The 60,948-nt window shown below is 36.7% G+C and overlaps 6 protein-coding genes across 7 annotated transcripts; 3 read left to right on the top strand and 3 right to left on the bottom strand.

Annotated features, from left to right (window-relative positions):
- Positions 1 to 769: 769 nt before the first annotated feature.
- Positions 770 to 4,175, top strand: LOC140865465 (uncharacterized). 2 transcript variants are annotated; one of them, XM_073270118.1, is made up of 7 exons: positions 776 to 862; positions 1,015 to 1,148; positions 1,295 to 1,347; positions 1,452 to 2,701; positions 3,194 to 3,274; positions 3,574 to 3,636; positions 3,886 to 4,175. In XM_073270118.1, exons 1-7 carry the CDS (start codon positions 818 to 820, stop codon positions 3,976 to 3,978), a joined length of 1,719 nt encoding a protein of 572 aa, XP_073126219.1. In that variant the 5' UTR covers positions 776 to 817; the 3' UTR covers positions 3,979 to 4,175. The 2 variants fall into 2 exon arrangements, with proteins under 2 accessions (XP_073126220.1, XP_073126219.1); XM_073270119.1 differs by lacking the exon at positions 1,295 to 1,347 and having other exon boundaries at positions 770 to 862.
- A 5,995-nt stretch (positions 4,176 to 10,170) lies between these two features.
- LOC140860082 (U-box domain-containing protein 40) lies at positions 10,171 to 12,149 on the top strand. The gene has a single exon (XM_073262847.1). The coding sequence runs from the start codon at positions 10,464 to 10,466 to the stop codon at positions 11,967 to 11,969; it is 1,506 nt and encodes a 501-aa protein (XP_073118948.1). The 5' UTR covers positions 10,171 to 10,463; the 3' UTR covers positions 11,970 to 12,149.
- A 271-nt stretch (positions 12,150 to 12,420) lies between these two features.
- On the bottom strand, positions 12,421 to 19,443 carry LOC140860081 (uncharacterized). The gene is made up of 18 exons (XM_073262846.1): positions 19,023 to 19,443; positions 18,741 to 18,932; positions 18,475 to 18,630; positions 18,053 to 18,346; positions 17,735 to 17,952; positions 17,578 to 17,652; positions 17,333 to 17,399; positions 16,509 to 16,834; positions 16,201 to 16,434; positions 15,928 to 16,115; positions 15,277 to 15,415; positions 15,079 to 15,187; positions 14,422 to 14,524; positions 14,129 to 14,318; positions 13,460 to 13,558; positions 13,323 to 13,381; positions 12,930 to 13,035; positions 12,421 to 12,845 (listed from the first exon to the last, which is right to left on the bottom strand). Exons 1-18 carry the CDS (start codon positions 19,270 to 19,272, stop codon positions 12,681 to 12,683), a joined length of 2,970 nt encoding a protein of 989 aa, XP_073118947.1. The 5' UTR covers positions 19,273 to 19,443; the 3' UTR covers positions 12,421 to 12,680.
- Positions 19,444 to 20,585: 1,142 nt separating this feature from the next.
- LOC140860734 (uncharacterized) lies at positions 20,586 to 21,613 on the bottom strand. The gene is made up of 4 exons (XM_073263741.1): positions 21,434 to 21,613; positions 21,295 to 21,330; positions 20,921 to 21,101; positions 20,586 to 20,818 (listed from the first exon to the last, which is right to left on the bottom strand). The coding sequence occupies exons 1-4, from the start codon at positions 21,611 to 21,613 to the stop codon at positions 20,634 to 20,636; spliced, it is 582 nt and encodes a 193-aa protein (XP_073119842.1). The 3' UTR covers positions 20,586 to 20,633.
- A 2,995-nt stretch (positions 21,614 to 24,608) lies between these two features.
- On the bottom strand, positions 24,609 to 27,474 carry LOC140863350 (xyloglucan glycosyltransferase 4-like). The gene is made up of 4 exons (XM_073266714.1): positions 26,452 to 27,474; positions 26,030 to 26,338; positions 25,538 to 25,942; positions 24,609 to 25,458 (listed from the first exon to the last, which is right to left on the bottom strand). The coding sequence occupies exons 1-4, from the start codon at positions 27,094 to 27,096 to the stop codon at positions 24,808 to 24,810; spliced, it is 2,010 nt and encodes a 669-aa protein (XP_073122815.1). The 5' UTR covers positions 27,097 to 27,474; the 3' UTR covers positions 24,609 to 24,807.
- A 29,567-nt stretch (positions 27,475 to 57,041) lies between these two features.
- LOC140860733 (uncharacterized) lies at positions 57,042 to 60,862 on the top strand. The gene is made up of 6 exons (XM_073263740.1): positions 57,042 to 57,500; positions 57,545 to 57,686; positions 57,880 to 58,660; positions 58,990 to 59,243; positions 59,364 to 59,455; positions 60,344 to 60,862. Exons 1-6 carry the CDS (start codon positions 57,042 to 57,044, stop codon positions 60,860 to 60,862), a joined length of 2,247 nt encoding a protein of 748 aa, XP_073119841.1.
- The last annotated feature ends 86 nt before the right edge of the window (positions 60,863 to 60,948 follow it).

Raw genomic sequence — 60,948 nt, 5'->3', positions numbered from 1 at the left:
ATTTAAGGAATTCGATGTATTTAAATATATTTTTGTTGTTTAATTATAATGAAGTAAGTCATTAATTCAAACTTATCATATAGTATTTTATGGTAATTAGGATGAATTATACGTTTACTTAATAATTGTGTAATTTGAAACAATAAAATTATAATTGATTAAAAAAAATAAAATTTCAATCATAATCCTTCTATCCAAATGTAAAAAATAACCATTTTTTTTAAAAAATAAAGTCGAACCTAATTTTCCAATCAAACCAATATGATAGGTTATTTCGTTTTAATAGAAGGATTATGATTGAAATTTTATTTATTTTTTAATCAATATAATCTGTGTGAAAATCCAGGATGGTCAAATTCAAAAATTGCAATAAAGTCAACAAAATTAATTAAAAAAGATTAAATATACAATCTTACAATACATGTGTCGAGGTACTAATTGGTTATTATTAAGTTTATTAATTAGTATCCTTATTTTTTATATTATGAACAATAAATAAATAATTTTATTTTAAATTATTTATTGACTATTGTTATTCATGATATCAAATATCAATATCAGTTTTCTTAGTTAATTCATTATTGTAATCGTAGATTAATTGATTTATGCTTTATATAATATAATTTAAGAATTTAAGAAAAACAAAAAAAATAAAAAATAAAAGGATTTACATCGTTGTCTGACTTCTGAGACCCTCAAGGCCCAAGGGGCCCATTTAGTATAAATGTTTTTATTTTTTATTTTATATTTTGCCAAAAGCGGTATTAATCCGGAGGAGAGGAGCCGTCGGGGTGTTGGGAGAATCGGAGGAAAACTAATGGCGAATCCCCAATTCTCGTTCACGCAAGACCGTTCTGGGCAAGTAAGTTTTTCGTATTCTTGTGCATATGAACCCAACTGCAATATAAGGGATCATTCAGATTACACGAAATCGCAATTTTGTTTGTTCGTGTTTCCAATATTGCTGTGCGTCAGTGTGGATGAATTTAAATTTTTTTTTTGTTGCACCTGTAGGAAGTGGTGCAGGAGACAACAGGGCTCTCTGATGGCGGCATTCATAGTACATGGGTGCGATTAGGGAGCAAAAGGTCTTTGGCAGAGTCTTTTGGGACCAATACCGATGATTCATGTTATTATAACAACGAAAGGTCAGTGCATGCCATCTTTTATAAGCGGGATGAACTTTAAAATACTGGCATATGGTATGGTAGGTTTTCTACTAGGATCAAGTGTCAGAAGTTTTGAAGTTGAAGCGACAACTGTTTTGAATTTTTTCCGAATGATATCTTTACAGGACTAGAGGTGACATGAGTGGAAGGAGTGATATATGCAACGTTAATCTTGATGGTAGTGCTTAAATGGAAACGTTCTCTTGTTATTATATGGGTATACAACATGCTTCTGTTTGTTGACTTGCTCGCTAATTTTGGAATTCAACTTGATGGCTGCAGATTCTATGTTAGACCCAAAGGACCTTAGATTGAAATTGACATGCAAGAGAATTTCTAGGCGTATGGAACTTGAAATTGAGAAGAGGAAAATGGCAGGGCGTCGTGAGAAGGTGCCCAGAGCTGTTCGGGCTCTGGAATCACCCGAGAGGAGCCTCTTGACAAAAATTCCATCATCAAGTGGAGCTGCCGAACCGCCTGCGATGGATTCAATAAGCAGTTCTTATACTTCTCGGGCAACAAATGGAGCTAGATCCAACTCCCCTGAAAGATTTGCAAAATATTCTGGTGGGTTTCCAATTCCTAGGTATGCAGTTGATCAGCTTCCTTATGTGTCATCAAATAGGCATATGGATGCCTCAAGAACTGCTCAGTTCTCGATTGGGGATCCCTTGGAATGTTCAGCCGAAGGGAGCTTCTTGACAAATATTCCATTATCAAGGGGAGCTGCTGAACCACCTCAGATGGATCCAGTCGGCAGTTATACTTCTCGGGCTACAAGTGGAGAGAGACCCCAATCCTCTGATAGAGTGGCCACATATTTGAACATGTTTTCCACTCCAAGAACTGCAGTTGATCAGCTTCCACATGTGCCATATGCCTCAAGAACTGCTCAGTTCTTGATTAGAGATTCACTGGAATGTTCAGCCGAAGGGAGCTTCTTGACAAATAGTCCATTATCAAGGGGAGCTGCTGAACCACCTCAGATGGATCCAGTCAGCGGTTATACTTCTTGGGCTACAAGTGGTGAGAGACCCCAATCCTCTGATAGAGTGGCAACATATTATAATGGGGTTTCCACTCCAAGAACTGCAGCTGATCAGCTTCCACATGTGCCGTATGCCTCAAGAACTGCTCAGTTCTTGATTAGAGATCCACTGGAATGTTCAGCCGAAAGGAGCTTTTTGACAAATAGTCCATTATCAAGGGGAGCTGCTGAACCACCTCTGATGGATCCAGTCAGCATTCATACTTCTTGGGCTACAAATGGAGAGGGACCCCAATCCTCCAGCAGAGTGGCAAAATATTTTAATGGGTTTCCCACTCCAAGGACTGCAGTTGATCAGCTTTCACGTGTGCCATCGATCAGGCATATGGAGGCCTCGAGAACTGGTCAGTTCTTGATTAGCGAACCATTGGAATCGCCCAAGTTTCCATCACCTACAATGTCAGTGGCCCACGCGGATTTTGGCAAGCTGGTTATGGAACTTCCTCCAGTAACGGGTGGCATGTTCGAGGCTCCCCCTTTCACGGTATGCATTGAACTTCTGTTACAAAGCCACTTTTTTCCTTGAGGAGATTTCATGTGACAAGATAGGCGATACCTCAATGTAGAACAGTAATGCTGCTGTTGTTTCAATATTCTTGATGTTATAATGAATTTCAAATGCACATGGCATGCTTTCTGTCAACACTAGTTCCTTCGGTTTCGCTCTTTATATAAAGGTCCTTTGTCCACACTTGTCGGAAGATGTTTGAGCACGGTAGTTTATTGGAAAATTGATGGCATGACACTATGTTGTCTTGTTAAATGTGTCAACAATATTTGAATTTTGTACAAGTCAGAATTTCATCATAAATAAACTTGAAGCGGTGGCCTTTTTTCAGTTCACAAAATGATTTTCCAGTATGATGGTAAAACAGTTGCTTAGTTCCTACAAATGATGCTATTCATGTTTATGAATGCTCTGGTTGTAGGATGCTTTTCTTTGAAAACTTATATATGCCTCTCTGATGTTGTCTAGGACATTCTACCTCCCACCGTGAGTTGCTTTTTGCATTCACTTGGTTTGGGAAAATATGCTATCAATTTTCAAGCCGAAGAGGTATGCACAATCCTTTGCGACTTTTTTGGAGATTTTCTCTAATCTCCATCATTTCTTCATTTTTCCAGTGTGGTAGATTTTGAGAGATCTTAAATCAGCCCAAGCATTGATTTATGCTTCTTCCAAGTCATTTTGTCTTGATGATTGTTGGATGCGACTTTTCATGCAGCTGCTTTAACAGAAGCGTAGATGCTGTATTCATTATTAAGCAAAGCTTCAGACAATAAAAACCAAGTTTCAACGAGTAAATCAAGAGACTTACAGTTCTTTAAATGTGGAAGTTTGGTGTTTTATTGCAGATTGACATGGTTGCACTGAAGCAAATGGGAGAACTAGACCTGAGGGAATTGGGGATACCAATGGTATAATTAATGCTCATTGACAGTATATTATCTATTTGGTTCTCATGATCTGAACTCTTTTGTTTCCCTGACCATGCAAAATTTTCATCGTTTTTTCTTCAATTTACTTGATTGCGTGGCTTAAAAATTTCCATTGTAGTTTGACTGAAAACAATTCCTTACAGCTCCCAGTCAGTGCTGATTTATCTGTACCAAAATGAAAAGTGGTGGCACTTTAGTGCATTTTTTATTTTTATTTTTAATTTGCAGGGACCAAGAAAGAAGATACTGTCTGCTTTGCATTCCCGAACAATGCCCCCTCTGAATCAAACTTTTCCTTCCCATGATCGTCCAATGATGTAAGCATAGTGTCACCCACTGTTTGTTCGCTACTTATGAAACCATATTTTGGATGACACTGTAAAAAATATCACGAACTCCTTTTTATTAGTCATATGGAAATCATGGAGTTGTAAATCAAGACTTGTGTTGGAGGAGCGAAAGTAGCTATGCTTTTTTTGTGCAGTCTTTGGACTATACAAACATACATTTTGAAGAAACGTGTGTTGGTTCTTGTTTGTTCGTCATTTGGCCGAGGTGTTTATTGTGGGGGAAGAAAGACACATAAGAGTGTAATTGGATGGGAGCAAGGATTTTAAGTCAAAAGATTTCAAATCCTAGAGTTAAATCGATCTTACTTGTCTGGACACCTTTTTTTTTTTTTTTAAAGATGAAAGAAATTCATTAAACTGAGTCCAACAAGATTACATCAGAAATAAAAAGAAGTTATTTAGAGTTAAATCGATCTCACTTATCTGATTTGGGCCTAACTGGCTCTCTCTTTCTCAAATGGTCTGGTCCAAAAAACTAGTGATATGGGCCTGCCCCCTTGAATCCACATACGTCTCTTAAAACCTTTAAATTTCAACTCGATCATAAGGTAGTAATTTGGGCCTAGCTGGCTCTCTATCGCTTAAATGGGCTGCTCCAAAACTCCATTGATTTGGGCCTTCCCCCTTGGATCCACATACGCTCATTAAGACCTTAAATTTTGCCGATGATTTAGATATCATGAAATTATTTAGGCAGATGGCGTATGCATGAGATGATATATGATTCATAATGTAAAGATAATAAATTAATATATTTGAATAAGATAATGATACATGATATTAATATTTTGTATAAACTCAACTAAATTTTCGACGAAATAAGGATGAATAATCAATCAAAGTTTAATTGTACGTACCAGACGCATCTTAAAATATGATTTTACTCTTATGATATCCACCATCATCAAAGCATATAATACGCATAGGTGACACCAAATGATTGAGTCACAATCATATTGATGAACCGAAAACAAAAAGGTACGCGCCAAATTGTAAAGAGGATTACATTATAAACACCCTCTTCTTTTGTAAAAGCATTAAAGCATTATTATTATTATTATTATTATTATTATTATTATTATTATTATTATTATTATGTGCTTGCTTTGTTGTCAAGCCCCCCACCTATCTCAACCACTCCAATCGTCAAATCCTTATTTTGTGCATCAATCGTTTGCCAAATAAGTTTCATTCATCTGCATGTACTCATTTATGATGAAATTTTACATGGAAGGAAAAACATGCATGATGAAATGGAAAGTAAAGTTTATAGGGTTTTATTTTTTAGGGCTAAATAGATAGGGAGATTCTCGATGAGTTAATTATTTCAAGTAATGTCGACGATGATTTTTAGGGACTAAATTAGCACACTAGAATAGTCAAGTTTGCAACGAAGACGATTTCGAGCTAGTTCTAAAAAACTTTAGTAACTAAATCAGCACACACGAATAAATCAAGTGAATGAAAGCTACAAGAATATCCCATCTTAAAGCGTTGTGAAATTGAGAGGTTAAAAGTATTTCAAGCAAAAATTCCCATGAAATCGAATAGAAGAAACTTAATTCAATGCTCACCTCCTAATTTTGTAGTAGGTTTTAAAAGACAAAAAAAAAAAGGTAAAGGTGAGAGATCTTTCTTTGGAGATGCTATCTTTCCACAGAACAGGATTGGTGTCCAATGTGAAGAGAGAGTATCAAGAAAAGGTGCTCAATTGGCTCCTTCTTGGAGGCCACACTAATGATTTTTTTGTATAGAAATGCCCAAAAATATAGCACCCCTTTAGGCTTAGTGGTAGCCAGTAATAAATATATTTTGCTCAAGATTCTAATTTGGTAGACATGATAATAAATAAAGAATAGAAAAAATAGGAATCCAGGCAGGCTAGAAACAACATTAGTACACAGTGAAGTGTGGGGCAGGGGCAGCTAAGAAGCTTAGCAATTAAGTTGAAATGTAATAAATAACACGAGACATGCACGAGTGGCACCCTTTTCCATAATTTCATGCATGCAAGGGTCTCCTCCTATCTTTTTCTTTTTTCCCAATTTACCTTTTGGCAAGTCTCACCATCATTTTTCTTCTTCATTTTATTTGTTAGAATATAATTAATCATTTGGATTGACGTGCGATTTTAGTGAAAGTCATTCAAATTCTTTGTATATATTTTTTGTAAAAGATTGAGCCATCATCATTCCTTGGATGGACTTTTGTGCCAAAGTTTGATTTCTCTACATGCAATAAGTCAAATTCAATAAAATCAACACCTAATGCCACTTTTATTCCATGGTTAAGTTGAGGTGATTTAGTTTATTCGAAACACTAAACAAAAAACATTTTTCTCGCTAATATTATTATAAAGTGGTGATATTTCCATGGGTTAAACAGAGAGAAAGAGAACCTCTCCCTAATTCAATAATACATTGCAAGTTAATATAAAGTCTTTGAAGAATAAGTATTTAACTATTTATATAGATTTTTTTGTGCAGATAGAAATTAGAAATTGTAAGCAAAGATTCATCATTGGTCAAACGAATAGTTATGCTTTTACTCCCCACCTTTTCTGCTTTCGTCTTTAAAATAAATTTGCATGGCACTATTTATACATCTTACACAATGCTCAAGAGAATGATTTTGGACATGTATAAAGAAAGTTTAAACTTTAATGTGAAACGTTTTCGAGGATCTATATCTGTTAAATACATTGATTTTTTTCATATTTACAATGAAAAATAATATTTTTGATATATAAAATAAAAAAAATTTATGTTATCGGATCAAATAAGATATCTTTTTCATTTCAATGGAATTTTTAGGGAAAATTGATAAATTAGTCCTATAAGTTTACCATGTTTGGATTTTGGTCCAATATCTTTGTCATTTTTTATTTAAGACCATTATCTTTAACTTATTTAGGAATTTGATCCTTTTTCTACCAATTTGCTGAAGTGGAATGTTTTTCCGATTACAATGAAAATTTGAATTGTTGTTTTGGCCACATCACATATACATGTGAATTTAAATATACACCTCATATTAATTATTACAGGAAAAAACAAAACACTTTCTCCTCTCTCATACCGTCATAAACATCCACCTCTGTAGCAAATCCTCTTTCTTTCTTTCTTTTTTTTTTTTTTAAAAAGACAAATCATCTTTCTTTCTCTCTCGACAAATCTCTAATTTTCTTTGACCAATTTTGTGCCTACTTTTCAAGATAATGGTTTCTCATGAAGCGTGACTCTTTTGTATATATTTTCACGAGTGCCCAGGAATCCTCCCTCGAAAATCCATATGAATTCGTCAAAAATCGATAGGCATTGCTCGGATGTCAAAGAAATGCCCGGCAAGTTGGTTGTTGATCGCATATTTGTTCATTTTGAATGCGATTCATTCGATCCTTCGTCTGTTGCTTTCTTTACTATCACAAAGTTTTGTGGCACAACAAGAAGCTGCCCTTTGTTTAATCCTCATCAAACACCTATTTCCCATTGTTTCCAACCACTCGAATCCTCGCGCTTCCTCTGGTAAGTGGGCTTTCATGAGTGTGGGGTCATTATAGCGTTCTGCCAATTTTTGAAAAAACAAAAAAATCACATCGGCCCTGGAAGGATGATCTCTGCCACTTGGTTTATTTCGTTTTATTTCTGCTGTTGGAAGAGCTCAGGTTGTTGCAATGATATCAAGTTGTGTTGAGTTATTAGATTGATTTGTATTGGTGTTTTGTTGAATATATGAGAATTATGTATTAGCTCTTACCTATCACAAAAATACTAGGAGCTGGGAGCAAAAATACCAAGAGATGCACTTCTTGTTGGACCTCCTGGAACTGGAAAGACGCTTCTTGCCAAAGAAACAACAATTCCAAGTTTTTCTTTTGTATTGGTGCATGAATGTCAAAGAATTTGATTTGCAAATGGTCCATGAGAATTTGATATTGGAAGCAGTCTAAGAATTTGGATTTCATGATGTTGTCATTTGTAGAGGGGAAGGAAGATGCATGTCAAATTCAACTCCAAGTTGATGGAGCTCACTCTGAATATTCCATGAGAATGGTAAAGAACTCAGTTCAAGTACTTTCCAGAGTCGAAGAACTGAGCTTTTATCTAAGGCTCAAGAAATATTACAAATTTTTTAGCATTGTATTGGTCAAAAACTCGATGTCAAAGTAGTGAATCAAATGATGTATAAACTTGTTTATCATTATATCAATTATTGGTGGTGGTGAATCAAATGAGAATGAGTATTGATATTTATTGTTTCATTTTATATCTCATTTACATTACAATTCTACTTTTAAAGAAGATCAAATTCTTAGTCATAAAGTCGATCAAACAAACAAATAAAATAAATAATCTAAAGCACAATAGCTAACTGTATGTATATTAAACTAAAACCAAATAAATGATGCAAAATGGCAACCCAAACCTGAGACCAAATAACAAATCTAGTTCAAAACTGATATCAAATCTTGATGCAAAACTGAGCAAGTAGATGGACACGCCTAAATAGCAAGCTTTGGCAGAACAGCTGAAAGAAATTATGACAGCTCAAACTAAAACTGAGACCATGTTCCTAAAACCTCTAAATAATACATAAGAAGATCGGGAACCTATTAATAACTGAAACTTTCAAAAAAGTAGCTGGCAGGCATTAGAGCTTTTATGCCAATGTAGATGGATCATGAGCTGAAAAAACTAAATAATGAAACAATTAGTTGTTAAGCTGATTCAATCAACTAAGTGCTCTGAGTTAACATCACTACATATGAAGGTTGAAGAATCAATTACGATCTTCAGGATACAGAGCATGAGTGCAATACCTAGTCATTTGACTAAAACTTAATAAATCTTCAGTATTGCACTTCTCAACTCTTTTTTTGTGCTAAACATCATCCCAAGTTCAAAAGTAGGATCATATGGAGCCAGCTGGTTGAAGACTGGAAATCTCTGTGCATCTGTTTCACTATCTGAATCATTGTTACTTTTCAAATCATCCTCACTGATATTCAGATTCTTATCACCAGACTCATCAATCATGGAATCGTCTAACATCTCTATGCTTAATTGCTAATCTCCAATCGACTCTACTCCAATATTAACATTCGTATCGAATAATGTATCATCATCTTCGTCATCAAAAAAACTCTCAATAAATTCATCACTAACATCTTCTCCAGCATTTTCATCTTCAACCTCTGTCCAATCACTTTTATTTGTGTTTTCTTTCTCACTCATACTGTGAACAATATAAATTTGATTCAAATTCATATTATGCTCCCCCTCCACAATGTATATGTCCACTTCTCTTGAAGTTTCCAATATTTTTTCACATATTCTCTTCAAATGCTTGTCATTTTCGATCAATATAAAACCAAAATCAGTAATTGCGTAACATCTCATAGGATGCTTTACACCCCCCGTTCAGCAACTATTTTAAAGTACTGCAACATTAGCATGTTGAATTCATAATAATCGAACTTATGTATATGACCACCTACATAGGCATGAAGATCTTCAACATTGAACTTGCCTCCATAGTGAATACCCACGGTCAGTAACATTTTTATAGGATCTGCATTTGCATAACAAATGAATTACATGAAAATAATGAACAAAACATAACCAACACAGAACATACAAGAATATTGTAGATGAATGTCACGATGAAATTCAGAATACATTCCGATGCATATGGGAGGAAATAAAAACAAAAACGTTAGAAACCCTTAAAGATAAATTCCATACCATATTTAGGTGGTGGTAGATGAAGATCAGATACAGCTCGAATACGCATTTTTCGTAAAATATCGTTTCTTATCCTACAAAATTTAGAGAAGATTTTTGAGAAAGAGATGGATTTGTTTGATTGTTTCTCCCTCAAACCGGCGTGATGCTTTTGGGATGAAGGGTTCAAGTTTTCCCTCCAATAAACAGTGTTGATGTGTAAATTAAAATCTACATATGCATCTAACGTGTAAAAAAAATAATTTAAAGCCTTTTTTTAACTAAGAAAATGCCACTTCAGCAGCTAATTTTGAAATTGATACAAAAAGAACCAAATACCTAAATAATTTAAAGATAATGGATGTAAATAAAAAATGGCAAAGATATAGGATGAAAATCCAAAAATAATAAACTTATAAGACTAATTTATCAATTTTTTCCAAATTTTTTATGTTATAACCAATAATAAATACTTTCGATTAAAAAAAGAAACCCACAGTCAACATCCAAGAATTCCGTAATGAAATCACTCGCCCTCACAAACATAAAGAGAGCAAAAAAAGTAATCAAACAATAATTCAAACTCCCTTTATAATACTTTCTCCAATCTCCACCCATCATTCATCAATGGCTTCCTGCTTACACTCTGTTTCCACACCTGTTTTTTAGTGCTTCATCTATCTTCCACCCACCGATGATATTATAAGCATCTGCGATTCAATCCGAAACAGAAATGGGAAGTGGGAAGCAAAGATGGAAGATTTCGTTTTACAAGTCACCATCAACCTTACATCTTCAGAAAAAGCTGGCTGAAGCTCAAATTCAACCACCCTTTTCAGTTCCTGTAGAATTTTTGTGCCCCATCTCAAACTCGTTAATGGCGGACCCTGTAATAGTGTCATCCGGCCACACTTTCGAGCGCAACTGCGTACACGCCTGCGTTTCCCTTTCTTTCGCCCCCACTCTCGCCGGCGCGGCCGACTTCTCCATAATCATTCCCAACCTCGCTCTCAAATCCGCCATTCTTAGTTGGTGCCACCTCCACCGCATCGACCCGCCGAAACCCATCGACTTTTATTCAGCTCAGAAGCTCCTACGCACGTTGATGAACTCAGAGTATGGTGGAAATGGAAACCAGAGCATTCGGTCGATTCGCGTGGCGGATGAGTTGAGCCGGACCCCGAGCGTGGTGTCGGCGGCGAGTTCCGACGGGAGGCCGAGCACTCCTCTTCCTTTTGCCACCCGTCCCTCTTGTTATTCCTCGTCTTCTTCGTGCGAGAATGAAATCTTGACGAATCCCAGTTTCTTGGAAGAGGAGGAACTCATGCTGAAGCTGAAAAGCTCTCGACTTTCCGATCTAGAAGAGGGTTTAGCTTCCCTCCGGAAACTGACTCGGACGCGGGAAGATACCCGCCTCCATCTCTGCACTCCGAGATTGCTGTCTGCCATAAAATCATTAATCCCCTCGAAACACGTAGCTCTGCAAGTGAACGCTGTCGCGGCGCTGGTGAACCTGTCGTTGGAGAAACGAAACAAATTAAAGATCGTACGTTCGGGAATCGTCCCGCCATTGATCGACGTTCTGCGAGGCGGAATTTCTGAATCGCAAGAGCATGCAGCTGGTGCGCTCTTTAGTTTATCCCTCGATGATCAGAACAAGACCGCCATTGGAGTCTTGGGAGCTCTGCCTCCGCTGCTCCACGCCCTTCGTTCTGCCTCGGAGCGGACTCGGCATGACTCGGCCTTGGCTCTGTATCACCTTTCTTTGGTACAAAGCAATCGGGTCAAAATGATCAAACTCGGGTCGGTTCAGATACTGTTAGGGATGGTGCAATCGGGTCATATGACGGGTCGGGTCATGTTGGTTTTATGTAACTTAGCTGCCAGCGTGGAAGGGAGGGCTTCAATGCTGGATGGGGGTGCAGTGGATTGCTTGGTTAGTCTGCTGAGTCGTGATGAATTTGACTCGGTGGCGACTCGGGATAGCTGTTTGGCTGTGTTTTATGGGCTGAGTAACGGTGGATTGAGGTTCAAGGGGTTAGCAAAGGAGGCTGGGGCGGAGAAGGTGCTAGAGAAGTTGGACGGAAGGGGTAGCGATTGGGCTAACGGTAAAGTGAGGAGGATATTGGAGACGATGAGGAAGAGAGAGGAGGAGGACGAGGAGATCGACTGGGAAGAGTTGCTTAACTCGGAGGAGGATGCGAGTCGGACACGGAGTCAAATCAAGGACTCGAATTAAATGTTATAAGATTTTTTGTGCAAACTAATTTGGACTACTTTTATGTCGTTTTTGGGTTAAAGAGTGCATGTATATTTCACTTGGCTGATGCAGTGTTCCTGAAGATTGGTGTAGTTATGAGGAGGATTTTTGATGAGTGTGAATTTATTATAATGTTAATTTAAACACCATGTTGCCTTAGTAAATAACATGATCAGAATATTTAATAAGAAAAAAAATGGGAGTAACCATTGATTTCGAAGGAACAAATTTTAGTTTTTAACTTTAACTCGGTTTGGTTGTTATCTACTAATGTATTTATGTCCCCTATTGGAAAATATTTGGTACATCCTGGGTTAACTTTTCATACCTTTGGCGGGGTTTCTTTCAAAGATTTGATACCCATTTTCAGGTGGCATTCCGTGTCATAGTAAAATACTAAAGTTAAAAAACAAAACATTAGTCATGTATATTTCATAATTTACAACAATCAAGTAATACTATAATCAAACATCAAAATCTCACCCAATATCGAAGGGTTACTAAAGGAGATGAAACAAAATCTTGCTATTAAAAAAAGTTTCGGATAGTACAGATCAGTCAGCCGTAAAAACGTGTAACTCAACCTGCAAGATTCGGTCAGCATTGTCCCCAACAGAAAAATGGGGCAAGGCAAGGCAAGGCCAAGCCAGGCCTTTTGATAAAATAATGATGAGTTTGCAACAAAGCAAATTACATCTCTTTCCGAGAAAGCTGCATAGATGATGCCGGTTGGATGTCTTTGGTGTATATACTCGTTAGAGCGAAAAGCAACAAAACAAAAACAACTTGGGCACTCACGATGCCAAAATGGCTAATGCTGTTGCCTATTTCCATCCAGCTTCCAGTGTTTTGGACCTGAGAACGTCAGTTGAAACTTTGTAAATACTTCTGACGAAACAACTGATATAGGAGGCAAAGTCAGAGAGAAAGCATCGATACCAGGAAGAAGAAGTGAATTGTCATGACATCTGAGCAGATTATGACAAGAAAATAGCATCCCAACAATGGAACTCTTATCAGTTTGGTAATTGCAGTGAACGTGCATCTGCAATCGATTTGAAACACGCCAAGAGTTGTTCAGGTTCAAAATAAAGGCAAGTTAGTTATGTAATTTGCCTTCATTACTTACGATCCATGTATAGACAAGTGACGATAAAGAAAGCCCCAAAAATTGTGCGGATATCATTATAATGTTATAAGTAATGGTTTCAGGGCTGACTGACAATCCCAAAGTTGGTGACAGTGTGAAGAATAAAGCAACTTAAAGGAAAAGAACTTCAAAAAAGACACTTTCTAAATGAAGCAATGAATTAAAGAAGCAAATATACTTACATGACAAGCACAAACGGTATCAATAACTTGAAAATAAGAAGTGCTGCCATAAGAAAGGGCTATACCAAAGATAAACAATGTGAGGTTGTTACTTGAGACAAAACTGTCATACACTGAAGGTTTTTGTTATTACTTACGCTGAAGATTGTGATGAATCGGTAAACAGATGATATTTCAAAACTCGCAATGCTTGCAAAGTTGCCAGTTCCAAAGAATGCAATATTGAAAAAGACCATCTGTAAACAGAACAAATACTCGAGCATTGAATACAGTTAACAAGATAAAAATAGTTTAAAGTTTTCTCAGGATTCTCAATCGATCCAAATAATCTACTGAATAAATTCTTCAAATTTGGTAAACTTGCTGCAATTCAGCAATCAAGGTTTTACAGTTGCAATATGACAAAAGGACTCTGTAAAGTTTCTCACAAATCTCCATCAAAAAGAGATCGCTATTTAGGTGGAAATTTTGATTAATAAGCCTTTCATCAGACAATCGTGTACACATCCACAGACAAGACAATTTAACCGTGCAAAGTTAAGCAGAAATCGGTTTTTGAAAGCATTTGGAAAAATTCTGAAGTCAAACAAATTACAATGACTTGTGATTCAAGAAATGAGGACAAGCTTGAAAAAGTAATTCCATTTGATCGCATAAAGATAATCACCACTCTATCCTGTGTTCCTTTCTTTACCAGAATGGAAGTATGCATGCAACATTGCAAACAACACAAATTGGAAGTTAAGAGGGGCTAATGAAATTTCATTTTCAGCTAAAGCAATATCATGAGACCGGTTATCTCTTACAAATGCCAATGAAATTCTCATATCAGACAACTGCAAGGATCTATCATCAGATGTCAAAACCATGTTATCTTCCATGCCCTTGAAAGAAGCTGAAGATTTATTGATCTTGCTTAAATGTAAATAAGCATTTTCAAAAAGCAACCATGCCATAAGGGCAAGAGCAAGAGCACCATAGAATACGGCTTCATATCTGCACAAGTTTCACAGTAAAGCAAGATCATGAACTCCATTACAGGACCCCAAAAGAAAAAATAAAACTCTCATATCTCAAATTGATTAAGTATGAGAAATACCCTATAGACAGGAGGAGGAATGCAGGGGCAAAACCGATAAATATGGAAGAAAGCCTAGACAAGATACCAGAGCCAGAAAAAAGTGGAAGAACCATCGATACACCTATGGAAGAGTGAATAAATTAACATATGTGAATTCAAATTGAAGCTGTAAGTTAGACAATGAATAAGAAAGCAACTTCAATCCAAATGTCTTCAGATTTTCCATATTATTATGGGGTTAGAATAAAATCATAATGTATCCTATGAACGATAGGACTGCTTTATTGTGAACTAAAGATACATTTATAAGGCCAGATAAGACAAAAGAGCACAAACAAACTAAATATGGGTAATGGATACAAGATAGACAGGGTTAGGTGGTGTAGGCATCAAATAAATAGTATTTATCATTTGGAGAAGCACTTGAACATGCAAATTTTACTTGAAAGTATCTGATTTAGGACTGAATCTGAGTACGACTGCTTGGCGTAGCTTTTATCCGCATGCAATATATTAAATAATCATTGGTGCATGAGCACAAAAGAAAGTAATCACGTGATCAAATCTCAGTATGTATCGAGGCCTTTCAAATTGAATATGTACCAATGACCAAGTAACACAGAGATAGAGAATTTTAAGTGGAAATTCAGAATCAGATAAAGAGAAAAATGATACCAGCAATGGACCAATTTATCAATTGGTGCAGTGCAAGCAGTTCCTGTTTTTCTGTTCTACGAGAAGTTGACAAATGCACCATAATTGATGAAAAGACAACCAGAACAGTCTGTTCCATTGAAGCAAAAAAGAGTCAATTAGATATTCCCGTGGATGCATTTACAGGATACTAACTTAAGGGAAGTAACATATCAATACCTGTAAGAGGAAAAGCAAAGGGATTTTGGATTTCTTCATGCCATGAGTTAGACTAAGCCAATATTTACTATCTCCAGCATACCTATGCAGATATCTTGCGACTCCACCGATTATTACGATCATTAACCCACTTAAAACACTTCAAAAGACATGTAGAAAACACAGAGTCAGTTTCTGAGTAATTCTATGCTATTCTTACTGCATACAAAGGGATCGAGTAAGTAAGTTCCCAAAATAACAAATAGCTTAACTTAATAAGACATTTTTTGATAGGTAAAAACACATTATGGCAATTAGATTTCAAGGAAAAGAAGATTAAGGGAAAGAGACATGGTCATAAATAAGGATTAAAAAACAAAACAATCCATTAAGAGAATTTCCTCACTGTATTCACGACCAAGAAAGCTATGCAGTTGAGTTTGAATTATAGTCGTGGTATAATCCATACAGACTCTTGAGCATAATATAATTTGCTTCTCTTAGGCAGCTCAACGAGCTTGTAACAATATTATTCCTACTGAGACCAGAGAGATTTTAAAAGATTAAATAAATGCATCCCTGATAAAGATTTTACAGTCACACTGATCAAATCAGAAATTCACAATATACGAAGAACAAGTGAAGAGTTGTGCATGAAAAGAAGAAACTTACACTAGTTTAGTATTATCTGGAATTTCAGCAGGCATCAAAGTAAATATGGACAAAAACCAACAAGAAAGCCAGACAAAAATGGGTATTCCAGATTTCCACGGTATTGAGTAAAGAAGATAAACAGAAGCAATAACCCCAACAAGCACGAAAATCCAAGTATAGAGCTGCCTGTTCGTGAAGCTTTTCACCTGTATAAAGAATTAGATGAAGTATCTCAACTGAGATTCAGAATACAATCATCTTGAACTACTACCACAGAATAATATAATGTACCAGGATTTCAAGGACGGACACCGACACGATAAAAGCAGCCATAAGTTTTACAAGGTGACCAATTTCCTTTTGATGCACGTATCTCCATAGTGCTTTTATAAACTGATATTCGCAGCTGATTTGGATCCATAAAAATATTGTCATTGCAAAATATGCATGATAGAGAGGAGGAGAATGCTCCATAAAAAGTAGAATACACACTGATCCCATCAGCAAACATCCAGAGAAATAAACCTGTCATGGGAAAAGAAAGTAACTTATGGTACAGAACAGAGGTAAGGTTGCTACTAGCTCAGCGTGTTTACTACCTTCCAGGTGTTCTTCCTAAGGTAAACTGATTGTTCCTGTCCAAAATAACTTTCGGGTAATGCAGTGTAAGATTTCAACACATGGAGAATCAGATAGATCATCCATCCAATATAGCCAAGTGAAATTACTGCCATCAGCATCAACCAGTCATAAGTTTGAAAATAATGAAGCCCTTCCATTGCTAAGCTTCGAAGATTTTCAGAATGCTTCTTTGCGGACGTGTAGTCGCTGGTAGATATTAGATGCTCGATTTGATTCAGTACCAAAATATAATTGGCCAAGGGTTTAAAAGGCTTGAAGAGTAGTGAGTTTGCCTGCTTTAATTCTTATTGAAAAAGTCAAGGAAATTGTTCATAAAAAACCAATCCATACCCAGGCCTCCTCCACAACTATATTATATGTAAAAGCAATAAAAGATTGAACTCTAAAAGTGAGTTAATTAGCACCAAGGTCATTGACCTCGACTCTTCCAGGCAGTTGGGGATGGAGAGTGGGGTTGGTGTGTGTGTGTTGGAGGGGGGGGGGGGGGGGGGGGGGTTGGTTTGTAGGTTGTTGGCTAATAATTTTGGCCTCAGTATATTGAACAAGAAACTTCTTATAATTATGAGCAGATTTTTTTGCAAGGAACGGTCATAGGCTGTGCACTGCCACACAAAGATTCATGATTGCAGTTGGAAGAAGTAAACATGTATGAAAACACTAAACCTAAAAGATTCAAAATATGCTTCTTCACAACTAAATGCTTTAAAAACGGACTTCAAGAAACAGAAGTTTAAAAATAACCACATTTCACAGTTTAAAATGGTGCTTCACATATGGATACGTGATTTCCGCAAAAACTGATGGATAATCTGCTTTGTGTTAGCCAGCACAGCCTCAACTTCTTCAACCTAGCACACGTCATTTTACCCATTCACTCCACTCAGGAAAAAAAGTTAAAAAGATGAAGAGTTATAAACAGGAAATAAAAAACACAGTTTCATGAGTTGAAATCTGATTGACAAAGCCAAATCACATGGCCCAGGCATTAATTCAATCCACAGAGAAACTTTCTCCTTCAAAGCTTACCTCACTTAAATTAGTGTATCCAAGAGGCAAATTTCCTACTGAGTTTACAGGGCATGGCAAACCTAGAAGGGTTGACTGTCAAAATTCACAGATAAATTATAAGCATATGGGGTTAGGGAAGAAAACTGAAAAAAGCATCAGTTGGTAAATAGACAACCATCAATGGTGCGATGTCAGCTTGATTCACATCCAGTCTCTCAAGGCCACCAAGACCCCACTCAGGTGGTGTAGGCATATCATGCACATGCTCATCAACAAAGCGAGCAGCGTCATTAGGATGATGTTCTTCAGAAATCGGTACAGGTTGTCCAACGCCAGCTCCCCATACAACAAGAGGAGTATCAGTGTTTGAGGGATGCCCATCACCATGGCTTCCTATCATGAAATGGCAACTAGTCAGCGTGTTAGTGCGGTCAGTATGCATACAATTTCCAACTGTCAACTGTCAAAACATGGGGAATTCAGGCATATAAACCTTTGTCACTCATTCCATGGTCAGCGGTAAAAACATATGATGTCAGATTGTCTTTGAAGTAATTCTGAACAAGATTATAAACTCTTTCAGCAATATGGTCAACAACCTTAACATTATTGAGATAGGTCGATGAATAGGGCCGATGAGCATGACCATTTGAATCACAACCAAGTAAGTGCAGGAATATAACAAGATTATCTTGTTGAAGAAGATGATTCAAATGTGCATCTTGATTAGACCTATTTAAAAGGTTCTGGAATTGATCAAAAGACCACTCATCCAAAAACGATGCATCTGCATAAACACAAAAAAGATTTTCAGTTCTAATCTGTTAACCTCCACAAAATCAACAAATTTCACCCGACGCAAAATAGTAGCTTCTAAGGAATTGAGCTAATAGCCTAATATGAATGGCGACAAACCAGTGGCGAAATCTTCATACTCATGTGGGTATGATTTCCAAGTGCTATGCTTCAATGCACCACAAAATATGGGAACAATATCTGGGCTGCCAAATGCAAACGTATGCCTGCTCCTATTAAACACTGAATCAAACTCAACTGGATTCGCTTTCCACCCTGTTACAAATACACCAAAAAACAAAGTCAGTCAGTCAATATACAAAGAAGAAAATATCCACAAACAACAAAACAAAGTTCCAGGACTTAAATGCTTACTATTTAACAACCTTTAGTAACCGCACTAGGATCTTCATAAAAGCCAGCAATAATAGCAACATGTCCAGGCCTAGATTCCGTGGGAGGACGCGCGTGAGACACTCCCCAACGACCACGCCCAGTAATCACGCTCCTCAAAAACGGCGCCCTGTAATTCCCGTCCGAGTCGGGCTCAAAAAACTTGTCTGCCCTTAAACCATCCGCTGGAATCAGCACAAAACAACTTCTCGAGTCATTTAACCAAATGGGTAGTGTACAATTCATTCGAAAATGAATAAAAATTAGTAATTTACCAATGAGGAGTACAAGTCGTTTGGCGGGGGCAGAGAACCGGGGTTTGACGGGTTCCATGCCGTGGACAATTGGAGTTTTGAAGTAGATATCGAAAATGCTGAGCATGTAAACTGCGTGGAGTATCACTCCCAGAATCACAAGCCATTTTTCTCGCCTTTTCAAGAACTGGGTTCGAGTTCTAACTATCCGTGCTTCTGATGATCCGGTGTTGAGCCCCCTCACACCTAGGATACCTTCGCCTCCTCTCATTTCTTTCCAAGATTGGATTTTTAGGTGAAAGCAACCCTAAATGACTTCTGGATCTCGATCATCAATTCCTATGAGCGCTTGAACGGAGGCAAATCTTTGGGTCAGGAAACGAATTTTGCTCTGAAGTGGGAAAAAGCGTTGGGCTACAAACGGAAGCAATGCTATTTGTTTTAAAATTTGTGTTAGGAAAATAATTAAAATTGTTAATAAAACTATTAAACTATTTTACAAATGCTTAAGTAATAAAATATCATGTGTTTTCTTTTGGGGATAAATTTCGGAAAACTAATGCTAACAAATATAACGTTTTACACTGGATCACACATGGCAACAGATTGAAATATAGTATGTAAATCCAACGAGTATTGTGAAGCTTAAGTAAACTTTTAATGGTTAATAATGACATGGCTGCAGCAACAAATCCAAGAAACACTGCTTGAAATGAAGCAGTCCTAACAGTTGCGCCACCAGTAGGGATGTCGACCGGAACAGGGCTCCGTATTGGAGCCCATGTGTCGGCGCTGACTGTCGTACATATCAAGGCCACGCAATTTCCGGCCATAATGGCAATTCTTCCGGCAATCATTTTTTTTCTCTGATCAAAGTAGGGAAATGAATGTGATACTCTTTGCAGTTTTGCTTGTTCTCTTGGCAGTAAGCAGATGCAGTACTTGGTGGTTATTGCATATTTTCCAGTGTTCATAATTAAGCTATATGTACATGTGGTTCTTGATACTGCTTGATTAATTCTATGTTAATTTTCTTTGTTCTTTCGATAAATTCCTTCAATTAATTGATGAATACAGTTGATAAAAAGGATGGATTGGTGTAATATAGGAAGTATGCAGTCTCCACCAATGTAATAAGCTGGATTGATGGTGATATAGATTACAATAGTGCATGTTTTTTGTTTCTTACTGTTGTACATCAAGTTCCATTGGCTGGTTCTTACAATTTAATATACACAAAAACTCTTCGCTAAGTTAATTTTACGACATGAATCTATTATTTGATCCGACCCATAAAAAATATTAGTTTTTTTTGCTAAAAACATTACTTTCTATTCCGTATATTTAGATTTGTACTACCGTTTCGAAAATATAGACCTGCCCTTTGATTTATGGATTAATATTGATTAATCAATTATATGAGACAGCTAGAATCTCATCTGCAACTTTTGCCTGTGAAATTTTTTATTTTGTTCTACTCTGTTGTCTTGTTGATTATTTTGTGATAGGATTGGACAAAGTTCAAGAATCAAGATCTGCATTCCGACAAAATTTAATAATTTATTTAGAATTGATTTTCCCGAAACAACTAATTAATACAAAACGAAATTGGATTTTATCCTATGTTTTACTTCAGGGACACTTGAGTTTTCCGCCACGGGTAGTCATGTCTGTGTAACATTTGCCACATTTTTCTTTGTTGCCATATTGTCCCGGAGGAACACATTTGCATCTGTTGCAGCATGTCAAGCAAGTTCTCATGCATATGTTCTTCCGAGAATGATTCTTGCACCTCACCATGCATTGTGGAATGCATTCTGCACACAGATAAGTTTTTCGCGGGTTTAGTCGAATTAAATGACAATAATAGGAGTTAGAACTCAAAAGTTGAATCTTTATCGAAGATGGTAAGAAATTACCTAATATGGTTCTTGGTGGTTTAACAGGAGCAGGAGCTGGTGCCATGGCCGGTGGAGTTGGTGGCACACTGACCACCGAAGGAGGAGGAGGGGCCGTCAGTGATGGAGGAGGAGGTGGACATATAGGTGGTGGTGGTGAGGCCTTATCAACTGGACTCAGTACCGGGGCATGGGCGCCGCTCTGAATACCAATATAAGTAACAAATTTGAGCCCACTGTTTGGAAAACGATTTGTGTTCTAGCCTGGCTGAGCTCAGTGCTAGAGATACACTTGGGATAAGAATTACTAATGATTCAATTACGATGCAAATGAGTAGTGGCAGCAACTACTTGTTATGAGTAAAAAATGAACAATGACGTAGTCTCAGTATTACCTCAATAAGAAGATCCTCTTCCCATTCTGATGATACCTGCAAAACAAAAGGATACTTAGAGAATATCATATTCATGTTGAGGAAAGAAAATGCAACAATCGACATCCTATGTTTATCCACACACACACACAGAGCATACAGTTGTGCTGATTAGAAGGAAACATGTCAGCACAAGCAGCACAACTTTTGAAGCCATTTCCTCAGCGATAGTTCGAAAGCTAAGAAATATCAATGGTGAGCTACTACTAGTTGAATTGTCAAGAGTAGAACCTCTGGTATTTATAGAATAGGTAAACCAGCTCCAGGACCAAGGAGACATTGTTATTGGATTCTCTGCTGAATCTTGGTCACTGTTCTTGCCACATGCAACGAGCCCTGTGTATGTCAGTTTATAATATCTGGCTTTCTAGCTTTTGACTAGTTTTCAGGCTTTACTTAGAGTAAATTCTCACCAATTTGGGGATAGAAACCAGAGTGTAGAGTTTATCTACTTGTCCATGATCCAAAGCTTATTAGTCTCACAAGTTAAGCTTGAAGTTCGACAGGTTTAGAAATATATACAATGACATTTTCTGCTCTTCTTAGTTACTGAGGTGTTTTCTGGCTTCTTAGTGATTGAGGTGGTCCAAAAAATACTTTGTCAAGGGCCATGGATGGGGTAACTAGGATTCAGATTCCATAGAGATTAATTGGCGCCAATATGTAGCAGTATAGTTTTCTGACATAAAATACTAAGATTGCTGAGATATATATTCAATCCTTAAAAACTCAGTCCATGTGACATCACATGTCAATGACACAAGTCAAAGAAATAGCTTGCTGTAAGATTCATCTGGTCAGTCATATTTTAAAGACTATCATCAGTATAGCACATGAGGTGGTGTTTCTTGGCAACTCCAAATTCAAGGTGATATTCCACTGTAGCAAAGCTAAAGCTAGGATCCAATATTTTGTCCTTTATCATGAAATTACAATTAACAATCGACTTTTAATTTACTGCTGGTAAAAGATAATCAATTGTTGTCCACTGAAGTCATGTATGAAAGTACAAGAGATTATCGGTCCAAACCCATAATCCAACTTGTATGGACCGTTCAAAAGCAATGTTTTAAATTTAAAAAAAATCACTTGGCAATGAAATAGTCCATCTCTTAGAGCATAAGGTTATTTCAACCCTGTTCTGCTCAAATTCCAATGGTTGTGTGGTCATTTTCTAAAATCTGAAAGCAAGTTGAAAGAGTGACCTCCAATCTCGAAGCTTTGATATTCTTTATATTCAACCAGATTGATCATTGAACCCAAAAATTGACAGGTTTAAGAAAAAATAACCCCAAATATAGATTCAACAAGCAAGACGGTGTACAACACTTCCGCGTACTCTCACGGCACCAGCTATTGCCCTCGGAGCTGGATAAATGATTTTGTAAATACTCTCTTTTTTTTCTTCTTCTTTGGAACAAGTGCTAGGACCAAAGCTAGCATAATTTTATCAGCATGATTCACCAGCCTGTCACATGCATCTTGCAGAAGCCCATTATCTGTATCCAACTCTTCACAAGTCTGATTGCAGATGGCAAACATTCACAATCTGCTATTAGCTGGAACTTGTTTCAGTAACTTGGCAAGATCATAAGTCTTGAAATCTTTTCACTAACATAGGCTAAGATCATGAGGTGCAATTCCATCCCGAACCAAATTTAAATCGAGAAAGCATAAATTGAATGTACAAGCAGTAGAGCTTTTATTTTCCCAGAACTTTCATCCACTCCTGTATTATATACTGTATTATCATATTAGCATGGCAATATTAGCAGCAGTTCGACCTATGTAAGGGAGAATTAAAATTGCTCATTCCATACTATTTTCCCCATTGCAAAAGCAGGTACACAAGTCTAGTTTCAAATTCGAATACAATTCTTTAACACCCTCAAATCCAGTATGTTCCACGCGACAAAATACCAAGAACTTGAAAAAAGAAAATGAAAAGAACTTGAAGCAGAGAGCACCGTCATGAACCTTTAACAAGATCCTCCTCATACTTTCTGGTGAAAAATTCGTCAGCTTTATCGCCTGCAGCTTCTGCATTTCCCTCGGCTTCCCAGTCGCTCTCCTAATCCAAGTCATTCTATTCCATGCCCTCATTTTCATCATCAAAATAAGTGTCATCCTCGTTCTCACTTTCATCATCGGGGTCTTCTAGCACCCCTCCATAATCTAACACAGAATCAAGCTTTGCTTTTGAATACCCATTTGCAATACGAAACCCAAAATGGCTTCCGTTCGAGAAGCAAGAGATTCCATTAACGAAAGCACAGCGACATTTTAAAAATGGGCATTTAGCCGTGGCATCAAAATCTGGCCTTGTCCACCATTGTTTCTTCGGGCAAAGCAATACACTGCTCCACGTAACCATCAATGTATACATTTCCTTCAATCTTCGACAGGCCGAATACAATTTGAACAAAAGAACTCGACGTACCAAAGTGCATCAATTGGACAATTTGTCGAGCAAGAATCGAACAAATGTTACCGCTGAAACAGAGGCTATTTCGAAACGATATTCTTGTAATGAATGAATTCTACGAGACAGCAGCGAATTCTTGGATTTGAGCTGAAAATTTTAGAATTTTTGGCCCATGTTTAGGCCCTTCGAAGCCCAACTAGAAGTATACTTCGGCCTCATAGCCCAAGAATTTACGGGCCCACGAGATCTCATATCATCTCCCAAGATCATTCAAGCAATGGCCGATATTCGCCGGGGTTCTAACGTCTAGTCCTTCTATCTGGGTAATATAATTTTTTGGTGGGAATATTCAAGTAGCAAACACTAAGTTTGGATTTGTGTAATAGTATTATTAGGCAATCTTTCCAAAAGATTATTTTTTGAAGACATAAAAATTTATAGATTATGAAGTAGCTTGGTAAAATTAGTGGCGGATAATGTTCGAAAATAAAAGTGAAAAATTGAAAATGAGAGGTCCAAAGAGTTTAATGAATAAGTGATTTTAATACATTTTTACTATGATCACTTTTGTAGAATCAACATCTCACAAATTTGTGGATTTCAATTAAATTAAACAGAATCTAATGGATAATCTGGTTTAAAAAACGCACAAAACTGATTTTTTAATAAGATGTACATACTTTGGACCGTTTACTTAAAATTGAGATAATCACTACAAGATTGGTGTCTAACAGCACAAGAGAAGTTCTTTTCTATATTGAATTATATAGAAGAAAAAAAATAAAAGCTTCAAGTACCAAACAATGAATGAACATTATGGTAGAGAAGTTCATATGTAATCGGTATTGTATATATTTTTATTGGGAAATAGATGCGGTTCATGTAAATTAAAATTATACAATCAAAGAATAGACTCTATATTAGGTATCCCCCAACTCTCAAATCTTGTCTAAATAATAATAACGTCCCATTATTAACTTGCTAATCACTTTCTTGTAACTGTATGCAATACAATGTTGTTCTATAAACCACTGGAATCTGAACCTCAGCTAGCTCACTTGCTCCCCGATCAAATCCAATCCCATTACAAGAAACGACAGCCCTTGGAACAGCAAGTAGTAGAAATGAACCCCGTGAGCAGACAGCAGGCTTCTCGTGGCAGCCGTGAGCAGAAGGAACGCGAGTGCGAGTTCTTTCCGGTAAATCCTGTTCTTCTTTTTGGGAGCAGGGGCGGCAGTCTTTTGATCCTTCTGCTCGTTGTATTTCTCCAGCATTTCGATCCCGGATTCAGAGAGCTTCCTCTGAAGCTTGTCTTCGTGTAAAGATTTCGTCTCCTTTTCGGCCAAGGAGAGCAAGTCTGATTCCGATGCCCTCCCTGTTTTCTTTGTCACCACCCATTCGTACGCGCTTCCCAGCTGAAACAGCCCGGATATCATCGCGTTGAATTTCGTGACTGACATTGTGTTTTCGAAGAGGAGATATGGGATTATGAAGGGGAAAGATTTCGGGGCCGGTAGGATGTTGAGGATGGACATGAGGATGGGGACGTAGCAGATGACCCAGGCTGGTAACTGGGCTTCTGGTATGAACATTGTCAATGGAAGTATGATGCAGAATAGTGTGAATGAATAGAAGGGGAGTATCAGTTTTCTCAGGAGAAAGAATAGGAATATCAAGTTGGCTTTTTTCCATGCTGATATCTGCACAAACATTAACAAAAACTATCAAGTGTTGCCATTGAATTGTTTGAAAAAATGCATATATGGTTTCTTGGGGTACCTTTGAAGTTAAGATTGCGGGAATGCATAATCTGAAGAGCTGCATAGGGCCGGAATGCCACCGGTGCTGCTGCTTCTTGTACGCTTCGTACGATTCCGGCAACTCGCAAAGCACTCTAACATCATTGAGGAATATGAACTTCCATCCGTGTAAATGGGCTCGAACGGCTATGTCCATGTCTTCCACAGTTGTTCTTTCGAGCCATCCGCCTGAATCCTCCAGGGCCTTGATCCTCCAAACACCGGCGGTCCCATTGAACCCAAAGAAGTTGAGAAAAACGCCGTTCGCCTGCTGTTCGACCTCGAAATGGAAGCATAAGTTGATGTTCTGCAGCCTCGTGAGCAAGTTTTCATCTTTGTTCACAAATGACCAGCGAGCCTGGACAAGGCCTACCTCAGGTTTTCCCTGTAATAATAAGAAGAAAAGATCCATTAGTAATGGCAATTGACAACTCAACAGGCATTGCTTGCTACTAAATCAGAAGTTTATTACCTTGAAATGAGGAACGGTGAGTTTGAGGAAATCAGGGTTGGGTTGGAAGTCCGCATCAAATATCGTAACAAATTCGTAGTTCTTAACATATTCACAAGCCATGGCGGATTTAAGGTTGCCGGCTTTGTAACCTGTTCGCATAAATCGGTGCCTGTAAACTATGTTCACTCCTTTCCCCTTCCAAGAGGATACTTCTTCCCTGATCAAATGCTGTAAAGCTTCATCATCTGAATCATCCAACACTTGAACAAGAAACCGATCCTTGGGCCAATCCAGCTGGCAAGCAGCGGCAATGGACTGATCGAATACCTTAAATTTCACGAACCCGAAACCAGATAAGCATCCATGGCAAAGATGAAGAATAGCCATTACAGAAAAAAAAATCAGGAAAAAAAAAGAGAAGAGTTTCCATTTTCCATTACCTCTTTTTCGTTGCACATAGGAATCTGAACAAGAACCATAGGGAAACTTGCCCCGTCTTCAATGTCGAAAGGCTCGTCTTCTATTACAGGTTTCAGATTCTTGTACTTAATCCAGAAACACCCTAAACATTGAACGATTCGATCCAGGGACTGGATGATGAACAAAACTATGCAAAACTTGGAAATGGTAACAACCAATGGGGCAACATACTCTGCTCTGAATCTCAGCCAAGCCACGAAACACAAGTGCACCAGATTCTGTACCTCCAACGGATTCACCAAACTCAAATCCCATTTATTGAAATAAGCAAAGGCTTCCACCAAAAGGGCCGCCACCGAAATCGCAAGAAACACTTTGATAAATCTGTACAGTCTTCTTCCCCTGTGCCTCGGGTCCTCTTCGTTCGGATCCGATGAAGCAATGCGCCTCTTGACCGACCCGAAAACCGAACACAAACCCACTGCTAACCACGGAATGCAAGCCAAAACTCTGTTGGCTTTCAAGAAAAGAACCCAAGTGAACTGCTTGGGGCTCGCGGCCTTCTGCTTCTCCTTGAATATAGATTCAGCAGCTGCGTCATTCAGCTCTATTAAGGAGATGTTTTCAGGCTTCTCGAGTGTCACCACCACAGAACTCGGCGCCATTGGGAAAAAAGACACTAACCCAATCCAAGAATGCCAGAAAAATGGAACAAGAAGGAAAAATCTCGGGATATGAAACAAAGAATCCACCTAAAAGTTTTCAGCTGCGAGATTCACACAATGTCGCGTCATGATTTTTCTTGATATAGCAACACAGACAGAGCTGTACTATTTGTAGTTATTATGTAAAAAAAAATTTTTTTTACACTGAAATCTGGATCTCCAAACAGAAAAAGAATGGCACAGATTCCAGAAATTCAGTTCGAACTCTGCAATCAATCCCAAGTCAAACCAGAGATGCACACACAGAGATAGAGAGAGAATGAGTTGTTGTATAGGTAATAAATATGCAAGCTTAAATAATGAAAGGAAAACTAGAGGTGCCTGCGTTCGAAGGAATGCTCACGCCAAATTTAAATTATTAATTAGATTTTAATCCACCAATCTCCAATGTGTAACAAAATTTTAATACCCCTTCATTCACTTTTTCCAACTTTATAATATATTTCGAACTTTAAAATTATTTTAATATATATGAGATATATAATAAAAAGACAGTTGTATTAAAAAAAATGTGAATTGAAAGAAGGTTTATATTTAAAAAAATGCGTGTTATGTAAGTGGTAAGAGTGACCATTAAAAGTGTCGGTGTGAGAGAAGATGCGAACTGAATTACATAAAAAATCGTGTGTTTGTAATCAATCTTCCGACCCCTGATAAAATAAAAATAAAAAAGCTTCTTGTCTTGTTTGCTGATTTGGAAAACGCCAATCTAATATATATAACTTTTGAAATAGTGATGATAATGATATTACTTATGTTACCAAATGTCAATAATTGAGAATGTATAAGATTCTCAAAAAAAAAATTGAGAATGTATAAGCTAAGAAATGACCATATTAGAGAAAAAAAAAAGTTGAGGTTACGCCTATCAAAGTAAAATTGAGAGACACGTTTAAGACGATATGCACACATACAAAGACGATTAATGAATGTCTCAATTAAGAAATGTGAGAACATGATTAATACCTATATTAAAAGTGGAAGAGGAAGAGGAAGACAAAAAAAATTGAATAAAACAATTGAACATTATATGCATTATGTAAATATAGATGATTAAATTATATGTAAATATAAACGAAGATATAATAGAAGATAGAGCACAATGATCTTTGAGGTTCAAAATAACATATTCATCTTAATGAGATAAAGTTTTGCGCGTCTTTATCGTACTGAATGTGAATAAATGACGTTTATTGTAAATTATTTGAATTTATGTTAAAAATTAAGATTCGGTCGCATATGAATGAAACTATAATTCATATTTTTATATATATATATAAAAAAAATGTACGAAGAGTGATATCATCAAAATCATCGGGACCGTCAATTTGTTAACTAAAATTTATTCATGGAACGCTCGATTCATTGAGGCCATACGCCCGCATATAATTGGAGAGTGAATTAGGGGTGCAAACGAACTTTGAGTTCGCTCGATAAATATTTGATTCGTATTAGAATTTATTGAATTATAGTCGAATTCGAACATATTCGAATTTTTTTTCGAGCCGAGATCGAATCAAAATTATTCTGTTCGATAGTTCGCGAGCCTTAATATTTAATTAATATAAAATAATTATATAATAAATATATATACATTTCGAACATTTTCGAACATTTCGAGCTTTTCGAACCATAATATCTGAGCAATAGTTACGAATAGGTTCGAATATTTTGAGCCGAACTCGAACTCGAACTTCATTTCGAGCCGAGCTCGAGCCAAAATATTTGAAATTATCGAGTTTCAAACTCGAGTATGCTCTTATCGAGCTGAATTCGAGCCTTAAAATTTTACCATTATCCAGCTCGATTCGGTTCGTTTGCATCCCTAGAGTGAATCAAAAAATATATATATATATATATTAAAAAGAATATAAGAAAATATAAATTTATATTTACTGCATTCAGTTTGCATATTTGTTTTTAAAATTTTGATCTTCTTACAAAATTTCAACGATTTTAATATACTAAATTGTAATTTTTTAAAAAAAACTTTTAATTTTTTTCTAAAATATTAACGTGACATTATATATGTCAGTAATGTCTGCGTCATATCAATATTTTGATTAAATAAAATAAAATATAATAGAAAAATGAAAATCATAGAATTAATACTATAAAAAAATAAATTGATTGATAAATTGATAACATCATAACAAATTGATTGATAAAAAAAATAATTGATTGATAACAAAACAAAAATTAAATATATTCAAGTTACATGAGTAAAAATATATTTTTGATTATAGTGTTCGAAATTAGATTTCTGATTTTTTTTTTCTTTCTTGCTTTTTTAACAAATGTCGAATTTGATTTGCTGGGTGTTTTGTTAATTTTTTGTTCACGGTGATATAATTTGACTTTCTATCATTAAATAGTATTGCAATCTTAGCGTAAAACATTATTTTGAACCAAGCATTTATTATACTTTGTACGATACTTTAATTGTTGGGTTCTACTATCTATGCATTATATATATCTCCACATACAATTATACATATATTTTTATTTTTGTTTATTTATTTCTTTATTAATCTTGTTGTATTGAACTTGAATGTCCTATATACACCTAGTTATCTTTTACAAAATTTCCTAAGAAACACTATGATCTCTAAAAAAAACATAAAATAAAAGAATTATTTTATTCAAAATCCCAAATTACAAATCATAATACAATTTAATTATTAACCATGAGACCCTTACCTGCTTGATTAATGTTTTTCTTACTAAATAACCCTAAATTCCTAATCAATCAAACTACTAAAGGAACAAATATGAATATTAAAAAAACAAAGGTGGTGTTTGAGTGGATAAAAACAATTTGAATAAAGAGTTTGGATTTTAAATAATTTTGAAATTACAATAAACTATGTCATTTTAGATCAATGGATTAATTTCCAAATACATATATGCAGAGAGAATTCGATAAATAAAGAGTTTACATAAATATTTACTCTATAGAAAAAATAGACTTCGAAAATAAATGTATAGTATACTGGTGTTTGTATATATGTTATTTATTCCAAATAAGGTCTAAGATCCAATGCGTCAGACAAAACCTAGTTAAATATCAAAACCATGTTGTGGGAGAATCGCAACATAACAAATTCTACTCGTTAATTACTAATCAGTTCATTTTTATTGGTTTTGTAGTAATTAATGACTAGGGAATTTTTAATTCATTGATTTCTTCCTATAAAAATGTACGTAGTTCACCGGTAATTTTTCATAAATTAAAGTCCATCCATGTATACTTAATTTAGATGTTAATGTTTGATAGTTTATCACAAATGAAATTAAGGTGTGATTTATGGGTTTTTTTTAACTAATACTGTTAACAATTAATGGAGGAATTACATTAATACACTTTATTTGAAAACAAAATATACGAAGAAAACCCATTTTCTAAAAAAAAAAATTAAAAACATGAATGATCTAATTATCATATGAACTACGGTATTGACTATGTGCGTGGTTTGAAGGTGGATGTTCATAATTTTTATCACAATATCAATTATCGATATAATAAATAGTTAATTACAGTGAAACTGTGAAAAAATAATTATTAATATTTGCAATCAAAATCATTGTTTTTGCTCTGTGTTTTAATTAAATTTAGCAAAAAAAAAATTTAAGTTAAAAAACACCAAAATTTTGATTTTTTCTTTTAGAAAATAAAAATTGAAAAATCACATTTTAGTTCAAACACTCTTAATTAATCTAACTTAACACATTATTATTTATCCAACACTATTTTCATATAACATTTAATCATAATTTGAATAATCACTATATAACTTAATTGGTACATAATCCTATCACTTCCATTAGTAAACACTAAACACTACCTAATTTTGTTATTTTCACAGATAGAATTCACATAACACCTAAATCAAATGCAAACCTATCAATCCGTTCTAAGTCTTTTAATTGAGACAAAATGAGTTGAGGGGCACTATCTAATATTCTTTCATTTATATTCTCTTCATATTATAAAATTATATATTACAACATATATGCGTATCAAACCTTTTCTATAAAAAAAATTTATTTGATTAAGTAAATATAGTATTTATTAGGAATAAAAAATGGGAAAGAGCTACAAAAAGATGCATCAAAAAGTGCTACGTGTCTGATGAAAGCCAAATAATGAGTTTAGTGTTTATGAACAATGGAATCTGATGTTATTAGATGCCGATGTTGACCTTGGAAGATCATTCAATCAATGTTAGCACACGAGTCGCAAACACACTCGTCTATTATGTATATTTATTCATTCAAGGCCGGTGTTCAAAAGTCAATTAAGCTTATTTTACGAATATTAATGCAATTTAATATAATTTGCCATTAATTATCAGAATTTTCACTTGCACTTTCACATTAGATCACGTGTATACAATTAATATTCTTCACACACATATATATGTTGATAATTGATGCATCAACCATCTAGAGATGGTTGAAAGCAATCTACACAATTAGGTCAGCTTCATCTAAGTCATACGGAAAATAGTTCTTTTTGGTGTAGTATAAACAAAATCGTATATTTTGTTCGTATTAGTATTAATAATCCTACTTGACTAAAAGTTTCTCTATCTACTAAATAAATATTGATGTATGGACCCAATTAGGCGTATGAGAAGTACCGTTTTGTTCTCAATTGAAAGTTCTTTCTTAGCTTATAAAATATATATTTTGTTGAAAAATATTATTATTATTAATATTATGTTGAATATTGAATGTTGAATGTTGAATATTGAGTTGTAAAATGTGGAAAATTAGTGTGTGATGATGTAGATGATGATGTATTTATTTTTGGACTAATCTCAAATGTGGATCTATAAATAGGTCTTCATTTGTGATGAAAAATACAATTGAGTTGAGAGAAAAATATTATAAAGTGTAGAGTTTGATAAATTTTGAGTTTTGGAGTATTTACTTTTTACCGTAAATTTTTACTTTTTCACAACACGTTATCAGCACGATCGCTCGAAGGTTCTCTATATTTTCCGACGCTCCAAAATACAAGAAGAAGTCAAAAATATTCAAGAAGTAAGAATTTTTATTTTACTGTTTATATATTTTTATTGTGTATATATTAATATATAATATCATGTTATGAAAAAAATAAGTTTTTTTTTCAAAACTTGTTATAAATCCTGGGAGGATGTTAAGACGACATCCCACACTCCCGGTAAGGGATACGACAAGTATAAAAGCCTCTAAGGTTTTTAAACAATAACATGATATATATTTATTATGTATATATATATTAACTATATTAATATATAATTTCATGTTATTATATAAAAGGTTGTCTATGACACTGACCTTATAATAACGTGATATGATATATATTATTGTGTATTTATATACTAACCATATTTGTATAATCTCATGTTATTATATAAAAGGTTGTCTACGACACCGATCTTATAATAATGTGATATGATATACTATACCTGACTTTATACTAACTATATTGGTATAATTTCACAACATTATATAAAAGGCTGTCTACGACACTGACCTTATAATAATGTGATATGATATACATAATTATTTAATTATGATTATCATTATATGCATTGCATCATTATCACAAATTTTTATTCAACACATAATCATTTTTTTCTTACCCTCAACGGTCACAAACGGTAACAAACGGCTAAATTTTTGCCCTATAAATATGTTCACTCAAACTCATTTTCAATCACACCAAATTCACTCTTTTTCTCAAAATATTTTCTCCTCGGTTTTTTTTTCGAAAAAGAAGAAGATGGAGTTTTTGACCTTTTTAAGGCTATTTTTCATAACGACTATGATCATCATGCTCACGAGTTTTATACTCACCCGCGATTTTCCACCACAGATTTTTTATCTATTTATATACGCACTTGTAATTTTCATCCTTCCATTATTTTGTATTGTCATACTAATAGAAATTAACTAATAAAATGCATTGTTATTTTTCTAGTACCACCATGTCAAATTTGGCAAAGCTTGAATTCGTTGCACTCGATATCACTGGAAAAAATTATATGCCATGGACTCTTGATGTTGAGATGCATCTTGAGTCATTGGGTCTAAGTGAAAGCATCAAAAAAAATAATATATCAACCTCACAAGATAAAGCAAAAACTATGATTTTCTTGCGCCGACATCTTGATGAAGGGTTGAAATATGAGTATCTCACAGAAAAAGACCCAATGACTTTATGGAAAAGGCTGAAAGAAAGATTTGAGCATATAAGGGAAGTGATACTTCCGACCGCCCGTGATGAATGGAATACGTTGAGATTCCAAGACTTTAAAAAAGTCAGTGATTATAATTCTGCGATGTATCGAATAGTCTCGCAATTAAAATTCTATGGACTTGAAGTTACAGAGATGGAAATGCTTGAGAAAACATTTTCCACTTTTCACGCATCGAATATAACTCTACAACAACAGTATAGAGTGCATGGATTTTCGAGATATTCCGAACTAATCGCATGTCTTCTTGTGGCGGAAAAGAACAACAAATTGTTGGTAAGAAATCATCAATCCCGACCCACTGGATCAATGGCATTTCCTGAAGCAAATGTCGTAATAAAAAATGAAAACCAAAATCAAAGGCATAGACCAGATTTTGGTCGTGGACGAGGTCGAGGAAATGGGCGTGGACGTGGACGTGGACGTAAAAATTATCGCGGTCGTGGTCGTGGTCGTGGCCGTGGATATGAAAATAATCGAGGTAGTTATTTCAATAATTCATCTCAAAAGAACGTCACGAATCATCCACCAAAAAGGCAGCATGAAAATACGAGTGAAAATGAAAATCACTCAAAAAGATCTGAGAGTGTTAATTATAGATGTGGCACTCCAGGACATTTGTCACATATTTGTCGAACCCCTGAGTACCTATGTAAGCTCTATAAAGAATCGACAAAGGGGAAAGGAAAAGAGACAAATTTTGTTGAAGATAGTGACCGTTTAATTTGTAGTAGCCTGTGCCCTAATTGAGTAATTAAAGGATTAATGCTAATTAATTGAATTGGATATCAGACGGATCAGAAGCTCCGAAGGCACGATCGGAAGCTCCGAACAGGATCGGAAGCTCCGATGAGCGATCGGAGGCACCGATGTTATTACGTCAGGCATGACGTGTGGCAAGATTGAAAGCTCCGATCAGGACCGGAAGCTCCGATCACCCCTATCCGGAGTCAACAAGTGATATTTTGTTAATGAAATGAAATTTATGACAGAAATTACGATGATATGATGATGTTTCATAAGAAAATGATATGTTATAATGATATGATGATGAAATGAAAGATGATGAAGCATGAATGAATAATTTTATGATGAAGCATGAAGATATGATATGTTGATGCATGAAAATATTTTGATGTTTTATGTGTCTTTGTGGTGGCAATACGGGACTGGTACTCCGGTTTGGGCTCCGGAGGGACCTTTCCAAATATGGCTCAATGTACGGGTTAGGTCCTCCGGGATGAGCTCCGGAGGGGCCTCCGAAAATGAAAGAATGTTACGAGGCGTAATGCCATATGATTGTTGATCAACAAGAAAAGATGAATGTGCCCATTATGACGGTTGCCACAATTTTACATAATTCATCACCCCAAAATGATAAGTTTTTATGTTATGTTCATGGTTAATGTTCACGGTTTGATGTTGTCCAAGTTGCATGATTTTATTTATTAGATGTTAAGTGCAAATGTTTATTTAAGAAGGAAATGGTAAAGTTTTGAGAATATGCATGAAGCCTATTTTCAAGATTTAAATTTAAGTATGTTAATGTATATGTTCAAGTTCCTTGGATCTTTTAAGAGTTTGAAATTCATGTTCAAGATTTTAAGTTTAAAGTTCTATGATGTTTACGTTAAAATTCTTCAAGTTCAAGGTTATCATGTTATGTATGCTCAAGTCATTTTTAAATTATTTTGAAGCTATAATGAAATCGATATGTATATTTTAATCTTGCTGAGTCCTTTAGACTCACTATACTTGAATGGTGCAGATGGTTTAGCAGTTTTGATTTAAAAATCTTTGGCAGCATGGCTGAAGAGTCCAAGAGGCGAAGACATTGCATGGCACAATAGTTCAAAAGTTCTGATGTATTTAAAAAGAAAATATTTACCTATGTTTATTTATGTTATGTTGTTACAATATTTTATTTACGATGTTCAAAAGTAATGGTTTAATTATTTTCATTGTCAGTCTTCTAAAGATGAGTTTTGAGGATCTCAAATGTTTCATCTTTCAAATGTATTTTATATACATAGTTAATTAATTGAACTCACTTTCCCCTATCCTCTTAAAATGTTAGTAGCAGGTTTTGACGTGCCGTAATTTAGATGGACTTAAGTGTAGGATTGCATCCGTGTTTCATATAATGAATTTGTTGATTTACTAGAGCGATGCACTCCCATCATAGTTTAAAAAGTTTTGAAAAATTTTCTCACTCTTTTTCCGCAACTCTTTTAAATAAATGCTTTAAAATACGGGACGTCACAGTTGGTATCAGAGCAATTGGCTCTAGGAGATAGTTCGTGCATGCAATTTCCTCAAGGACTCGAATGCTCCTTCCTCCATGACTGTAAGTTCAATGTTTTAAATTTTCAATTGTGTTTTCTCTTACGATTATGATCACATGTGATTTTCAACAGAAAAATTTTCCTATGTTTGATGGATTTTTGGATTGGAATTGTGATGAGTCTGACTTGATTAAGAGTATCTTGGGGAAGTAATGTTTTGTTGATGAAAATTTTCTTCTTTGGCATTACAGTTAAGATTATTGTCTAATGATGTTATATTTTCACCATGAGGAATGTAAGATGATAAATAATTTTTCGTTGGAATAGTCTTGTTGTATAGAATAGTTTGATGACAAATAATGTTCTCGGTGATTGTTTCTTTGGACTATAAGAAAAATGATTTAGGATCAGCTGTGACACGAAAATTTGTTGACATGTGAAATTACTTTTGGAGTATTACAAGGTTAAGTTTGTTAGAACAAGCTTATTTTTAAGGTTAATAGTTTGAATGTTAAGTTTTAACGGATGAAATTGAGAATTTGGTTGAGCTTAGAAAAATTCTATCATTATGACAATACAATATAAGGGAAGAACAAAGAGTATAAGCATATGTAAGAACAAATAAAAGACGGGTGATGGATATTCACCGAAAAAAATAAGGCTCGTGAATAAGACAATCATAATAGTTACAAAGAGTAACATTGCAAATCCCATCTTCTTCTTGGAGATCTTGGAGAAATAACTTGGGAGAGAAAGAGTAAGTTGAGTGTGATTAAAATTTGTTTTGTGATCATATTTATAGGGCGAAAGAAGAAGAAAACAAGCCGTTTTGTTACCGTTTTCTTTGACCTTTAGCTAGCGTTGGGAGTAGGAATCACGTGTTTGAAGATATTGAGGATTCTGGTGATCTGAATTAAGTCGTAAAAAAAAAAAGATTTACAGCCGACTTGAAAAGATATGTTTTGATTTGATAAGATTAGAATTGCAAATAAGAATGATGTAATAATTTTGTTTATCAGAGTGCGCAGCGGATGTATGATTCATGAGACAATGAATTTGGGAAATTGAAATGTAAATGTGGGATTGTATGGATTAACTTGAGGAAAACTTATGTTTTTAGAAATTGATCAGTCAAATTTCGAGGACGAAATTCTTTTTAAGGAGGATAGATTGTAATATCTGAAAAATCCATAAATCTATTCATGATTTATTACAATAAATTTTAATTATTTTAAGTTATTTCATTTGATTATTTATAATTTAAACGTTATTCTTAATTAAATATTATGTGTTATGTAAATGATTTAAAAATTTATGTTTCATGTATTAAAATATGTATTTAGTTGTTGTATTAAATGATTTTATTAAAATTGATTCTGGACTGAGAATACAAGTCTAGCCTACGAACGATATCGTAGAAAATAATTCTACGAGTGTTTTGAGTATAATATTGCTATGATTTTATTTTAACCATCGGGAGGAGAAAATTTTATTAGTCGAGTTTGATGTGTTTTGGACAAACTACATTTGATGTAGTCTTCCTAACCACCACCTCTCACTTTATGATTCCTACCCCATCTCAATTATAATTCTTGTCTTTGTTTCCCCCCCTCAATCAATCACACGGTTCTCTTCCCTTTTACATTTCTTCCTTCTTCTTTTAGTTTCTTCTACAATTCTTAATTTCCTTTAATTTCCATGCTTCTTCCTCCTCCCTCGGTCATGTATATCCAAGGTGAGTTTAGCTTCCAAATTTCGGTTGTACTAAGGTTAGTCCGTTGTCAAGGTTCCGAATCTTCTCAATCTCCAACTCTCCAACTCGCCATCCTATGAGCAGCTGTCGTATATTGCTCATAACTCCTTCATCCGGTGTCCAAAATTCATTCCGTTTGAAGGGTCATCTTCCTTACATCCGTATCTTCGATTTGAGATATGAATCACTATTTTTGGTGGTTGTTTCAGCCTAGATCAAAGCCATTTTGTAAGACATTTCTGCACAGATTTTCTATTCCCTTTTCTTCTTGTATTTTGTCTTTGATTCTTGGTGTATTCTCACCATATTATAAAAGTTTTATTTGATCTTAGGAACAGCTTAACAACCTCTTGGATTTCATCTTCCTTTGGTTACCTTTTTATCATGTCTCGATTCCGTTTGAGTAAGGTTATATCTCTACCAAGATCCAAGATAGTTCCGTTCTTCAAATAACAAGGCAAGTACAAATTTTAAAGGTTTTGAAACCACCATTCAAAATATATTTATTTTGATATGAAAAGATGTATGTTGAGATATGTATGCATGATTTTCAAGAATTTCAAGATCATGAAGTTTTGATTTTAAGGGTTTGAAGAGCATGTTATGTGATGGTATGAAATCATGAAGCATAAGTCGTTCTTGTCATGTTCTTGAATTGATTCAAGAGATACATGTTTCATCAAAGTTTTTATGTGTTCTTGAAGTTTCAAGGGATGTTTTATTTAAAGGATATAGCTGGAGGAGTAGAAAATATCATATTTTGAATTATTGAATTAGTTTGAGTGAAAGTTTTGAAATATTACTTATGTTGGATTGTTCTGGATTAGCGGCACTTGTTACTATTTTGAAGATCAAAATTAGTGTAATAATCCAAATGATATGAGGCCAATTGTATTTGAGAAACAAATTATTTATCTACAACTTTCATGTTTTGAGTTTTGTCAAAATCATTTTGGAAGATTGGCCAAAATCATCCCAAAGTGTGTCGAGTATTTTGATTTCCCGGCAGTGACACATCTGGGGAGAATGAGTATAACTTTTTAATGCAAATTTCAATTAAGGTGAGGTTTTCGGCATTAGAAAGCCAAGATCATGGGATAAAACTTTCCTGTTTACCACTTTTCCGAATTTCGAATGCAAAATAGAGTTTAAGAATGAACAAGCAGACCCATCAGCAGGGTATGCGCGCCCGCGCCCGAAAAGTAGCGCCCCCGCGCATGGCCTTCTGATTTGAAGCTTTATTTATGTTATTTTGGGGTCCTAAATTCATGGTTATGATCTTTAAAGGCTTATAAAGTATATTTAAGAATTCTTATGCAAAAAGTTTCAAGTTTTAAGTCAAGAACGACTTACGTGGATCGATTACGTTATGTGACGCATGTACATGTCTATGTTTCATTCATGAAACCTATGTTCAATATGAAAGTATGATTTTTATCACTTATGACGTGCATGAAGTTATCGAGTAAAGTTTAATGTTAATGAAATGAAATTTATGACAGAAATTACGATGATATGATGATGTTTCATAAGAAAATGATATGTTATAATGATATGATGATGAAATGAAAGATGATGAAGCATGAATGAATAATTTTATGATGAAGCATGAAGATATGATATGTTGATGCATGAAAATATTTTGATGTTTTATGTGTCTTTGTGGTGGCAATACGGGACTGGTACTCCGGTTTGGGCTCCGGAGGGACCTTTCCAAATATGGCTCAATGTACGGGTTAGGTCCTCCGGGATGAGCTCCGAAGAGGCCTCCGAAAATGAAAGAATGTTACGAGGCGTAATGCCATATGATTGTTGATCAACAAGAAAAGATGAATGTGCCCATTATGACGGTTGCCACAATTTTACATAATTCATCACCCCAAAATGATAAGTTTTTATGTTATGTTCATGGTTAATGTTCACGGTTTGATGTTGTCCAAGTTGCATGATTTTATTTATTAGATGTTAAGTGCAAATGTTTATTTAAGAAGGAAATGGTAAAGTTTTGAGAATATGCATGAAGCCTATTTTCAAGATTTAAAGTTAAGTATGTTAATGTATATGTTCAAGTTCCTTGGATCTTTTAAGAGTTTGAAATTCATGTTCAAGATTTTAAGTTTAAAGTTCTATGATGTTTACGTTAAAATTCTTCAAGTTCAAGGTTATCATGTTATGTATGCTCAAGTCATTTTAAGTTTAAATTATTTTGAAGCTATAATGAAATCGATATGTATATTTTAATCTTGCTGAGTCCTTTAGACTCACTATACTTGAATGGTGCAGATGGTTTAGCAGTTTTGATTTAAAAATCTTTGGCAGCATGGCTGAAGAGTCCAAGAGGCGAAGACATTGCATGGCACAATAGTTCAAAAGTTCTGATGTATTTAAAAAGAAAATATTTACCTATGTTTATTTATGTTATGTTGTTACAATATTTTATTTACGATGTTCAAAAGTAATGGTTTAATTATTTTCATTGTCAGTCTTCTAAAGATGAGTTTTGAGGATCTCAAATGTTTCATCTTTCAAATGTATTTTATATACATAGTTAATTAATTGAACTCACTTTCCCCTATCCTCTTAAAATGTTAGTAGCAGGTTTTGACGTGCCGTAATTTAGATGGACTTAAGTGTAGGATTGCATCCGTGTTTCATATAATGAATTTGTTGATTTACTAGAGCGATGCACTCCCATCATAGTTTAAAAAGTTTTGAAAAATTTCCTCACTCTTTTTCCGCAACTCTTTTAAATAAATGTTTTAAAATACGGGACGTCACACCCGGTCTGTCTCTGTTATCTGATCCTTGACCTCGAGTCTGTAGGGAGTTCACTTTGCATGCATGTATACTCATACTCTCGCACTGAGCATTTTATGCTCACGTCTCGTACTCTGTATTTTTCTGGACACCCTATTCCATGGGGCAGATTTGCGATTGGACGAGGAGGGTGGATCCAGGAGGGGCTAGTCAGTGGTTGGCCAGCTGGAGCTTCGCTTAGGTTTTATTACTGTTGTTTTGGGTTTATACAGCTATTCGATTTGGTTGTATATTATTGGATAAATTACAGATTCCTTTACTTGGGATTCTATAATGTTTATGGTTTCCGCAGTTTTATTCTGATATCTGTTTAATTAAGTTTATTGCATGCATAAGTTCTGTTTAGTAGGTGATCCGGGTAAGGGTCACTACATTTATGGTATCAGAGCATGCAAAAGAATTCTTGGGATTTAGTCTCATCTTGAGGTATTTTTGTAGATGTCAAATCGTGACGACCAGAGTTCTCATGGCAGTGTTGGTGGGCGTTGGGGTGATGCCGACCGGGAGCCTCGTCGAGAACGGCGTCATCGTCACCATGACGACGAGCGTTTCACTGTGCGTCGATTCTTAGCTATGGGTCCTAAGCCCTTAGTTGGAGGTGAGTCTCCGGAGGATGCGGAAAACTGGTTAGACCGCATGGAGACGACTTTTCAGACTTTCCAATGCACCGAGGAGCAGAAGGTGGAGACCCTTGGCTATCTTCTAGATGGGCGTGCGCGCAGGTGGTGGAGGTTTACTTCTGCACCTTTTGTTGCGGCGAGAGGAGTGGCCACCTGGGCCGAGTTCCGCACAGCTTTCCAAAAGCGGTATTTTTCTCCTGCACTCCGTCAGTCAAAGACAGGCGAGCTACTGAGTCTGCGACAGGGAGCCATGTCTATCGATGAGTATCAGCAGAGGTTCTTTGATCTGCTATCCTATTGCCCCGAGATTGCTGATAGCTCAGAGATGAAGTATAATCTGTTCCTTCAGGGCCTTAACCCTGAGATCCATGACCATGTGGCGGTTGGCGACGACATGTCCTACGAAGGTTTGGTGAGCCGTTGTCACCAGGCGGAGGACAGTATTCGGCGGAACAGGTCTTTCCCTCAGTCGAGGCCTGCTAGTTCTTTGGGTCCCCGTGCCCAATCTTTCAAGAAGTCTGGATCTACTTCTTCTTCCTCTGGTTCTGGGGGTGTTGTCCGTTTCGGTAAGAAGGACAAGTGTGATCACTGTGGGAAGAACCATCCATCCGACAAGTGCCGCAGAGATTCCGGAGCTTGTTTTCATTGTGGAGAGACTGGTCATATCCGGAGGGATTGTCCACTGTCTGGGGGAGGCGGTTCTGGTTCTGGTTCAGGATCGGGTTCTCAGGCCACCATTCAGCAGAGGTCGCAGGGACAGTCTGCTGGGAGTTCTCATTTGAGGCCACGAGCTTCTGGCCAGGTGTTTGCCCTGAGACATGATCAGGCTGTGGAGGAGAATGAGAAAGTCATCGCAGGTACATTTCTGCTTTATGGTATACCTGCTCTTGTACTTATTGACACTGGTGCATCTCATTCCTTCATTTCTGCACGTTTTGTTAAGAGGCATAAGTTACCATGCATTGCACTAGACGTAGTGATGTCTATTTCTACTCCGACGGGCCAATCTGCTTTGGCTAAGCGTCTAGTGATGGGTTGCCCTTTAGAGTTCGAAGGGAACATTCTGTTAGCGAATCTCATGGTCCTGGCGATGGACGACTTTGATTGCATTCTGGGAATAGATATGTTGACTACCTATCGAGCTTCAGTGGACTGCTATCAGAGATTAGTACGCTTTCATCCGGAGGGGAGTGAGAGCTGGTTTTTCTATGGTGAGGGAGCGCGACCCCCAATGCCTTTGGTATCAGCTTTGAGAGCCTGTCGAGCTCTAGAGTCTGGCGGGGAAGGCTACCTTATCTATGCTGTTGATTTGTCCGCTGAGAGTATTGGGATAGAGAACATTCCTGTTGTGGATGAATTTCCAGATGTGTTTCCTGATGAGATTCCGGATTTTCCTCCTGCTAGGGAAGTCGAGTTTGGCATAGAGTTGATGCCGGGTACTTCACATATTTTTAGAGCACCGTATCGTCTGGCTCCGTCATAGATGCGTGAGTTGAAGAATCAGCTACAGGATCTTTTGGACAAGGGGTACATTCGTCCTAGTGTGTCTCCTTGGGGAGCTCCTGTTCTCTTCGTGAAGAAGAAGGATGGGTCGATGCGGCTGTGCATTGACTATCGGCAGCTGAATCGAGTCACTGTGAAGAACAAGTATCCGTTGCCTCGTATTGATGACTTGTTTGACCAGCTGCAGGGCACATCAGTTTACTCCAAGATTGACTTGAGATCTGGGTATCATCAGTTGAGAGTCCGTGATCAGGACGTAGCCAAGACTGCATTCCGTACTCGCTATGGGCATTACGAGTTCCTAGTGATGCCATTTGGTTTGACTAATGCACCGGCTATATTCATGGATCTGATGAACCGTGTCTTCAGGGAGTATTTGGACAAGTTTGTCGTGGTCTTCATTGACGACATCTTGGTTTATTCGTGTAATACGGAAGAGCATGTTTCTCACTTGCGGTTGGTACTGCAGACTCTTCGAGATGAGCAGTTATACGCCAAGCTAAGCAAGTGTGAGTTCTGGATGGATAGAGTGGTCTTTCTTGGCCATATCATATCCAGGGAGGGGATTTCTGTTGATCCAAGCAAGATTGAAGCGGTACTTAATTGGTCGCGTCCGACGACAGTTGCTGAGATCCGTAGTTTTCTGGGTCTAGCAGGGTATTATCGTCGCTTTATTCTGAACTTCTCTCAGTTAGATCGACCGTTGACGCAGCTTACCCGCAAGGGTGTGGACTTCGAGTGGTCCTCCGAGTGTGAGGAGAATTTCCGTGAGCTTCGACGGCGGTTGACTTCTGCGCCGGTATTGGCATTACCATCAGGATCTGGAGGGTATGTAGTTTACACGGATGCTTCTCTTCAGGGGTTAGGTTGTGTCCTGACTCAGAATGGGCATGTGATCGCATACGCTTCTAGACAGCTGAAGCTTCACGAGGACAACTACCCAGTCCATGATTTGGAGTTAGCAGCCATTGTGTTCGCTTTGAAGATCTGGCGTCATTATCTGTATGGCGAGAAATTTGAGATCTTCACCGACCATAAGAGTCTCAAGTATTTGTTCACTCAGGCGGAGTTGAACATGAGGCAGAGACGTTAGATGGATTTGCTTAAGGATTATGATTGCGAGATTAAGTACCATCCGGGAGCTGCTAATCTCACCGCTGATGCTTTGACTCGCAAGGTGCGATTATCCGCACTTCAGACTTGTTCGATGTTTAGTGCGATCAGTGACTGTTGTACTTCAGGTTATACCTTCAAGCATAAGAAAGGTATGCAGAGTATCCAGATGTTTGCGATATTATCTGAGCTAGCCTTGTATTCGCGGATCCGAGATGCTCAGATGTCTGATTCAAAGACCCAGCGTTTAGCTCGTCTAGCTAACGAGGGTAGCTCATCTGGATTTCATTATCAGTCAGATGGTTTTCTGTGTTTGTCTGTTAGGCTTGTGATTCCGCATGATGAAGAGTTGTGAGAGGAGATTTTGTCTCAGACGCATCGCACTAAGTTGAGTATTCATCCTGGGAGCAACAAGATGTACAAGGATCTACGTACTCGTTTCTGGTGGAAGGGAATGAAACACAGTGTTTATCAGTTTGTTTCGAGATATTTGGTGTGTCAACAGGTCAAGGCAGAGCACCGACGACCTGGAGGATTGCTTCACAGTCTGCCTATTCCTAAATGGAAATGGGAATTTATCACTATGGACTTTGTGACCCATTTGCCGGTATCCCCGAAGAACTGTGATGCTATCTGGGTTGTGGTGGACCGACTCACCAAGTCAGCGCATTTCATTGCCTATAGCCGAGAGTACTCTGTGGATCGCACGGCATGGATGTACATTCAGGAGATCGTCCGACTTCATGGAGTGCCTGTGAGCATTATCAGCGATCGGGACCCCAGGTTCACTTCTAGATTCTGGGGGAGTGTTCAGCGTGCGATGGGTACTACTCTCAGTTTGAGTACAGCCTATCATCCGGAGACTGATGGTCAGTCAGAGCGCACTATCCGTACGTTAGAGGATATGCTTAGAGCGTGCGTCATGGATTTTGGTTCAGCCTGGCAAGATCATTTGCCGTTGATCGAGTTCGCTTACAACAACAGCTATCACACTAGTATTGGGATGACACCTTTTGAGGCGTTGTATGGACGACGTTGTCGTACTCCACTCTTCTGGGAAGAAGTGGGGGAGAGACAGGCTGAGGGACCGGAGTTTATCCAGCAGGCGATAGATATTGTTGATCAGATCAAGAAACGGATTAAGACTACACAGGATCGTCAGGCCAGCTATGCTAATATCAAGCGTAGGCCCTTGCAGTTCGAGGTCGGGGAGAAAGTGTTTCTGAGAGTGTCACCTTTCCGCAAGATTCTCAGATTTGGCCTTAAGGGCAAGTTGTCTCCCAAATTTATCGGTCCGTTTGAGATCTTAGAGAGCATTGGCGATTTGGCTTATCGACTAGCTTTGCCACCGCACCTATCCAGTATTCACGACGTGTTCCACGTATCTCTGTTGCGACGGTATGTGGTGGATGAATCTCATATTCTGCAGCGGTCTGAGGTTCAGGTAGACAAGGATTTGACTTATGTTGAGAAACCTCTTCGTATCCTGGATTATAAGGATAAGGTTTTACGGAACAAAGTCATTCCTTTGGTTCTAGTTCAGTGGCAGCGCCGAGGCACTGAGGAAGCTACTTGGGAGCTTGAGGACAGGATGCGTAAAGACCATCCTGAGTTTTTTTGATTTCATTCTTTAAAGTTGTATCCAGTTGCAAACCCTGTAAACGTTTGATTTGAATAAAGAATGTTTCTGATTTCTGTATTTGCATTCGGTACTTAAGATCTGATTTCGAGGACGAAATATCTTAAGTGGGGGAGAATGTAGTAGCCCGTGCCCTAATTGAGTAATTAAAGGATTAATGCTAATTAATTGAATTGGGTATCGGACGGATCGGAAGCTCCGAAGGCATGATCGGAAGCTCCGAACAGGATCGGATGCTCCGATGAGCGATCGGAGGCACCGATGTTATTACGTCAGTCATGACGTGTGGCAAGATCGGAAGCTCCGATCAGGACCGGAAACTCCGATCATCCCTATCCGGAGTCAACAAGTGATATTTTGACACGTGGTAGATCAGGATCTTCGGAAGCTCCGATGGAAGGATCGGACGTTCCGATCGAGGTTCGGACGTTCCGATCAAGGATCGGAAGTTTCGATCGTTGTCTATAAATAGAAGGCCGAGACTTCACTTTCATTTGCCAATTCCGAGTTCTCCTTTCCTTTCTAGTCCTTTTGGGGCTGTTTTAGTCTTCTTAGATTTGGTCCGGAGGTCGGCGAGGCGTTCGATAGTCGTAGCGGAGTTGTGCCCAAGTTCTGGAGGCATCGACATCAAAGGGCTAACGACGGACGAAGGTATAGCTTTTGTTTCCTATAAATATTTAGGAGTATGCAATAGCTTAGTTAAGGCTTTTAGAGCACTTTAATGATAGTAGTATCATTTGGCAGTGTAGAGCAGACTATAGGCGTGAACCTAGAGTTGGTAGAGCTTGCACTGTATTGAGGTACGAAAGTACTGTTCGAGATATCCTGACTGAGTATACATGTATTATGTGACTGCATGATTTATATGCCATGATATTATGCTGCATTCATTTTCATCTTGCTGTATCTCTTTAGAGATGTCTGTTAGTAGGGTTGTACCCTATCCTGTTAGTGGATGGACTTCCATCGATTTGGGTCCGGCGTATCCATGGTTATCTCGGTATGGGAGCCACCTCCTGAAGCGACGGCACAGCGTGCTACATACCAGGGCCCGGTCTGTCTCTGTTATCTGATCCTTGACCTCGAGTCTATAGGGAGTTCACTTTGCATGCATGTATACTCATACTCTCGCACTGAGCGTTTTATGCTTACGTCTCGTACTCTGTATTTTTCTGGACACCCTATTCCATGGGGCAGGTTTGCGATTGGACGAGGAGGGTGGATCCAGGAGGGGCTAGTCAGTGGTTGGCCAGCTGGAGCTTCGCTTAGGTTTTATTACTGTTGTTTTGGGTTTATACAGCTATTCGATTTGGTTGTATATTATTGGATAAATTACAGATTCCTTTACTTGGGATTGTATAATGTTTATGGTTTCCGCAGTTTTATTCTGATATCTGTTTAATTAAGTTTATTGCATGCATAAGTTCTGTTTAGTAGGTGATCCGGGTAAGGGTCACTACATAATTGGTTCAACTAGTTTCAATGCTGTAGATTTTTTGAATGATTTCGAAGACATTGATTAAAATATTGGTGGGACTACATTGTAACAAATTTGTATTTTTCATGCATTCTTGTATTATAAAGCATGTTATATTTTGCATTTGTATTGTACTTAATTTTTCTTTATTGCATTTTTTTTGTGAAGTTTGATATGGAAAATGCTATGAGCAAACATGGAAATAATATCATGGAAATTTGCATACCAAATAGTGGTACAACACACACTATTCTGCGAGATGAAAGATATTTCTTGGAAATAAAACCAACAAAAACAATGGTGAATACCATATCAGGTCCTGTAGACTTGATTGAAGGTTGTGAAAAAGCACATTTTTTGTTACCTAATGGTACAAAATTTCTGATAAATGATGCTTTATATTCACCACAATCGAAAAGAAATTTGTTGAGTTTTAATGACATATACTCTCATGGGTATGATACTGAGACGATAACTGATGGAAATCAGAAATATATGTGTCTTACCACATATAAATCAGGAAAGAAATATGTGGTTGAAAAATTATCAATGCTCCCTACTGGATTGCATTATACACATATAAGGTCAATCGAATCAAATATGGTGGTTAATAGTTTTTCAATATTAACAAATTGGCATGATCGATTGGGACATCCTGGTTCAATAATGATGCGAAGAATTATTGAAAATACGCATGGTCATCCATTGAAAGACCAGAAGATCTTTCAGAATAATAAGTTTCAATGTAAAGCATGTTCTTTTGGAAAAATTATTATAAGACCATCGCCAGCTAAAATCCAAACTGAATCACCCATATTTCTTGAACGTATTCAGGGTGATATTTGTGGGCCAATTCATCCACCATGTGGACCATTTCGATACTTTATGGTATTGATCGATGCCTCTAGCAGATGGTCACATGTATGCTTATTGTCAACTCGGAATGTGGCATTTTCAAGATTGATGGCTCAAATAATAAAATTGCAAAATCAATTTCCCGATTATACAATCAAGAAAATAAGACTTGATAATGCTGGAGAATTTACATCCCAGACTTTCAATGATTATTGTATGTCAATGGGAATCACTGTTGAACATCCTGTAGCTCATGTTCATACGCAAAATGGATTAGCTGAATCATTGATTAAACGTCTACAACTGATTGCTAGACCAATGATTATGAAAACAAAACTCCCTATTTCTATATGGGGACATGCAATTTTACATGCTGCGGCATTAATTCGCATCAGACCAAGTGCATATCATAAATTCTCCCCATTGCAACTTGCATTTGGTAAAGAACCAAATATCTCTCATCTGAGAATTTTTGGATGTATGGTGTATGTGCCTATTGCACCACCTCAACGATCAAAAATGGGTCCACAAAGAAAAATCGGTATTTATATCGGTTATGATAGTCCATCAATCATTCGATATCTTGAGCCTCAGACAGGCGATGTGTTTACAGCACGTTTTGCTGATTGTCATTTTAATGAAGAAATCTTCCCAATGTTAAGGGGAGAAAAGAAACACATCGAAAAAGAAATCACATGGTATGTACCATCATTGTTACATTTGGATCCAAGGACCAAACAATGTGAGAAAGACGTACAGCAAATTGTGCACATGCAAAGAATTGCAAATCAAATGCCAGATTCATTTGCAGACACAAAAGGGGTAACAAAATCATATATACATGCTGTAAATGCCCCTGCTCGAATTGAAATTCCAAAGAAACAAATTGAAGACACTCATGATGTCATAAAACGCTTGAAGCGTGGAAGACCAGTCGGTTCCAAGGATAAAAATCCTCGAAAAAGAAAAGGCATAGAGAAACACGACGATCATAAAATAGAAAATGGTGTTCTAGAAGAATCACCTGATGATGAAAATATTCTGTCAGAACCACAAACTGACGAGAATCGTGAAATCTCTATCAATTATATTAATACTGAAAAAATATGGAACCGAAAAGACATAGAAGATATTGATGAAATATTTTCTTATAATGTGGCTTGTGACATCGTAAATAAAAATGAGGATCATGAACCAAAATCTTTTGGCGAATGTAAAACTCATCATAATTGGGTCAAATGGAAAGATGTCATCCAGGTTGAATTGGATTCGCTGAATAAACACAATGTTTTTGGACCTATAGTCCTCACACCTGAAGGTGTAAAACCTGTTGGATACAAATGGGTTTTTATTCGAAAGCGAAATGAGAAAAATGAAATAGTCAGATATAAAGCTAGACTTGTTGCACAAGGTTTTTCTCAAAGGCCTGGAATTGATTATGAAGAAACGTATTCTCCTGTTATGGATGCAATTACGTTTCGATATTTGATTAGTTTGGCAGTGTCTGAAAATTTGAAAATGTGTCTTATGGATGTTGTTACAGCTTACTTATACGGATCACTTGATATTGATATATACATGAAAATCCCTGAAGGATTTAAGATGCCTGAAGCACAAAGTTCAAAACCCAGAGAATTTTATTCTGTAAAATTGCAAAGATCATTATATGGGTTAAAGCAATCTAGCCGAATGTGATATAATCGGCTAAGTGAGCACTTGATGAAAAAGGGATATGTAAATGATCCAATATGCCCTTGTGTTTTCATCAAGAAAACAACATCCGGATGTGTAATTATTGCTATATATGTTGATGATTTAAACATCATTGGAACGAATAAAGAAATTCAAAAAGTTATGATGTACTTGGAGGAAGAATTCGAAATGAAGGATCTTGGAAAAACCAAGTATTGTCTGGGTTTGCAAATCGAACAAAAAGAATGTGAAATTTTTGTTCACCAAACAAATTATACAGAAAAGACCCTTAAACGTTTTAATATGGATAAATCAAATCCATTAAGTACTTCAATGGTTGTAAGATCATTAAACATAGAAAAGGATCCATTCCGTCCATGTGGAGATGATGAAGTTATTCTTGGTCCAGAAGTACCATATCTAAGTGTCATTGGTGCCCTTATGTATCTTGCAAATTGCACTAGACCTGATATATCTTTTGCTGTAAATTTATTGGCAAGATTCAGTTCATATCCAACAAAGAGGCACTGGAATGGAATTAAACATATATTTCGTTATCTACGAGAAACAACAGATTTGGGACTTTTGTACTCAAAAGACACCAATCAAAGTATCATTGGTTATGCTGATGCTGGATATTTATCTGATCCATATAAGGCACGTTCTCAAACCGGATATGTATTTACTCGTGGAGGCACCGCAATTTCTTGGCGTTCACAGAAACAAACACTCGTAACAACTTCATCAAATCACGCTGAGATTATTGCGCTACATGAAGCAAGCCGTGAATGTGTTTGGCTAAAATCAATGACACAACATATCCAAACTTCTTGTGGATTATCAGTAGACAAGAAGCCTGTGACGTTGTATGAAGACAATGCTGCATGTATTGCTCAAATGAAAGAAGGATACATCAAAAGTGACAGAACAAAACATATACCCCCAAGTTCTTTGCCTACACTCAAGAACTTGAGAAGAATAAAGATATTGATATCTGTTATATTCAATCAAGTGAGAACTCATCAGATCTCTTCACAAAGGCACTTCCCACGACGATATTCAGAAAGCATATATACAACATTGGGATGCGCAATCTACGGAAAATGTGAAGAATCACTCATGTTAACATGAAGGAGAGTTTACGTGGTTGCACTCTTTTTCCCTTACTATGGTTTTTATCCCACTGGGTTTTTTCTAGTAAGATTTTTAACGAGGCAGTATAAAACACGTAATGAAGACAGTCATCATATCACGATCATCATCACAAGGGAGAGTGTTGAAAAATATTATTATTATTAATATTATGTTGAATATTGAATGTTGAATGTTGAATATTGAGTTGTAAAATGTGGAAAATTAGTGTGTGATGATGTAGATGATGATGTATTTATTTTTGGACTAATCTCAAATGTGGATCTATAAATAGGTCTTCATTTGTGATGAAAAATACAATTGAGTTGAGAGAAAAATATTATAAAGTGTAGAGTTTGATAAATTTTGAGTTTTGGAGTATTTACTTTTTACCGTAAATTTTTACTTTTTCACAACATATTTAAATATGTAAATGAAATCTTGAAAATTTTGATTTTCATTGTCTACCTAATTATCTTTCGAAAGAGCTGATGCAATAGTTCACGGATTAAAAGTTCATTTGAGGGGACAATGCAATAAATATAAGACAAGGGAGATGTGGAGTTTTTGAAAAACAATAATACATAATTTTATCTTTTTTTTAAAAAAAAAATTCATGTAGGGTGTACCCTTGTAGTTTATGAGAAACATTTTGTCTCAGAAATCTAACTTGGTTCAATGCAAACATTTTTGGTAATGTTTTTCATATGCAAGTTTTTGACACAATTCACTATGTTGGCTTTTTGTTCGGTACTAATGTACGCAGACATAAGTTTTAGAAATAAGAATGAAAATGCATTTACAAGTTATGAATAGTTTGATTGTACACAACTCTTTTTACGGTCATTGGAATATATACGTTTGTGATAGTATTTCAAGGGTAGCATCAAATAAATCACCTTAATTATTATTTGTCGACAAGCAATTAACGATGGACTAGTCTAGTAATAAAAAAAAATTCACTCAATCAGTTTGGTACGGGTGATAAGATAAATAATATGAGCAATGCTACATGTACAACCAAATTTATGCAACAATTTTTACACCACAAAAAAATCAATAAAAAATTTAATTTATCAAATCTCACGATACATTGAATGCAAAATCTCGCGATATCATATTAAAATCTCACGAGATAATAGTAAAATATCACGACATAATTGTTGTATATATCGTTGTACGATATATTGGTTGTACCTTTAGAATTATTCAAATAATATATAGATAAGTAATGTTATGTAATAAAAAATAAATAAGAAATGATAGTGAATATTTGATTTGATTTGATTGATAGATTATATTTTATTTGTTTTGATTGATTAAATTTTATTTAAAAAAGGTAAATTATCATATTACCCTTTTAATAATAAAAATATATAAATAATATTATTTATAAGGGGTAATATAGTAATTTTAATTTTAGATTTGATTGATGTAAGATAAATAATTAATGATTTGATTGATGTAAAATTATAATTAATAGATTGATAAATAATATGATGAAAAAAATGTGTGATTAGAAAATATAATTTTATACATAGATTATTAATAATGGTACCAAACGGAGGTGTTGATGAGATGATAATTTTGAAGATGATGTACTCTAAACGAATATCCAAGAGTTCAAATCTCAACGCATATATAATATATATTAATATTGATCGTGTTAATGTGACAAAACACGAGTCATTAGATCAACTCTTAAAATAAAATAAATTGAACTCAACCTTTTAGCGGAGTGTTTAAAACTATTTGTTTACGCATAAAAGTTAGAACTGCCTAAAATCAAATGATCTCTATAATAGAAAACCCACACAGAATATCATGTCTTATAAGCCGATCTCCCAAGCTAATATCTTAGCTTTGAATATACCTAAACATTTCACAAAATGATGACAATAACTTGGCAGACACAAGTCCAGGTAAAACATGGAGTTTATCTAGAATTTGGGGGAATCCAGTTATACCATAAAGTTAAAGAAGCTTGGTTCCCAAAAACAAATTAAGCAATAACTCAATAGATCTAAACTCCTGGTAATAACACTTAACAATTCAACAAAAACTCTTATGAGATGGTTTTACATGTCAAATTCGTGAGATGAATCTCCTATTTTAATGAACCAATTAATATGATCCGTGAGACGATTTCACATGAAACCTTCCACTAATTCTAATAAGAAAGTACGTAGTTTATATTAGGGCTGACGAAAAATACTGAAATGCCGTCATACCGCCTTTACCGTACCCAAAAAAAATCGTATATACCGAAATTTTCGGTATCGGTATCGATATAAAATTTTTAAATTTTCGATATTTCGGTTTATCGAAAAAAATCGATATACACGATATCGATATGATACCGTCGGATTTATCCTCTTGGTACGGATCCGACCATCGATTATACCGGGATCACAATCCCTTCAGTTACAACGGCAGGCCAGTTGTAACCAAATTGCATCAATTTAAACTTTACCACGTGGTGAGATTCGTTGTTCTTGGCTGTACAAATGATAATTAAACCTATCAAATTAAACATAAATACACTTCATAGATACTTCAATAATTACATTCTATTGTTTTCTTTAATATAATTAGTACACACGCACATATCTGGCGGGATCTTATATGATCAAGAATCGATTTTATATTAAGACCAAGTTAATTGGCTTGATAGGATTAATCATTTCAATACAATGTCTTATTTGCAATTTTATGTATTGATTATTTATCTCACGTCAATCAGATCATGATTAAATTAAAATTATGATATTATATTTTATATATTCTTTTATTTATATTCACTAATTATTGAAACAAAAAAATTATAATTTATCATATTATCTCAAATTTATTCAACGAACCCAAATAAATTAATATTTATTCAATATTATTTTGCATCCTACTGAAATATTTTATTAATTATAATTATAATTATAATATTATTTATTTATACAATCTCATAAAAAATACATGTTTTGTAGAAATAATGTTTTGTTATTTGAAAAATATTAAACTCAAAATTTTTATATGATATTGAGTAAATATTTAATCGAATATCATATATATGCGACGACGTAAGCAGCAGCATTAATTACCACGTTGCTATGTTAATTAGTGGGAGCAGTGCCTCGTTACAACACCATCTGCTCCACATGCTATGCTTCCATATATAATTTATTTTTAAAAAAAAAATAAAAATTAAAAGAATCTAAGGAAATTAAATCGACTATAGTGGTATTAAAATATTCGGGGTTGCCATATATAGCCAAAATAATATAACTGAAAACTTGAGAAGATATTAATAAATGTGCTACAAACTATATATATTTCGCATTATGTAACGCCCAAAATTTTCTTAGGTGATTTCGCATGCATAACTAGGAAATAATTAAAGTAAAAATTTTAATAAATGGGTTAAATGACTTTATGTGAATTATGTGATTCTATGTGCATGATTTAAATATTATTTTTAGCATTTAACCCGCAATTATGCCATTTATGGAATTGTTAGAAATATTAGTTTTTTATCGCGTAGACGGGACCGTGGATGAACGAGATGATAGATTTTCACTCAAAATATTTTATGAGGATTTTATGAGCCTTAAAATATTATTTTTAAGGTATTACTTTCAGAAAATAATAGTTTATGTATATATATATATATTTATGGAGTCAATTTTCACTAAATTAAGTAATTTTAAAGGCTTTTATGGAGTTTTAAAAATCTTTTAAAATTATATTACGAAAATTATCTGAAATTAGTTAATTTTAAGAGTTTTATTTTTATATTATTGTGATATATTATCTACCCAATAAGTCTAGATAATTAAGATAATCTCAAAATTTTTATATCTAGACTTATTTATTCATCTCATTTACGTTTAATCACCCTAGCCGCCATCTCCTTCTTATCCATCATTTTCACCAGAAAACTCACATCACACACAAGCACTTTGAAGATTTAATCGAAGTTTTGAAGATCATTCGTCCCGGTGATCGCCGTACGCGCCCTATTCACGTTTCTACTTTGAAAATCAACCAAGGCACGTTTAAATTCTCTCATTTGCCACCATTTAAGCCATATATTCAGTTCTTACATGAAAAATCGTTGTTATTGCATGTGTGAATCGAGTTTTATGAAGCTTATGCAACCTTATGTGATATGTCCATGTTTTCTCATGCTTCTCACGAGTTGTTCCTTTGTTTTCCTGATCTGGAACGGCTAGGGTCTGCTGGCTCACGTTACTAGGATGTGTTGTGGTCCCTAGGGTCGAACCAAGGCAGGTCTAGGTCCTGGTAAAGAGCAGGCCGATCGGGTTTCCTTTGTTGCACAGCAGGTCGGCAGTTTACGGGTTTCCCAAAGCGTGGCTCGCTAGGGCTGTGTAGGGATCGGTTTTAGTCGAGGAATGGCTCGTTGGAACCGCACATACGTGGGCTACGTCTGGGCGATGGAGCTCCGGCCGACGGGTGGCCGGAGCTGGCCGGCAGCAGGCCACAAGGCCTGCTGCTCACGGCCGAGAGGTTTGCACTTGGATTGCAATTCACGTACGTACTGTGGGAATTCTATATGGGCCGGGCTGGGTTTGCTTATCACGGGTTGGGTCGGGTCAGTTATGTCATGGGTCGAGTTAGTTGGGTCCGGCTCCGGGTTATGTTAGTTGGGCTCGGGTATTTTATTTTTAATTTAATTAATAGTTTAGGTCAGATTATGAGTCTATTTTAGGTTAATTAATTAATTGGGCTTCATGAGTTGAATAAATTGGGTTTAAATAATTATTTAAGTTAGTCCAATAATTTTTATGGGCCTAGATCCCGTAGAATTTATTGGGTCGGTTTTTGGGATATTGGGCCCATTGGGCCAGTCTAGGTGATTAATGGTTTTGGGCTTCGTTATTAGGCCAGACCTGTTTTAATGGGCTAAATTTAAGTTAATGGACTTAAGTTGAGTTATTGGGCTAGTCTAGAAGTTTATGGGCCTAAGTTTAAGGAGTCAGCAGCCTGAACCAATCCATGAAAAATATGCATGGTCCGTAAATATATATTTAATTATCGCATGAATATTTTAAGTATGAAAAAGTATTATTTTTATAGTTATATTATTAATTAATTAAATATATATTTACGGACAATATTTTATGAAAATAAGATCATGAAAGTTTTTATGTATGTGCATGATACTATATGTATATGTGTGATGCTGGACAATGAAAAATATTTTAAGGGAGTTGAAGTGGGTGTGTGACAAACTACGGGATTGGAGATGAGATGCCTAGGCCCGGAGACCTTTCCATATGACACGGGACTGTGGGTCGGGATACTGGGGCCCGATTGCCTTTCCATACGATTATGATTATGTTTGCCTGATGAAAGGGCCAAGAGGTGGAGATCCCACCGCCACGTATGTTGGTTTTAGATTGATCAATCGACATGACACGTCACACATCATGGATATAACCTTCAGATTTTTAAATGATGATAGACCCTTATTATGATGCATGATGATTACGTATGATTATGTATGCTATGTTACGTGATGATTATGATACATGTATTATAAGAACATACATGGATATATATATATATATATATTATTTATTATGTATCTTGCATGTATTATGTGGTGCATCATTTTTATTCATGTTGTTACTATGAGATAGAACGTGCTGAGCCTCTAGGCTCACTAGACTTAAATGGTGCAGGTGAGCAAGAAATAGATCTAGAGAATGTTGCTCCGACTGGTGGTGAAGACGTATGAGCTCCCGGCGGCCGGCTAGCCCGTGACCATCGCTCTAGTCAAGTTTTCAATGAATTGAATATTATTATGTTTTCCCACATGTTTTATGATTTAGTTATGGGTTTATGGAGTTTAGGTGAGAATTTTTATTGAGAGGTTGATAATGATTTTATTGCATGAGTTATACTTATTTTGTTTGCATGCAAATTCTTATTATGGATTTTTGTGGGAACATTTTTATGGAAAATTGTTTATGTTTATAATTATTTTAAAAAGTAATTATTTATTATATATATATATATACGTTTTAATTATATATATATATATATATATTATATTAAATATTTAGTTATTTATTTGTAAAATAAAAAAATTAGTAGTAGTAGGATCGAGTCGTTTCATTTGATATCAGAGCCAGGTTCTTGGAGGGTACTAGCCTACTGCGTGGAGCTCAGAAATCGCACTACCAGTCTGTAAGTTTAATGTTTTAATTATTTTTATTTATGGGGCTTATGATTTTTGATATATTGGTTTAAAGTATGAAAAATTTTAAGTGTACTTAGTTATGCATTGCGATCACGTGAGAGATTTATGGAAATTTATGGGTCCCCGAAGGAATCCCCTGGAAACCAACCCCAATAATGGCGATGAGACGAACCAGAATCAACCTCCGCCACCTCCACTTACTCCGTTCGAGCAGGCCAGTGTGAACATGTGGGCCGGGATTACGAGACTGCTCGAGAACCAGGCTGCTCAGTCGAGGAAGTCTCATGAGGAGGATGTAGCGGAGAGATTCAAGAAGAAGTAGCCCAAGGAGTTCAAGGGAACTACCGATCCACTTGTTGCTGAGGAGTGGATCCGATCTTTAGAGACCATATTTGCCTATATGGGAGTCACTGATGCTGACAGGGTTCGATGTGCTATCTACATGCTTAAGGAGGATGCAGCTCTTTGGTGGGAAGGAGCTATAATCGGAGTGAACTTGACGACCCTGACTTAGGCAAATTTCAGGACTATGTTCTTTGAGAAGTACTACACTGCAGAGGAACGAGGCAGATTGATCAGGGAGTTTATGAGTCTCCGTCAGGGAGACAAGTCTGTTGCGGAATATGTGAAGCAGTTCGAGAGAGGATGCCATTTCGCGCCCCTGATTGCGAATGACGAGCAGGAGAGGCTGAGGCACTTTACTGATGGGCTTCGACTGGATATCAAGCACGACGTTTTCATGGCTGATGTGGCGAATTATAGTGCAGCAGTGAAGAGAGCTTTGAGCTCCGAGCAAGGGAGAAAGGAGATGCAAGCAGCTTACCAGCAGAAGAGGCAGTTTCAGCAGCATTTCCGTGGTCAGTCTTTGCAGCCGGCGAAGAAGCAGTTTACTGGTCCGGTTAAGGGCCCGAATCCTCCCAGACCACAGCAAAGGCAGCAGGGCACACAGAGGCCACAGCAGAAAGGGGCAGCCGCCCAAATCCTGGAGGTATTCCCTTATGCAAGACTTGTCAGAAGCCTCATTCGGGGCAGTGCATGGCTGGTTCAGGTGTCTGTTACAAGTGTAAGCTATCGGGGCACGTTGCGATGAACTGCCCTAATGCGAGGAACATCCCGGGGCGTGTATATGTCATGCAGGCAGAGGAGGCTGACCCAAACACGTCTTTGATCACGGGTAATCTAACTTTTGTATTTAAGATTCGATAGTTTGCATGATTATTTGGATAGCGTGGAAAGTTCGTATTTATATGATATTTTGAGTGAATTGCTCTTGCATGTGTAGTATAAAGGAAATGACTAGGAATTTGGGTAATAGTATACTTAAGGGAATTGTTGTGAATTATGGGTTCAATTAAATTATTCTTAAGTTGTATGTGCGTTGGGATATTTTCTGAGTGCACGGAAGATCCTCGTTAGAGGTAATGCTACGTATGCGTTGCTAGACTCAGAAGCTACGCATTCGTTTATCTCTCAAGAATTTGTTAGGCGGGTAGGCATTATACCTGAGGATGCTGTTACGGGCTATGATGTTACCTTTCCATCTGGCGAGATTCTTACTACCTCTAGTGTACTTAATGGTGTTGAGTTGGAGCTTCAGGGGAATATGATTAGAGCCGATCTAGTGGTTCTACCGATGTCAGGATTTGATCTCATTCTTGGCATGGATTGGTTATCAGTTAATGAAGCTTCGATAGATTTTCGGAGGCGACCAGTTTTAGTGAATCCGTCAGGCGGAGATTCTTTCATATTCCTTGCAGCTCAAAGCAGTGGTGATTCGCATGTCATATCTTATGTGCGTGCAAAGAAGTTATTGCACAAGGGTTGTCAGGGCTTCCTTGCAAGTTTAGTAGTTGCAGCGGATGAGCCGTCTTCTAAATCTATTGCAGATGTTGAGATCATTTGTGAGTTTCCGGATGTATTTCCGGATGATGTAGTAGGAATTCCACCAGTCAGAGAGGTGAAGTTCAATATTGACCTGATGTCGGGTACTGTGCCTATCTCTAAGGCACCGTATCGTCTTGCTCCCACTGAGATGAAAGATTTGCGGGATCAGATACAAGAGCTTTTGGAGAAGAGCTTTATCCGCCCTAGTGTGACACCTTGGGGTGCGCCGGTCTTATTTGTGAAGAAGAAGGACAGCATCATGAGGTTATGTATTGACTATCGAGAGCTGAATAGAGTCACCGGAAGAATAAATATCCACTGCTGAGGATAGAGGATTTATTTGATCAGTTGAAGGGAGCTTCGATGTTTTCTAAGATCGATCTGCGATCGGGTTATCATCAGCTTTGAGTCAAAGAAGAGGATGTGTCCAAGACTGCTTTTCGGACACGTTATGGGCATTACGAGTTTATGGTGATGCCATTTGGACTGACTAATGCTCCGGCGGTTTTCATGGATCTCATGAACCGTGTCTTTAGGCCATATCTTGATCAGTTCGTCATTGTCTTCATTGACGATATTCTAATATATTCGAGGAGCTTGGAGGAGCATAGACATCATTTGCAGACAGCTTTGCAGACTTTGAGAGAGCAGAAGTTGTTTGCGAAATTCAGCAAGTGCAAGTTTTGGCTCGAGCAGGTGGCATTCTTGGGCCACATTGTTTCTAAGGAGGGCATAGCAGTGGATCCATCAAAAGTCGAGGCTGTCCAGAATTGGGGAATTCCGAAGAATGCCTCTGAGATACGCAACTTCTTGGGTTTAGCCGGTTATTATCGGAAGTTCATCAAGGGTTTTTCTTCTATAGCAGTACCCTTGACATCATTGACCAAGAAGAATGCCAAGTATGTTTGGAGCCAAGAGTGTCAGAGGAGCTTTGATCAGCTTAAGGAGGCACTTACTTCTGCACCAGTGTTGGCAGTGCCAATGGATCTTGAGGAGTTTGTGGTGTATACAGATGCGTCTAAGATGGGCTTAGGCGCTGTTCTTATGCAGAATGGTAAGGTGATTGCTTATGCATCGAGACAGTTGAAGACTCATGAGAAGAACTATCCGACGCATGACTTAGAGCTTGCAGTTGTTGTGTTTGCGCTTAAGATATGGAGACATTACTTGTACGGTAAGAAGTGCCAGATTTTCACTGATCACAAGAGTCTCAAGTATTTCTTCACCCATAAGGAGTTGAATATGAGACAACGTCGATGATTGGAGTTAGTTAAGGATTACGACTGTGACATTAGCTACCACCATGGTAAAGCTAATGTAGTAGCCGATGCTTTGAGTCGGAAGAATTCAGTGTTGTCTTGTGTTTCAGTTCAGCAACCTCTACAGGATGAGATTCAGAGGTTTGACCTAGAGATCTACTCCAGTGGGCACGCACCGAGATTATCCACTCTTGTAGTACAACCGACTCTACAGGATCGGATTCGAGAGGGACAGACCATTGATGAGTAGTTGCAGCGCATGAGGCGCAAGGATGAGTTGAAGGGTAGTCTTCTTTATACAGTGGATGATGACATTGTTTGATACAGAGGACGTATGTGGGTACCGAGTACTGATCAGTTGAGAGAAGATATCATGTCAGAGGCACATGCATCTCCGTATTCCATCCATCCAGGGGGTACGAAGATGTACTGAGATTTGAGGACCTTGTATTGGTGGCCGGATATGAAGGGAGATATTGGTCAGTTTGTTTTCAAATGCTTGACTTGTCAGCAAGTCAAGGCAGAGCATCAGCGACCAGCGGGATTATTACGACCACTTCCCATTTCGGAGTGGAAATGGGAGAACATCTCTATGGATTTTGTAGTTGGGCTACCGAGGAGTACTAGAGGATCAACATCGATTTGGGTGGTTGTCGATCGACTCACCAAATCTGCACATTTTCTGCAGGTGAGGACTACTTTTACTATGACTCAGTTTGCAGAACTTTACATTAAGGAGATAGTCAGACTTCACGGTATTCCAGTGTCCATCGTGTCGGACCGAGATCCAAGGTTCACTTTTGCATTTTGGAAGAGTCGGCATACAGCTTTGGGGACTAAGTTATTGTTCAGCACTGCTTTTCATCCTCAGACAGATGGTCAGTCAGAGAGAGTAATTCAGACACTTGAGGATTTGTTGAAGGCATGTGTGATTGATTTTCAGGGCTCGTGGGAGTCGAGATTGCCTTTAGTGAAGTTTACTTATAACAACAGTTTTCAGGCGTCTATAGGTATGGCTCCATACAAGGCTCTTTACGGGAGACAGTGTAGATCTCATGTGCATTGGAACGAGGTTGGAGAGAGGGTCTTGCTAGGACCCGGGATTGTGCAGCAAACGGCGGATATTGTAGCTCAGATCCGAGAGCGGATGAGGACCGCACAGAGTCGTCAGAAGAATTATGCTTGTAACGCCCCGAATTTATCTTAATTATGCTTATTTGAGATAATTGGAGATTTCAGAGTTTAAGAGTCGACTTGTATTTGATCAAGGTCCTTTTTGCAAATTTTGGATTT

Source organism: Henckelia pumila, chromosome 4, assembly GCF_033568475.1.
Source record: "Henckelia pumila isolate YLH828 chromosome 4, ASM3356847v2, whole genome shotgun sequence".
In the NCBI taxonomy this organism is placed as follows: domain Eukaryota; kingdom Viridiplantae; phylum Streptophyta; class Magnoliopsida; order Lamiales; family Gesneriaceae; genus Henckelia; species Henckelia pumila.
This window is presented reverse-complemented; position numbering and strand designations above follow the sequence as displayed.

Coding starts and splice junctions, on each gene's coding strand:
- LOC140860733 (XM_073263740.1), top strand. CDS start 57,042: ATGTTCTTTGAGAAGTACTACACTGCAGAGGAACGAGGCAGATTGATC. Junction 58,661..58,989: donor AAGAAGGACAGCATCATGAG/GTTATGTATTGA, acceptor AATATATTCGAG/GAGCTTGGAGGAGCATAGAC. Junction 59,244..59,363: donor TTATCGGAAGTTCATCAAGG/GTTTTTCTTCTA, acceptor CTTCTGCACCAG/TGTTGGCAGTGCCAATGGAT.
- LOC140865465 (XM_073270118.1), top strand. CDS start 818: ATGGCGAATCCCCAATTCTCGTTCACGCAAGACCGTTCTGGGCAA. Junction 863..1,014: donor CGCAAGACCGTTCTGGGCAA/GTAAGTTTTTCG, acceptor TTGCACCTGTAG/GAAGTGGTGCAGGAGACAAC. Junction 2,702..3,193: donor TCGAGGCTCCCCCTTTCACG/GTATGCATTGAA, acceptor GATGTTGTCTAG/GACATTCTACCTCCCACCGT.
- LOC140860081 (XM_073262846.1), bottom strand. CDS start 19,272: ATGAGAGGAGGCGAAGGTATCCTAGGTGTGAGGGGGCTCAACACCGGA. Junction 15,416..15,927: donor CCAGATAATACTAAACTAGT/GTAAGTTTCTTC, acceptor TGTCTTTTGAAG/TGTTTTAAGTGGGTTAATGA. Junction 13,036..13,322: donor ATACCGTTTGTGCTTGTCAT/GTAAGTATATTT, acceptor AATCGATTGCAG/ATGCACGTTCACTGCAATTA.
- LOC140860082 (XM_073262847.1), top strand. CDS start 10,464: ATGGGAAGTGGGAAGCAAAGATGGAAGATTTCGTTTTACAAGTCACCA.
- LOC140863350 (XM_073266714.1), bottom strand. CDS start 27,096: ATGGCGCCGAGTTCTGTGGTGGTGACACTCGAGAAGCCTGAAAACATC. Junction 26,339..26,451: donor CTATGTGCAACGAAAAAGAG/GTAATGGAAAAT, acceptor GTGAAATTTAAG/GTATTCGATCAGTCCATTGC. Junction 25,943..26,029: donor TCACCGTTCCTCATTTCAAG/GTAATAAACTTC, acceptor TTATTATTACAG/GGAAAACCTGAGGTAGGCCT.
- LOC140860734 (XM_073263741.1), bottom strand. CDS start 21,613: ATGTCTCCTTGGTCCTGGAGCTGGTTTACCTATTCTATAAATACCAGA. Junction 21,102..21,294: donor AAGAGGATCTTCTTATTGAG/GTAATACTGAGA, acceptor ATTGGTATTCAG/AGCGGCGCCCATGCCCCGGT. Junction 20,819..20,920: donor ACCACCAAGAACCATATTAG/GTAATTTCTTAC, acceptor ATCTGTGTGCAG/AATGCATTCCACAATGCATG.